General features: G+C 42.1%; 1 protein-coding gene and 1 long non-coding RNA gene across 5 annotated transcripts in view; both read right to left on the minus strand.

The window, feature by feature from the left end:
* Positions 1–1,078, minus strand: part of LOC125882158 (uncharacterized) — a 5,994-nt gene extending 4,916 nt beyond the window's left edge. The window contains exon 1 of the long non-coding RNA XR_007448313.1: positions 995–1,078. This is a non-coding gene — a long non-coding RNA (uncharacterized LOC125882158). The remainder of the gene's footprint in view (positions 1–994) is intronic.
* A 16,610-nt stretch (positions 1,079–17,688) lies between these two features.
* Positions 17,689–60,021, minus strand: phldb2b (pleckstrin homology-like domain, family B, member 2b). 4 transcript variants are annotated; one of them, XM_049564993.1, is made up of 24 exons: positions 59,731–60,021; positions 50,745–50,801; positions 50,477–50,600; positions 48,600–48,698; positions 47,571–47,654; positions 40,805–40,924; positions 38,422–38,606; positions 36,833–38,065; positions 33,040–33,420; positions 32,130–32,291; positions 31,798–31,935; positions 30,372–30,500; positions 28,753–28,908; positions 28,310–28,420; positions 28,089–28,163; positions 27,198–27,350; positions 26,056–26,199; positions 25,727–25,826; positions 24,140–24,290; positions 21,418–21,508; positions 21,083–21,229; positions 20,267–20,486; positions 19,968–20,053; positions 17,689–19,753 (listed from the first exon to the last, which is right to left on the minus strand). In XM_049564993.1, the coding sequence occupies exons 1-24, from the start codon at positions 59,761–59,763 to the stop codon at positions 19,613–19,615; spliced, it is 4,320 nt and encodes a 1,439-aa protein (XP_049420950.1). In that variant the 5' UTR covers positions 59,764–60,021; the 3' UTR covers positions 17,689–19,612. The 4 variants fall into 4 exon arrangements, with proteins under 4 accessions (XP_049420950.1, XP_049420951.1, XP_049420952.1 ...); XM_049564994.1 differs by lacking the exon at positions 30,372–30,500 and having other exon boundaries at positions 59,731–60,020; XM_049564995.1 differs by lacking the exon at positions 27,198–27,350 and having other exon boundaries at positions 59,731–60,020.
* Positions 60,022–60,948: the final 927 nt, after the last annotated feature.

Genomic DNA, 60,948 nt, shown 5'->3' on the forward strand with positions numbered 1-60,948 from the left:
CCCTTCCCTTTCCCCATACACACAGGAGACAGCAGAGTTTTTTTCCCACCTGCATCCTGCTTCTAATTGGCTCTGACCCTGATGGCAACGAGTACTAGCCAATCAGAGGCAGAGCAGGGTAATGTGTTTTTTTTCTAGTTAGGAAACATCAGTCCTGTAACTAAAAGAAAAAAGTTAGATGAGTGCATAAAAAGCAATAATAAATAAAGAATTTGTGAATTCAGGATGATATTTATTTGTGTTTGCAAATTTTAATTATCAGAGGTTTACTGTATAATGTACTTGGTACATCGGTCTATATTTGATATCCCATCTGTTTTCTAATGTTAAATAATGTTCAAAGGTGGTTTAACTCCCTCTTGTAGTCATTGTCCTGAAGCTCAGGGGGGAGAAAAATAAATAAACTGTGTACCGTGGGTACAGTTTTGCAAAACTGCGCACAGTTTACTTATCTGTCCACATGGATGTAAATTGACAATCTGTACCCACAGTTTAAAATCCGTCCCCACGGACTGTAAAACCGTGCACACAGTTTATTTAATTTTCTCTCACCGGAACCTAGGGGAGCTCTGTAGAAAAAGTCGCTTGTTTTGGGCTTGTTTTCACAGGCCTGGTTGCTTATTTGTCTCGTGAGATCTGGCAACACTGCTAGCAGAGTAGGTAGGGCATGTACATCTATGGAGGAAAGAGGTACTCCACAATTTGAAAGTAGAATTTATGATTTATGATCACTTTAATAGTGCAAACACGTCAATCCTCTACAGACGTAATGCGCTGTAGGAGCGAACGGCACTGTACCAAGATGGCCGCCGTGTAGGTACGTCACTCTAATGGGCAGCAGCAGTCAACGCGGCGTCTATGTCTATATGTCCTATGTCTATGGAGCCAACAGCAACATAGCGTCTTTTTTAGCGTACACATGCTCATTTAAACTCACAGGAACTATTAAAAGTATTTATAAAGTCACACAATATGAAATAAAACATAGACAAACCTTGCGCCCTCATCAGCCAGGTGCTGGACTTTAACTGCCGTTGCGAGGACGTAATTACGGTGCACACAACATACTACACTTCTCGCACACCGGAAATGAACCCCCTTCAAAATAAAAGCGCCCGCCTTTACCCTTTTAACTTCCTGGTCTTTCTTTTCAAAATAAGAGCCCGCATTTATCATTTAACTGACAAAAGCAAATTATGATAGAATGTGGCGGAGGTCATTTACACTCAACTCTTTAATCTCTGCGTCCTTACTCTCCGCCAGAGATTCAAACTGGGTCAGCTCCTCTATGGTGATGTCTTTATCTCTGATGGCTTCCTGAGATCTTTGTTCTTGATTTTTCAGTTTTAACATCTCCTCCTCCAGCATCTGCATACACGTGCCACACATGTCCTTGGCTTCATCAAACTCCTTCTTCTTCTTCGTATGATTAATGGCGGTTGGCAAGCAACTTATAGGTGCATTCTGCCACCTTCTGGACAGGAGTGTGGACCTGAATCACATAAGTAAGCCCCTTGTTATGTTAGATTTTCCTTTTTAATCCTGTTTTATCCAAAAACCTAAAAATGGCTCTGTACCCTACATCCCCAGAATTTCTTTGCAGAATTTCTTTGATATTTACTGTAATTCTATTTCTTTCTAGTGCCCTAATGAGTACCTGTCTTTCATGATGGTATTGTGGACACTGTAACATTACATGTTCCACTAGTTCTTGTGAGTTGCAATCATTACACTTAACTGAAGCATGTTTGTTGACTAGGGCGGCATGGTGGTGTGGTGGTTAGCACTCTCACCTCACAGCAAGAGGGTTGCCAGTTCGATCCCGGGCGTGGAAGCCCTTCTGTGTGGAGTTTGCATGTTCTCCCCGTGTCAGCGTGGGTTCTCTCCGGGCACTCCGGCTTCCTCCCACAGTCCAAAGACATGCAGATTGGGGACTAGGTTAATTGATAACTCTAAATTGTCCATAGGTGTGAATGTGAGCGTGAATGGTTGTTTGTCTCTATGTGTCAGCCCTGCGATAGTCTGGCGACCTGTCCAGGGTGTACCCTGCCTCTCGCCTGATGTCAGCTGGGATAGGCTCCAGCCCCCCCGCGACCCTCAAGAGGATGAAGCAGTTAGAAGATGAATGAATGAATGTTTGAAACCTCAACCTAGATATCTTTCTTCTGCACATTCCTTTGTCCACCAGGGAACCAACGTTTTCCTTTTAGTGTCACCACTTCTAGGGATACATTGTTTTGCAGCATCTAATATACCCTTACTGATTCAGCACACCAGTTATCAATTGATTGATTTGAATTTACACTATTTAAGTTGTGTTCACTTAGTACTTTAAATACCTTCCAGTTAGCTTCCTCTAACTTCCACCTCTTTTCTCTCTCATTCAGATCTACTTCATTTTCTGTTCCTATATGAATACTGATTGGGTAATGATCACTCCCCACTGTGCTATCATTCAGTACCCTCCATTCACTTATTGCACCAAAAGATTGAGAGACGAGTGTTACATCAATAGTTGATTCTGTGCCTTTTGCCAAATTCACCCTCGTGCCTGCCCCGGTATTTGAACATACCAGCTCTTTTTCATCCATGAGATCTTCTATAATTTCCCCATTTGCATCTTGTTGATTCCCCCAGAGTTTGCTGTGTGCATTAAAATCCCTGCACCAGATTATTTTTCCCCTTCATTGTTCAAAGATGGACTGTACATTCTTTTGTCTAACTGTTTGTTTGGGTTATAGAGTTTGATTATTTTTATGCTTCCATCACAAGTCCACACTTCAACTACATTCACCTCTAGTTCTTGCACATACTTTATTTCCCTATACCTAATCCCTTGCTTTACAAATATTGCACATCCTCCCCCACTTCCACTTGTTCTATCTCTGCATATGCAAGGGTTCAAATAAACACAAGAAGTTTGTGCTCTAGAGAAAGGATCAACACTCAGTGAAAAACCTAAGCCCTATGATAAGCTAATATGGCAAGGTTTAACTATACAAACCAATGAGCAGTGATAACTAGCATGTCTTTGGGGTCATCGGGTGGGAACCTCCTTTCACCAGTGTTTCGTCTAGTTGGTCCCACGACACCTCCAGGAGGCTAGACAGTGATCTCTAGCGTCCCAGAGACACTCCCCTAATGCCAGGTCTCACTGCTCCCCTCCCTGCACCAACCCAATAACCTCCTTTACCTTACTTACACATGGCTTTCTCAGCCCAAACAGCACTGCCACCTTCAACCAAACCCAGGCTCCATACATGCGAGCTCTAGGTAGAAGCAGGGCTGATACTACCTTTCCTAGCACATTCACCATACTCTATTTCACACGCTACATAGCATAACTACAATATAAGCCAAAGTTAAAGGAGCTAAATGAACTTACAGGATCAGCAAACACACTCACCTTGCCGCATGGCCTCAAACAAAATGTATTCAAATAGGCCACTCCCACACTTAAATAACCTTCCTCTTCCTGGACTTCCTCCTTACTTACACATGGCTTTCTCAGCCCAAACAGCACTGCCATCTTCAACCAAACCCAGGCTCCGTACATGCGAGCTCCAGGTAGAAACAGGGCTGATACTACGTTTCCTAGCACATTCACCATACTCTACAGTCTGCTGATTACAGGATCAGCAAACACACTCACCTTGCCGCATGGCCTCAAACAAAATGTATTCAAATAGGCCACTCCCACACTTAAATACTTCCTCCTCCTGGATTATCTCCTGAGAGGAAGTGGATCTCTCCACCTGATCTCAAGGAGTTATGTGCCCTGTTTAGTAGTTCCCCCTGCTGGTCCCCAACTAACATTATTTCTTCTCTTATAGATAAACTGGCTACATTTAATTGCTTCATCTGACATTTCCCTCACTGTCTTCCTCAAACTCTGTCCCCACACTCCGAGTTCCCCCAGGAGCGAGACAGCTGATCTTGTTATGAATCCCCTACACCCCACTTCCACTGGACAAATCCTAGTCCTCCATCCTCGCTGCTCAGCTTCTGCTCCTAAGTCTGCATATCTAAGCTTTTTTCTTTCATAGGCTTCTTCCACTGAGTCTTCCCAAGGAACTGTCAGCTCAATGAAATAAACTATCCGTTGACTCACTGACCACAACACTAAGTCAGGCCTCTGCCTGGTACAAACTATTTCCTGGGGAACGACAAGCTTTCCCCCTAAATCTACTTGCATTTCCCAATCACAAGCACCTTCTAGGCGGCCACACCCTTGCCTCCTCGCTAACTTATCTCTTCTGTGTTTCTCTCCCTCACGGACAAACTGAATTACTAAACTCCTATCCTTAACACCTTCTGAATTCACCTATCTTCGTTTCCCTTCGATGCCTGCAGCTAAACATTTCAACACCTGGTTATGTCGCCATGTATATCGGCCTTGTGACAAGTTAACTTTAAAGCCTGACAAAATATGCTTTAAGGTTGCGGTACGTGAACACAATGGGCATGATGGGTCCTCATTTACCCACAGTTTTAAGTTCTGGGGGGTTGGTAACACGTCGTATGCAGCCCCTACCAGGAATCTAATACGATTCTCCTCCATACTCCACAGGTCCCTCCAACTAAGCTTCCTCTTCTCTACACTTTCCCAATTCAACCACTGTCCCTGTTTAGCCTGGGCCACTACCTTTGCACCCCTTAGCATCTCTTCCTGTCTACGTATCTGTTCTACAACCAGCTTTCTTTTATCTTTGAGACCTGCTTTATTCCATACCGGTTTGCCTGAGCCAAGCCCCAGGCCTCCCCGGCCAAACTGAACATTACCTACAATCTCTGCATGCCTAAGAGCTGCCTCTGCCTCCTGAACTGCCGATCTTGGGTTCCACTTCCTCCCCTTGGTTGGATTTGGAACCACACTCCTAACTACCACGTCCTTACTCCCAGATAACAACAGCTCTGTCCTGACCTTGGTACATTTAAATTCCTCTGTTAAACTAGGTACTGGCAGCTGAAGTATCCCTTTTCCATACAATGCAACACTACTTAGGCACCTAGGAGCACCCAACCACTTCCTAATATAGGAGCTAACCGACCTTTCAATTCTCTCCGCTACAGATATTGGAATTTCATAAATTGACAATGGCCACATTAACCTAGGATATAGCCCAAATTGCAAACACCACAACTTCAACTTTCCTGGAAGTTCGGATTTATCTATTCTATCCAGTCCTTCTGCCACATCTTTCCTAAATTTCACCACCTGTTCCTCATCATTCAACTCCACATTGTACCACCTACCTAAGCTCTTTACTGACATTTGCCTAATTGTTGGGATTTCCTCATCATCTATGACAAACTTCCTATCACTTAACTTCCCTCTACGTATCGAGATGCTTCTAGATCTACTAGGCTTGATCTTCATGCTGGCCCACTTGAGGTTCTCAAGAATATCCATTCATCACAAACTTTAACTCTGGTTGAAGCCATGTTTCCTGTATACATATTGTAACAGCCCTTGGCTTGGATGAACAAAATTGCAGAGTCCCAAACTGATGCTTCACGGTTTGTTTATTTGTACTTATGGGTCACCGTCTCGTTACACCATGAAAGCACCGTGAAAACTATAGAGAAATATACAAATACAAAGTTAGAATGTACATTGATCCACAGTTTACAGTCATATCAAAATACAATACACAAGTAATAAATTGAATTAAACAACTATTAAAAGGCAGTCACTAAATTAGACTGACAATAGCCTCTCTTTTGGAGCTAATGTCCAGTTAACAAAGGTATACCGAGAGTAAACATTATATAAATCTCATACCACACACAGTGAATAAACAAGCAATCCTAAACATTGAAATACATGAATACATTACCCCTCCTTCAGTCAAACTCTAAATGACATTTCCCTTAACTAAACAAACAAACAAACAAAAACGTTTCAAACAATGTGAGTGGACAACTCAAACCCGTGGTACCTGCAGTAAAGGCAATTAAGACCGCTTAACATACCTCATTCCGCTCACCAAGGGTGTTACCCAAGATTTCAGACCGTTTCTCGTCGTCTCGACTGTGGATTAATCTCCTTGCCGTATGAATAGCGTCAATGTTGCTCTACTCTTCTGTGTGTGTGTCTCCGCCGAACACACCGGGCAAATCAAACTACATCAACAGGTGAGTAGATTTAATATACACAGGCTCACCTAGTTAACTTAGCATGGGCGGATAATCTACACAGCAAAGGGGAAATCTGCCACCTTGAGGGAAATGCGGGTACCTACACAGGATGAGCTGTCCAATTCAAAACGTAAACATTTAACTCTCAACCAAAAAATAAAGAATATATATATGTATATAAACAGCAAATGTAAATCAAATAGAAATAGAAGGCAACTTCGGCCTTATAACTGTAGGAGTTAGCGGTCATTTACACATATTATACCTGGTTTTATTTCAAAGTTGTTCATTTAAACTCTTGTCCATTAGATATAACACTTCTTGCATTTCACAGCAGGATGAACATCACGGAATGATTTGTGAGTTCCCATCTGAAGTGAGTTCTCCTTGATTAAGATCTGCATGTATTTTTTCCCAAGACAGATCCTTCATATTGAGAAATTTTGCAGCTGCCTTCACTATGATTTAAGTCCTTTCAGTTTTAATCCTTGCTTGTTCTGAACAGTTGATAACATATGCCAAGAAAAGAACTAGACTGTCTGCCGTGAGCCCTGTCTGATAACTGTGATGTGTTACCTCATTCACTTCTTTATTCTGAGTCTTAGTTTTACTTTCATTGTCCACTGTTTTAATTGCCTCAGCATGTCACTCTGCGTTCTACTCTAACCTGCTGAACTTCCACTGCTTGCTTCCTTGCACTACATCCACCAAACGCAGCAGTGTGTTCACCTCTGCAATTGCAACATTTCACTAAGCTGCTGCTTCCACATTCACCATAAGCATGTTCCCCTCCACATCGTCCTGTTTCCCTTTACACACTGCTGCCGTATGGCCATACCTCTGACACTTATAGCACCTTAGGGGAGGGGGGACATATGCCCTGACAGGAAAACTCATGTATCCAATCATTACTTTATCTGGAAGGACCTCATTACAGAATTCTAACATTACTGACAAATCTGTCAACCTTTTCCCCACTTCTGAATGCTTGAAGTCGTCTTATTCCAGTGATTTCCCCTCCCTTGATCACCTTTTTCAGTTCCTCCAAGTTTTCTTTCAGAGGGATTCCTGATATCACTCCCCTCACCCCATTTCCTACCCCAACAGTCTTCCGCTCGGCTACCTCTTTTTTGCAAATCGTTTGTAGCTTAAGAGCTTTATTTTTCTGTTCTGCATTTTGCACTTTAGCAACAGACTTAACAACCCTTCGCACTTCTCGCCCTTCCTCTCCATCCTCACGACCTCGTTTGCCTGTCATCTCATTTACTCTAACGTTATTCCTCCTTTCATTTCTACTGTTTCCAACCACAGCCCAGTCTAATTCTATCTCGTCATCCTTTGAACACCCACCACCACTACTACATGCCATTCTGATCCAGTCACTGCCCAGATTATGCCAAACCACCAAACCTGTTTTAATACTATGTTTATCTTCGACTCACATCTACTTCCGCGATCCACCGTCCGTTAACAAAACTCTCGAGGAGACTTCCGGTATGGCATGGTAGCATGAACCAGCGTGGCGTTGTCTCTCCCCCGTTCAGTACTAATTAACTTATCTTTCGCCAACTGAACCAGCATAAATACCTATCAAACGGTCTTCTTAACTCCACTTCGTAATGCCGAAGCCTGCAAAACAGCACAAACTCGATCAGCCCCGGGATACGGCAGAAGATCCCGTTGACTCGAGTGAGGCTAACGCTAACACCGAGCATGCTGCTAACGCTAAAAGCTTGTCACTTGAACTTTCATCTGAAGCGCTACTTAAACACATTTCCACTGTCGTTGCCGAAGAGGGCAAGCGGACGCAAACAATGCTCCAGCAAGTCTTCACCAGCTTCGAATCCAGACTGGAGGAAAAAGTTGACGGCATGGTGAAGCGCATTGATGAAGTTGTGGCGACTACCGACTCCCTCATTACACGTCAGACCGAATATGAGGCCCGTGTCTCTGCTTTGGAAGACGACGTGAGGAAACTAACCGCGATGGAGAAAGTAAATGCCGAGCTGACAGCTAAAGTCACTGATTTAGAGGGTCGCTCCAGGCGAGACAATATTAGAATCTTAAATCTCAAGGAGTCAACTGAAGGAAGTGATCTGGTTCGTTTCTTTGAAGGATTCATTCCCAGGGTGCTGGAGCTACCGGTCCAATCCATCTCAATTGACCGCGTACATCGGAGCCTCGGGCCGCTTCTGGAAGGTCGTCCTCGCCTTGTTATTGTCAGGATCCATCGTTCCAGAGATGTCACCATGATACTATCTGCAGCAAGACGCAAAGGGACCATCCAACATGATGACCAGTCCATCCGCTTCGCTCCTGACATCCCTCCGTTGGTCCGGTCTGCACGAAGAGCTTTCAACCCCGTCTGCGCCAAGCTTATAAAGCGGAACATCCGCTTCCATCCGCTTCCCTGTGGTGCTGTCATTCAAGATGAACGGTGTACAGAAGTCGTTCAAAGACCCTGAGGATGCAAAGACATTTTTGGATGGTAACATGTAATTTGTCCTGTTATCTGCCGATCATTGTACTGCAGGAAGCTGGTGAGTCTGACATTCAACTTCAGTGCCCTGCTCCCCACACATCACATTTGTTTAGTTAATTATTTTTACATTTGCACCTAATTTCTAAGTGCTTGTGTTTACTAACTGTTATCTTTATTATTATTATTTATTTATTTTTTTGATTCTGGTTTATTCTGTTTTTTTCTATGACTTAAGTCTTCACTCCAGTTAAGTACTAATTGATTTATTTTGTGGCATTTTAATTATTTGTTGGCACACTAGTCCTGTGTTTTTTAGCCCCCCCCCCCCCCCCCCCACTTGCTCCTTCTTTATCACTTGTGTTTGATATTTCTGATTACACCCCTTAATTCTCAGTGTGATGGTGTGGAGTGATGGGTCATGCTTTGCTAGTTTGCAAATGCAGCCATCTGAGCGGGGGAGATGGCCACCTTATGGTGATTATTTGTTTAATTAAGGAAGCCTTTTTCTTTTTCAAGCTAGACTAAGAAGTGATTTTGCCACCTCCTTGTGTTCTTGAAGTTTTAGTTAAGGCTAGCTTATCTTTTTCTCCACAGCAGTTACAGACATGGGTGTTCTTGTCTTCTCCTTGTTTTGCGTTTCTATTTGTATTGTTCAGAGGTTGAGTTGTTGCAGGTCCAGAGGTTCTTTTCTCCCCCTCCGCTTCCCCTGTCCGAGATTTATATCCGTAGCCTTTGATTACTTTGCCCTCCTTTTGCCTCAGTTTTTATATTGTAATGGCTGATGGTCTCCAGTTGAAAGTCCTGAGCCTCAGTGCAAGGGGATTAAATAATCCAGTTAAAAGAGTTGCTATTTTGGACTTCCTTCGTAAACAAGGAGCCCATATTGCTATGCTACAAGAAACTCATATTGTTAGACGGAATGTGAATCGCTTGTCTAATAGATTTTTCCGGATACTTGCTCATTCTTCTGCCACTAATAAAACCAAAGGTGTAGCAATTATATGACGTCGTAATTTGCATTTTAAATTGCTGGATACATGGTCTGACAATAAAGGTAGAATAGCTATCGCCAAAATTCATATAGAAAATACAGACATTGCACTTGTATCTCTCTATGCTCCTAATACCTTTGATTCACAATTCTATGAACAGATAACTAAAATTCTGCTAGACCTCTCTGACTTTAAGTTCATCATAGGTGCTGATTTTAATGATGTAATGGACCACTCTCTTGATAGATCTGGTCAGTCCGAAAACAAAGAACAAAAACAGGGTTCTGAAGCCTTGCGCTCTTGGTCAAATAACATTGGTGTGGTGGATTTATGGCGTATGATAAACCCTACCTCCAGAGATTTTACCCACCTTTCAGCAAGGCACAAGTCCTTTTCGCGTATTGATTTTATTTTTGCCTCTAGAGGCTTGTTTCAGAAAATTACGGAGGTCACTCTTTTGCCAGTTACTCTTTCGGATCACAAGGCAGTGGCTGTTCTTGCCTTGATTCGCTCCACCCCACTACGGGCTCCTAAATGGCGTTTTAATACTACCTTACTCCATGACGAGTGTTTAAGAACTCAGTTTATGGCTCAACTTAGTGAATTCATCAATATAAACAAAGGGTCAGTTAGTGATCCAAGAATACTCTGGGACGCTGTAAAAAGATTTATTAGAAATAATGCTACACTGTATGCATCTAACCTAAGGAAAGCCCGCTCTTCCAGACTGTCTCAACTGGAGCGCAAACTCTCAACATTGGATAACTTATTACAACAAAATTTTGATGATCAGGTTGCATTACAGTATGACCTGGTGAAAAAAGACATTAATGCTATTCTCAAACGGCGCACCAAGTTCTTGATCCATAGAACACGCCAAACATGTTATATTAATGGAGCTAGACGCAGTCATTTGCTCTCGTTAAGGCTGAAGGCTAATGATCATTTCTCTGACATCACCTCCATTAGAGCAGATGATGGTCATATGTTAACAGAATCCTCTGAAATTAATGCTTCTTTCCGTAGTTTCTACGCTGACTTGTATAGCTCAGAGGTCTCTCACGATAAAGATGCATGCAGCGAATTCTTGAGTACCATTCAACTACCCAAAATGACAGACGTTGGTTCCCAAAGTTTAAACACCCCTGTCACTTTAAAGGAGCTTAAGGCAGCAGCTGATGATATGCACAAGGGTAAATCACCTGGCCTGGACGGGATCCCCCCAGAATTTTACACAACTTTCTGGTATAGTCTGGGGCCCTTACTTCTTGATATGATCCAGGCCTCCTTGGAGAGAGGCTCTTTCTCCAGAGATTTGAATATAGCTATCATTTCACTGTTGCTAAAAAAAAATAAAGACCTTTCTGTATGTGCCAATTATAGACCTTTATCCCTTTTAAATGCTGATATAAAAATTTACGCTAAGCTTCTTGCACGTAGACTCTAACCTTTTATGATAAAACTCATTAATTGTGACCAAACAGGATTCATTAGTTCCAGGCAGCCTTCAGATAACGTGAGGAGATTAATACATATAATACACGGGGCCCCCTCATTACAACTACCATCAGCTGTCTTCTCATTAGATGCCATGAAAGCATTGGACCGTTTGGAGTGGCAGTATCTCTGGTCAGTACTGGAGGTTTTTGAATTGGGCCCTCATTTCATACATATGATTAGAGTTTTATATACCAATCCAACAGCTATGGTACTTACAGGTAGGACTTGTTCCTCCCTATTTAATATTGCAAGGGGCTCCAGACAGGGATGTCCTTTGAGTCCGCTCCTGTTTGCACTCTCTCTGGAGCCTCTGGCTCAGACAATCCGAACGGCTAAAGGTATCACTCCTATCACTATGTGCGGGACCACACATTACATATCTTTGTACGCGGATGATATCCTCTTATATTTAGGGAACGCTCAGCAGTCTCTACCTGATGTTCTATCTATTTTTCAACGTTTTAGTGATATATCTGGGTACAGAATAAATTGGACGAAGTCAGCTTTCTTACCTCTGAATGACCAAATGAGAAACATAGCTTTACCTGCGAATATACCAGTAGCCAACCCCTTTAAGTATTTGGGCATTAAGATTTGCTCATCATTACAGACCATTGTCAAGTCCAACTACGAAGAAACCTTGTCTAACATAACCCGTGATCTTGATAAATGGTCCGCGTTGCCAAATTCTCTTAGGTCTCGTGTATCTATTATTAAAATGAATGTGCTTCCCCGGATTAACTTTGTGAGCACAATGCTGCCTTTACCACCTCCCCCGCATTTTTGGGACAAGGTCCAGCAGATAATTTCTAACTTTGTCTGGAACAGGAAGCGTCCTCGTCTTAGATTATCCACAGCACAGAGAGATAGGGCTGACGGGGGACTCTCACTGCCTAACCCTAAGCAATATCACTGGGCCTTCATTCTACGCTCTCTGATCAGCTGGCTCGACAAGGGTATCGAGACTTCGTGGCGTGCACTGGAAGAGAATATGGCTCTTCCACTGAAACTGAATGAAATCTTATTTTCCAATATTCTCCTAAGCAAATCTCAAGTCCACTTTGGTCCCATTGTGACTCACTTATTAGCAGTCTGGAGGGCAGCAGAAAAAAATGTGTGGTATTTCATCTAATTGGAACCCCTATTCACCTATCTTTTACAATGATCGTTTGTTGATTGGTAAATCCCCAATTAAGTTTGGTCAATGTCGCCAGTGGTACGACAAGGGGATTCATTCCCTTGGTGACATTTTTGGGGACAGGGGCCTATACTCCTTTGAAGAACTCACATTCCGGTTTAATTTACAACATTCCACTTTTTATTTCTACTTGCAGCTAAGAACAGCCATGAAAACATATGGCGTACCTTGGCAAGGTCCACTGGAGGAGCACTCTTTGATCAAGCTTTTGCGTCAGGCCTGGGAATCAAGAAAAATTGTATCTAAACTGTATCGCTATTTCCTAGAAAAATCATATGTTACTCTGCCAGTTAATGCGTCTTGGCAGGCAGATATCCCTAACCTGGATCCCAACTTCAGCTGGGATGGTGTCTGGGATACAGTTAAACAGTCATCCAGAAATCCTGACCACCAACAGATCCATTTAAATTTCATTCACTGTACATATATGACTCCTCGTAACCTTTACAGTATGAAACTTAAAGATAATCCGAACTGTACACTATGTTTTACAGGCACAGCAGGTACCTTTTTCCACATGATTTGGGAATGCCCAGGTGTTGCTAATTTTTGGAAAATGGTGCAGGGAGTACTGTCCTCATTAATGTCCATTCCTATCCCCTTGTCTCCATCTGTTTTTATTTTAAATGATCTCTCTCAACTGAAACTTCCAAAATCCCCAAAGCGCGTGTTTCTGGCTGGCCTGACTGCAGCTAAAAAGATGGTTGCAACAAGGTGGAAACCTCCCCATATGCTAACTTGACGACAGTGGCTGCTTAATTTCATAGATGTTGTGCTTCTGGAAATGTCCACAGCACGCGTCCATGGGGCAAGGGAGGAGGTGACAATGTGCTGGGCTCGAACAGTGGAGGCTCTCGAAGGCCTTTTGGTGTGAGGCCCCCCCAAATCCTAATAAACATTTGATCACAAAAAAAAAAAAAAAAAAAACTCTCGAGGAGTGTGCTCCCCAGCTTCAAGTCCTTTATCAAACTCCAGCTGGTGTGCCCTGTTTTCAGACTGCAGTGTCTGCTGCACACTGACAGTCTCAGCCCTGGCTTCCTGCACCTGTTTCTGGAGGTCTTGTATCTGCCACCAGGGACTGTAACTCCATTTCGATATTTATTTCACTAATTTTCCCTAATTTCCATTTTGATTTTTTTTTCAGCTTGTGCATTTAAAACACATCCATTCCAAACTTGCAACACCAGCATCTGTTTGATGCATTTTCCTCCTTTAAATATGTGATCGCATAATAAATTATATCATAACCAAAACAAACAAGACCAAAGAGTAACAATCAGGCTATCCCTTCCCCTTATTACTAATAGAAACAACACCTATTAATTAATTCCTGGCTCCTACAGATGGGTCTCTGGGCAAAGTCATTGTGAAATGTGAGGGGTAACAAAAGACAAAAAAAAATGTGACTATGGAATCATGAAAGCAATGTGTAAATGTTCAACACAGAGAAAGCTCCCTTTCAGTTCAGAGTAAAATTAGCTGTTTAAATAGCTAGCTTACAATTTAACATCTGACACATAACTGGTGTGTGGTATATTTTGATGGTAAGCAGAGGCATACAACAGTACGCAGTTAGCTTAGATGCTAAATTTGTCATGATCAAGAATGAAGAGGCTTTGTGCTCTCATCCAAGCAAACACCCAGCAAACAGGTATCCTTCAGGGAGGGGTCCCTAAAGGTTACCTGGAGGTTCATTGTAAAACCGTTTTTGGAAAATACCTCCGGTTCACTAAAACCAGAGCCCTTGAACAGAGAATGGAAAATTAAAAATAAAATAAAATAAATTCCCCATGCTCTCTGGAAGTGAACTAACAGTGAGTGACTTCTGTCAGTGTTGTTTCCAAGTGCTGTTGAATGTTATACCCTTGTTTCAGCCGTCTTGGTGCTGCCTGAAGTTCTGTCATGTCATGTGAGAGAATGTCGCCACCTGCTGATGTGGTGAGTAACTACACCTCACACACATGTTTTTACAGACCTACTGCAGTAGGAATTAGACAAAATAATACAAAACAGATAGGAGGGAAGTCACAAATGTCCCAGGGCCCACAAACTCACAGGAAGTGATCCACAAATGTGCAAAACTTGTTTCATGTGTAAAAATGGACCCACAAATGCATAAATATGACTTCACCTGTAATTGCTGTGGTGAAACTCTTTACATTTGTAAAACCTGTGACAGTTTTATGTGAAATTAAAGTACGTGTTTGCAGAGTAGCCTAAGTTTTGTGCATTTGCAAATGAATATTTGTGGGTGTGAATTCACACAAATGTAAAAGGACATGTCTGTGCATGGTGACATATTTGTGGATCATGGTACATAGCCAAATAATTTCACAAGTACGTGTGTTATAATTAGTCCAGTTTTTTATTTTCTGATATTAATTTTTGCTATAATTGTCCTTGTTAAGAACCACTGCTAAGACTCTGAATCACTCAAAGCAAAGCAGAAGTCAATCAACAAGGATCAATGCCTGTTTAAGAGCTAGTGTAACAGTGCTGTGGTTGATGTGTGGTTGTAGACACAGAAACCACTCAGCTGTAGTTAGTAAAAGCAGCTGAAAAAGCAGCAGAGGGTCGCTATAAAACACCACTGCCTGCATGTCTTTGGATGTGGGAGGAAACCAGAGCACCTGGAGGAAACCCACGCAGACATGGGGAGAACATGCAAACTCCACAGAGAGGCTGGCCCCCTGTGAGGTGACAGTGATCACCACTGCACCACCATGTTGCCCTGCATTCATAAATATACATGATGAATATATACTCATCATGTATATTTATAAACACATAACAGAGATGTTATCCACACCTCAAGTGTAGAATGGTCGTTCGTCCTGTTTAGAATGGAGGAGGTGTTATGTATTCGATGCTATAATAAGGAGCGAGCGGGCTGAATTCACTGGCTAATGAGCAGATGCTGCAGCAAGCCAGGATACTCAAACGAACAAGTACACGCGCAGCTGTAATGCCAACACATAAGCCTACTTTCTGCACATCTCTGGCACAGCGACGCCACCAACTGCTGCTCTGACCCTCCACAGCAGGTGCCTCGACTTCTGGATCCTCGATATCTGAAGCCTCGGCAGCTGGGGCCATCGGCTCCTCAGATACATCTAGCTGGTCAAAATTTTCAGTCAGACTCCTACATTCCTCTCTGAAACTAACACCAGCTAGAATCTCCTCCTCCTGTCTCGTGTGGAGCTGCGTCTTAAGATCGCTGTTGGACTGTTCTAAATCACTTATATGAAGGAAAAGCTCCTCTGTCACTTCCTTCATGTCAGCAATTTCACTCGATTGCTTTGTTAGGAGCTCATCCTTCATGCAGATAAAACTCTCATCCTCCACTATCTGGTGCTGAAGAGATTGCACAGCTTTCTTTAGGTCTTCATTTTGCTCCTTTTGTTGTTCTGTCTGAGCTTCCAGTCGAGCCACTTCCTCGATGAGGCTTATATTTTGTCCAGTCAGAGAGATTTCATTGTCCTTACCACTGCACAGTGCAACCCTCAACTCTTTAATCTCTGCGTCCTTACTCTCCGCCAGAGATTCAAAATGGGTCAGAGTCTGGGTCAGCTCCTGTATGACTAAATCTTTTTCTCCAGTGGCTTCCTGAGATTTCCTGAACTCATTTTTCAAACTCATTATCTCCTCTTCCAGTATAACTGTGTACTTCTGAACACTGTTCAGCATTGCATCACACTCAAGCTCCTTGCTGTCACGCAGTGCTCCCCTCATCGATTCTATGGTTGTCATCTCCTCCTCCATAATGTCTCCAGGGCTGTCACTTGAACTTGCTGGTATTGCCGTGACATTCTCAGTGGCCTCTTGTGGAGACAAGCAGAGGCGATGAAACTCACCTACCTCACCGACGACCTCACTATCAGACATATTGTCTCTGTTAACGGATTTTCAAACGATTGTAGACGTTTAAAAAAAAAATCCTGCACAGCTCTGTTTGTAGTTAGGACGAAATCCGGTCTGGTCTGAGCTGGGATGTCTCAGGGATTCACCCCTATTTACAAACTTTCTCTCTGTGCTCTGAAGCGTCATAAAGGACTTTCTAGATTCTAGAACGCCCGTTATGATACTTCAGAGCACATTCGCACATTTGCGCATGCGCTCGAATCGCAGTGACGTCACTACCTCTGTTGCGTGTGACATGTGTGGAGCATGCTCTCCTTTATGTAAATATGCTTTTATTTGTGCTAAAAAACTTACAGGTGTTGTGCCATTCATGTAAATATCAAAAAGCGCTTACTGCTGGAATATGACTGCAAGCACTTGGCCGGCTTGAACTAGTTCAAATGTAACGTTACAAACATGTTACGGCCCACCGGGGAAGTTTTTAAAAATCATTATTTACTAAATATACAATAATACACAATAAAAGCCCGAAGGTCTGCCGCTACAAGAAGAACTTCCGCTGCTGAGGTCCCGTGTTTCCTGTCAACGGTGGAGGTCACGTGTTTCCTGTCACCCGTGGAGGTTGGAGGTCTGCAGCCAGGTACTCTTGGGACGGACCGGGTAAAAAGAGCCGACGAAAGAAACGCGAGTCTCCATGTTACCTACATACTTTGTGAGTACCCGTGCTAGCTACTGTATTTCAATAAAACAAACCAGAAATTAACACTATGAATTTTATAGTCTTATTTCACAAAATTGTTGCCGTGACCGGAAGCTGGGAATCCTCAGTTCCGGTCACTACTTTCGTATGTGCCGCTACGATGTGTGAACTGTTACTATGGAGCCTGGACAGCGCACTCTCTCCCAGTTACTTATATCTTTGCCCAAATGTACAATTGCAGATGTTGTTCGTCTTGTTGACACATTTTAGGGAGACGTGAAAAGGTCAAAGTTGGACAAGGGATATATAAGCTTTTATTTTACAGGTGCGGAAAAAGTTACAGGTGTTGGGCCGAGCTGCGCGTGCACCTCTCGGGAGCGCCAGAAAATATCTGACTTGTAAATAACGGGAGAAAATGGGTTTGAGGCTCAATAAAAGATGCAAAATGATTATTTAGTCTATTTGTATATTTACTGTTTTTTTTTGTTGTTGTTGCTAAGAATTAAATATAAGAAAAAGCTTCTAACCCTGCTTTAGTTATCCATATCATTGTAGTTTAACACATTTACAGTGGTTGTGTTTAAAGTTATTTTGAATGTTTAAGAAAGTTGACTGACTCATCTGGTATTTCATAGATGTTACACATTTGAAACACTGGTTAAAATGTAACATGCACCTCAAGCGATGGCACCTGAGGTGTGTGGTTCTGGAGTATATAACTGACTGAATGTTACACGTCATTCCTGTAATCAGTAATTACTATGTTGATGTCAAAGCCAGTTTCATACCTGCTCTACAGACTTAATAAACTAGGTAAAATATATATTTTTTTATTATTCATATGGAAATACAAAATTAAGATACATGCATTGGTAAAGGCATAAATACAGTAGGATCAACATAAAAAATATTTATAAAAACACAGGAAAATTTAAGCTCATGACAGCTTCCACTGAAACAGCCTCTTTTAGTTGGAAAACAACCATGTGCTTGTCATGAAAAAACAGACGCCATTTTGATCTCATTGTACTGAACAAAGAAAAGCCAAAGCAAAAAAGCACATATACATTATACCACAGAAACATGTACTTTGGTCAATAAACAAAAGCGATGCTGAGCGACAAGGTGATAAATGCACTGATTAGTGGACTGAATTTCGATGGAGTATGACAGAGAGTATAAAAGCAGCTTTAATGATCAATGTGGAATAGTCCGTTGAACTTAAACATTGAATTAGTGGTAATAAAAGCAATGCGATGAAAGCTAGTGGACCAAAGCAGCACAATAATCAGTCAGTTTTCATGACTCAAGGCATCTTCAGTGAGTGCCTGTACCATAGATTCTTCCTGCCTGACATCTCAAAACACAACTTCATCCTACAGAGGCTATTTCTAACAAAACCACTCTGGACCATGTTTCCACATTGGTGTGTTTTCTCCCCACAGACAGTTTGGCATTGTATATAGATACACGTCGCTCTTACAAATATAGATAATACGCATGTCAAAATACTGTCACACAAAATATGGTTTAAAAAATAGGCACAAATGGGAGTTTTGTGTCGACAATGGGTTTTAACTGTCCTCACTATTTTAAAACTAACTACAACTTAGAAACAAAATGTACAAATACCACAATATAATGCCTTAGCAACAGTCCTTATTCCTCGTGCTCATTTGACTAACTCATAATTCTGGAACATAACAAGTCTGACACTGTTTAAACAGAGCTTCATTTCTGAGCCTGTGGTGACACAACTGTAAACCAATCACAGGAGACTTATTATAACCATGTTGAGTGCATAATCACACCCAAACTGAAATCTTTTGTGTGATGGTGTGGCCTGGATCATTAGTGTCACTCACCATGTAAGAATAGCACCTTGGAGCTACATCAGAAGCTCGTGGTTAAAAAGAGTATGCACACAAAACAGGCACTTCTTAGCATGTGTTTTAAAATCACACATGATCATATGACACACGCATGCACATCCATGCACACAGTTAAGACCTGAGAATGCCACAGTAATGATACATGAAATGAAATCAAGATGATAAAAGTTCAAAATGAAAATACATTTACTCAACTACTTTTACTAAATTAATATGCATTATTTATTCTGTACACGGGGATTTGTCTAAAAATGATTCAATTGACCTTGTTCTTCTGTGTCATATTAAGATTGTGGAGGTTTTGTGCGTCATTTCTTTAATCATAACTACGGTTACATATTCCTAGTTGATGTTAATAACTGGTTCACTCCACATCAATTTTTCCAACATTACATCCACATTAAAAATCTTTTCTACAGAGCTTCTTATGGCAAAAACAGAGCTGCTGAGTAACAGCCTGCTCTTCTCTGAAGACAATAAGCTTATTTAAAATATCATTTTTAACATTTATGTCCCTTACACTAAAACAAAACCTTGAGGTACACCTGAAGTCACTCCAAGGCACGGTGGTGGTGCACCATAGCCTAAAAATGTTCAAACGATCCTCTTGTATCTGCCCATATGATCGTAAACCCTGACCATCTTGTAAATGAGGTGGATAAAATATTGCATATTATCTTGAGTAACTCGAGGCTGCCGTCTCTACACAACAGAAACTGCATTCGTTCTTCAGCATAGATGACAATAATATCCATTCGGACAGTTGAAAAGTCCAAGAATAAAAAAAGGAATAGAAACTTAAAAGCCACAATGAGTCGCAACACACTGGCATATCCTGCTCCTTCACTACACCATGAACTGGGTGTATCCCTCAGCGCCTGTGACGATCACATCCATCCAGATCCTCATGGCCTCAGGAGAGGGAGCAACCATGTAGTAGATTCTGTCATGAGTCTTTACACTGAAGGTGAGGGAAGGGTTTGGGCTCTGAGGGAGAGGAAGGAAGGTGAAAGGAGGGAGGAGCCAGTCAACGATGGGACAAAAAACACAGAAGGGAGATGGTGGATGAAAAATGGTGAGTGGGAGACAGACAGGGAGACGTAAAGAGTAATTTTACGAGTAAATAAGAAGATAATAATTCATACTTTTCAAGATATGAGTTATTTGCACACATCATGTTTGTAGCAACATATACACATACCTTATGTGCATTCTTCAAGTGATCATAATACACTTCTTCAATTGCTTGGAAGTAGATGACTCCTTTCAGCTTGGCTTCATGCTTGTCTGCAGAAGATACAACAGATGGTATGACATAAACAATATGTGTGAACGTACTGTAGGGTGTTCAGTTTTGTTTTAACGTATTGATTCATATTTCAAATGCACATAAAATATAGGAAATACAAGTGATGATGCTCTGGATACTCTGTGCACGTATGTGTGTATTTGCATCTTATGTAGTAGTTTTAATGTCTGCATGTGCATCTTCTGCCGTACCTGAATAGTAGGACAGTGTGCGTCGGTTGCGGTCAAAGACAAACCAGCGTTTCTTCCATGTTTTGATTTTGCCTCCCATTTTGATCAAGTACCCACGACAGGTCTTTTCAGAGATGGACAAGTGGAAGCATGTGTCCGCGCTGTGGCCCGCCGACTCAATGTGAGCCCGCAAGTCAAAATCGTCCTTCCGCACCGGCAGGTACCGTGTTAGCGGCCGGGACTGGAGAGAAAAGAGTGAATAGGTTCATTGGAAAGGAGAGGGACTTGGTTAAGTAATAACAATGATGTATTTATAATGTGTTTATATAATTCATACAAATCATGTTAATCTATATCATATGTTAGATGGATTTAAGTTTTCTTTCTTCTGCTGCCAGCAGTTGATGGTCCGGGCAACAGAACAGAGGATGATAGATGAAGCTTATACTAAGAACTGTCAGCATGGACATGATTGAAACCATACAGAGAGAGCAAAGTATGCATGAAATGTACAAACTGTAGCTATAGAAAAATGATTGAATGCTTTGTCAAAAGAATAAAAGTTGAATTCCCTGAAAATGTGACATCAAGTTCAAAACAATCTTTTGGAACAATTACAGCATGACAAATCTCTCTTCTTGTTTAGAGAAAGCTTAACTAGTCTTCTCATGATGCCTCACTGGTCCCATAAAGGCTCATACAATTTGATATATGAGTCTACAGGTGATTAAAGTACATGCTGGGTCATCACAAATTGAGAAACACTTTCAAATCATAAATTAACGTTTATGATTGAAACACACATCTTTTATGCTCCTGGTTTTTCTTTCCTCTTACCTGTGCCCTCTGTTTTTCTCGCAGTTTCACCTCACGGTCAATGAGTTTCTGGCGTCTGCTCGTCTCTTCCTGTAGCCTTTTCTCCAGATCCTCCCGTCTTTTCCTCTCCTCCTCCAGTGCCTGCTTCCGAGCCTCCATCTCTTGCTCCTGATGGATAATTGAAGTTGTCATAAAAACACACAAACACATACTCACAGACTTACACTTTTGCCATCTCTAAAGAACTTTACATTAATTCATTAATACTTTTGGCCTGCGTGTACCACTAACAAACTGTAAAACAGTTAAAACAAAAGCATGAACTCATAATGAACAGGATTTGATCTCGTGCCGACCTTGTGTTCCAGGAGGCGGTTCTTCTCTGCCTGGGCTTCTCTCAGCATTCGCTCCATCTCCTCTAGCTTGGCCATATTTGAAGTACTGGCACTGTAGCACACAAACACATACAACACACATCAACTACACACGTACAACATCTTCTGTATAATCTATCACTGACACAGTCATGGGAAAACAAACACCGTCCACAAATAAACAGTCATGTGGTTGAACCTGAAATACACTGAAACTGTAATGAAGCTGAGCAGCTGAAAAGATAATTTATTAGACCTTCTACACCAGCAGCAAGCTCAACACCCTGACTCTGTGACCCTGTATTGTCTTATTCTCTTATTATTTTAATGCTTGTGCCCACAGCGCTCAGGTGAGGTCGGGGCTTTATTAAAAGGTAGCGACCAGGTGCCAGACTGTAAGCAGCAGGCATCCAAGAGACACAGTGCTGGAAAAACACAAATATGGCGAGGCAAATAGCCAAACTAAAGTGAATCTGAAGTTGGCTTTTACATTCACTTTCACTGGTGAGCGTGTTAACAAACAGTACCTGACAATCCTGCGTTTTATACCTTTAAATACAGAGCATAATCACATTTGAGAAACAAGGCCCTCGTGTCTGTTAAACCTCAGTGTAATAATGCAAATGTACAGAGAGAACACACACACAATCATAGTCTTTTTTTTAGCATTTCAGCAAAAAGGCTGCAGCCTCCTGAGAACAGTCCCAATTATCCACTGTTTATGTGAGTGTGTGTGTGTGTGTGTGTGTGTGTGTGTGTGTGCATGCTGACTCAAAGAGGAAATCCATTAGGAAAGGAAGCCTGGATGTCAAGGCAATCTAAGGATCAGACCATCTCTCTCTGTCTCTCTGAAAGACTTTCTAACGCTCTGCAGTGTCACCGTCTTTAGGTCAGCACAGCAGGCAGAATCAGGTCTCCCTGACTGCAGATGGACAACATATGACACACTCCTGACTGACATAACAGAGGAGAGATTTGTGTTTATGTTTGTCATATTTAACTGTATTTTTCTCTCAACATTTTCCTCTCTCTCTCTCTCTCTCTCTCTCTCTCCCTCTGACATGCAAACACACACACTCACACGCACTCTCTCTTATCCGCAGCCAGGAGGAAATGGATACCCAGTGTTGATCTGTGATGATGTCGCAACATTGTTAAGATGAATGGTACACATTAGACTCAGTCTAAACAAATCAGGAAGGAAGGGAGGGCAAGAGACAGAAGCAGGGTACCCCAAGTAATCTCAAAAAGGACTTGGAGGGAGGGAGGGAATTAAAAATGTAGGAGAAAAAAAGAGCAAGCAGAAAAAAAGAAAATGCTTTCCCGCTCTGTGGTATTTTTTTCATGAGCAGTTGCCAGTTTCATATGAAGATCACCACAGCTCTCACTTTATATTCTGCCATAACCTTAACATAATACTGCAGATTTACGTTGCATATTTTAGTCTTGTACTTTTATTTAGACTCAAATTAATCTTACATGACACATCCCCTGTTTCTTTGTAACTACTCACATAAACATGAATCTAACCAAACTCCAACCTCACTGTAACATCCATCCTTTCCTCTCTTCCTCCCATCTCTTTGCTATTCTCTTACCTCAATCGATGAGAGGGTATTGCACTCATAGTCATCATAGACCAGCCACGCTCAAATCTAATTATTCAAGTATTTAGATTACTTCCTCTTGCTCCAACACTCCAAAAAACAGGAAACATCACTGACAAAAAACTCCACTTCTATCATAAAACTACTAGTTTATCCAGCACTGATTCAGGTTCCACCGCACACGCCTTCCAATCCGATCTAAGCCGGTACAACACAATCCAACTGGAACCATTCTGAGGATCACAGAGGCAGCCCGTTCCAGGAAAACTTACAATGCAGAGAGGTCAATCTGCAAATGGTTTGGGACTGTGCAAAATTTCTCTGCAGACACAAGACCATACCATTCAGAGAAACAAGAGGAGGGGAGACAAAGGACAGATGCAACCACTGTAAAAAGGAGAATGAGCACACATGGTTTCAGTCCAGAAGGGGGGTGGACCCCTAAATGTGCCCCCTCACTCATACTGGTTTGCTCAGTTCATCTGAACCTGAGGGGGTTGACTGTGAACACACACTCACACAAACACACCCACACACACACCTTCATGTTTTCCGTCTTCCGTAACCTGACCCTTCCAACACTAATCAAGAGTCCCCCTTAACTCATATAACACACACACACTTCTACACATCTAATTCTCCAAGGAGGGACCATGAAAGGCGGGAAACCTCTGCTTTGCAGCTCCACACACTTTTTACATTAACTCACTTTCTACACTCTTTGTTCACCCCCCCCCAAACAGTCCATGTTTCACATTATGAACACAAAGGGACATTTTTGTGTATTCAAGTTTTTAATTTTCTGTCTGTCTCTTGTCATATTTCAACTTTCCAGTCTTTCTGTCATTCAAAGGGACACACAAAAGCACAAACACAAAGAAAGTGTAGAAAGATGCAGTGAGTGATGTTGGTCAGCAAATACTTCACTTAGAAATATTTAAGCTAGACTAGTTTTACACCTACAGCAGAAATGACACACTTCACTTTTTTGTTTCTGTCACTTCTATTAATATCCACAGACATATATGTGTACACACACACACACACACACACACACACACACACACACACACACACGACACGCCAGCGACACTCACCTGGAGACATTATCAGGTGAGCAAGCAGAGATGCTGGTTTCAATGGAGTCAGTACTATCCACACTCATTGTGTCAAAGGCCTGGTTGTCACGGTACCCAAAGGCATCGAGGTAGACATTGGTCTGGGAGGCTGCTCGGGAGCCGGGCTGACCTGGAGACACACAAACACAGAAAGAGAAATAAACAACAGCTTCAGTAGTTACTAACACAAGCTATTATTCTAATGCATGTGTGCACATGCAGTGTGCTGTACCTGTCTCTGTCACTCCATCTGGGACAACAGTTTGCCCCAGTGGCTTCAATTTTGGATCACAATGCCCCGCCACTGTGAACGCTCGTATACGTGCAGCCGAGAATAAATCCACGCCTAACTGGTGTATCTACTCTTGTTGAAATGTGTCCAGATAGTGGGAATCACAAACAAACAAACAAACAAACAAGCGGTTTCCAAAATGAGTAAACGCAGTACAGAGTCCTAAAAGTAACTATGGCAGTCCAAAAATACCTGGAAAGAAAATGAGATGTCCTCAGAATTAGAGGGGAAAATGGGAACTAAATTACGGTGCAGATACTCTTTAAGACAAACTCGGCCCCTGGGTACAAGAAGAAACACATACACACAAAAAACCTGATACCATCTGCCCCATGCAGCAGACCCACCCATCTGATGAGCCAGATCAAGGGACCAAAGGGACTGAGGGACCAAATACACAAACCAGTGTCCGGGAAAAACAGCAGTGCTATTATAGGACAAGGCACACACACACACACAGTACTCTAAAATTATACGTGAATAAAACTGATTTTGAGGATTTCCATCTTAGATAAGTGTAGTTACGAAAGAGTCCTCTATAAATAATCAAAGTTGGTTGTTGCATGTAATTACTTTGCACATAAGGAACTACATTTTCATTCACAATACTAAAACCATACACATGTCAAAGCTGACATGGAAGAAAGGCACAGGGTCCTTGAGGTAACAGACCATCCTTCATCTTTCAGCAGCTATATCTGTGTTCAAAACCACATGTCAGCACACATCTAAACAGAGGGCACAAGGATTAGACTCTCTAATGAGTGATCTTAATGATGGGAAATGGCTGGTTCACAGTTGTAGCAGGAATTTTAATTAGAAGAAACCTACCTCTAAGTGCGTTTTTTGTAACACTTCTAACAAACTAACCATTTTCTAACTGTTCAAACTCAAACCAGCACCTCTGCTGAACGCTCACGTGCACAAACACACTTACTGGAGCAGCCCTCCTCCATTTACATTCCTGCACTATCTCCACTGACAGATAAACAAATGAGAAACTTTGTGATCAGACAAAACACAATCAGGTGCACGCCCACACACAAAACCCGTAACCAGGATAGATGTTACCATATTAGGTGTATTTTCATGTGATAACCCAGAGATGAGTGTGTTTGATCTTACAAGTACAGACATAAATAATAATAAGAGAATAATGAAAACAATGAAGATAGTCTTTACAAGTGGAGTTACATATGTCTGTGCACCTACACGTACTCTCTTTATCTGTATTAGTGGTTTCTGAGCAAGTGTCCTTGTGGATGTGTGTGTACCTTTATGCAGACGTCGAGATTCATTTTCCTTGTTGGATAAGGAGAAAATTCTTGGAAGAATGCTGCCACAACTTGTGCTCTGTACCAGGGGATGATGGGACTGTAAACAACCAAGAAGAGACCAGATGTTTTTACTTACATGTATTAGCAATTCAAAAATAAAAATTACAGTATTTACACAATATTTACAATACATTACACAACTCAATAACAAATTTGAGAAAATAAGCTACAGATAGACCAAGAGAAAGTATGACATCTATAACTTTGTACTGAATTCTTTCATTTATTATGCATACATGACCATGACCATCTATATGTATGCGTACCTTGGTGGGAAAGCTGCGTCCCAGCGTTGCACACGTGAACTGGGGGGTCATGATGGGTGTGGTTTTCTTCCTGGGCAATGTGTCACTTAGATGGGAGCCACCTTCTCTCTCCGACCTCTTCCTCTCTTCCAGCAAACGGAAATGCTGATCAAACATACACACCGCAACAGAGGGAGGAGGTGTACGCTGTTAATTCATTATCAATTATTCATCACTGCCATCCATTCTGAATCAAATGAATGATAAAAATGATGTAATTTCATTTTTGGTTATATAACATTGTCCCAATTCTTTAATGAAAATGTACTGACTTTAAGTTGCAATGTGTTGGACTTAATATTTTACACTTTTACCTTTGTAAATCAAAAAAGACACTGTAACAAAACAAAATGCATACCACAATTCTTCAGTCCATAGTGATTTATTTCAGCCATATGAATAAATACTCATTTATTCATACGTGTATGAGATGGGATGGGACAGAAAGAGGATCAGCATTACTTATCGTGCACTATAAGTTAACTACAACCTGAACAATTATAAATCACCTTTTACAATCAACATTCATCAAAAGAATTGTGTAAAATGTGCATCTGGTTTCTACACATTGTCACACAAAAACAAACAAACACAAAGTTGCTGATGCGCACACACACACACACACACACACACACACACACACACACACACACACACACACACACACACACACACACACACACACACACACACACACACACACACCAACAGACACACACACACATTACCTGCCTGTGTTGGTGTCGGTGTTTTTTGACAGGAAGGGGAGGAGGGGGAGAGTCAGGAAGGGGAGAGGGGTCTCGATATGACACCATGTTCTCTGGCCAGTGCACAGAGGGTGTTTTGGGGAGGGGGCGGGGACACAGATGGGAAGAGGAGGAAGAGGAAGAAGAGGAGTGACAGTCGGCAGGTGAGGAAGAATGACAGAGCTTTGAAAAGAAGAAAGGAATATTGTCAGAAAACTGGAATGGTGCAGAAGAAGGAGGGAAAATAGCAACACTCTCATACACACACACACACACACACACACACACACACACTTTGCATCAACTACATCCGCGTACTTAACTACATACGGAAACCCTTAACACCACTACACACACCTCATCCTCCGGTGGTTTGGGGCTGTCGTCGTCAGGGGACGAGTTTGCCTCGGACTCAGGGGAGGCATTGGCCAGTGTGGGGGCATGGGCGGGATTAGGGTCCCCCCCAAGCTGTGAGTAAAGCTCATTGATTTCACTGACTGTGACATAGCCCTGGAAAGTGTCATGTGGAGAGAGAAGGCGTGAGGCATAGCATGAAGTGAGTCAGCCATATTAATGACAAACTTGAGAATTAGTTGTGAGAGTGATGCAGAATTTGGTGGTGATTTTAGCAGTTTCAAAGCAAAAACATAACAAAAAGTCTCATCGCTCAGAAGTTACACAGACACTGAACTGTTAACATTCATTGCGTGAAGTACACAAGACAATAGACAGTTACAAGGTTACCTGAGTATTAATACATGTGAGTATAAGCTGTGCACAGAATTAATGAAATAGGTCTCTGCTTAAATTTCTGTAACGTCTTTCTTTCCTGCATTGCAGTGACTGGCAGTTACAACAAGAGATTGAAAGGGGAAAAAGAAGGAACCACAAGGACAGACCGAAGGAAGGATGATATGACTTTACTGTCTGGACAAAGAGGAAAACAGAAAGCGATATATTAGTAAAACAAGACAAAAGTACCTCTGCATTCTTGAGAGAAATAGAGGAAAGGAGGGATGACAGGGTGCACAAGTTGCTTGGAAGAGGAGAAATTGTGGCAGAGGTGGTGTCATAGCATCGGTCGCTAAAAGACTGACACACATCAGCCAGAGAGGCTGTATCCTAGCAGAGGAGGAAAACCCCAACCATTAAAAATGATGAGAGTCCTGCCTACTCTAAGAGTCTGAAGGAGTTCAAAGAGGAAGACAGTCTTCAGTTTCTTGTCTGACAGCTGTCAATCAAACCTACCTCCCTTAAAGTGAAACTTCGGCCACCAGTGAAGTCTGCATATTTTCTTTCCAGCATAGCGAGGTTTTCCTTCTCCTAAGAGACAGGAAAAGGAAACAAATGAAACAACAATCAATTTTGAAAACAAAATAAACCTCTTCTTCATTATTCATTCTTTATATTCATACACAGAAGCCAGGACAGCCACATGCAAACACACACAAATACGGACAGGTTCGTACCCTTTGCAGCATTGCTTCGAGGGTGCTCCTCTCCTTCAGGAAACTCTCCTTCTCTCGCTGAGCCTGCTGGGTAATCTGCGTTGCCTGCTTCTTCAGAGTTAACAGTCGCTCCTGAAGGTACAGCAAAACAAGCCTGTTACGTGTTTCTAGCTCACTTATCAAACTAGTGCCAAAGCTACTACATGAAATAATTTTGTATGCTTTCAGACCATTTTAAACAGAGATTCATCTTAAACGTTGAGTGTGTAGGAATTAGGTGTTTCACAACAAACCAGTACATCTTAGAAAATTCGAAAAGGCTGCACATCAGCAAAAATATGTTTAGGTTTTTACTTTAATGGATTTTTAACTCATTCTGGATTGTAAATAAAACATGATATTGTACAGTATACATATTTCCATAGGCTGGATTCAAAACAAACAGACAGACAGACAGTCGATACCTTGCGAGTGACAGTGCTCCGCTGAAAGTCTGCAATTTCCCGGAGAAGCTGTTGCGTGTGGGTCTCCTTCTCCTCATCTTGCCTGCTCTCTTTCTCCAGTTGCTGGAACTCCAGGTCCTCAAAACGCTTCGACTCTGCATCGAGCACCTCACAGTCCTGAAAGACAAACACACACAAGAAATAATGCACAGGTAAACAGGTAAGACGAAGGATTGCATGTATACATCGTAAACTTAACTGGACATACATTTGATAAAACATGCAAGATGCAGGTAAACAAAAAAACCTAAAGGACTTGTGGTCACACACAGATACACAGGGGATGTATGGCTGTTAAATGCATGCAAATACATCAATATAATAAGATGTTAAGATTTACAGTGGACTCTGGAGTAGCACTGAAGCAGTAAATATTATGTTATATGGTTCAGACACACTGAGAACACTTAAATGATGTATACTTTATTGATGAATTAATCTAACAACATGAATTATCTAATTGATCAAGTGTACATTCAAGTGTTCATGGACAACCTGACAATGTGAAACTCTTCATTTAATTTGATAATTAACCTTTGAAACTTTGAGTGATGAGAATTCTTCCTAGTATGGGTAAACATGTGAATCATGTTGATATTATGACAAATCATGAAATATAATAAAAACTCTGAGAGGAAACAGCTTTGACACACACAATAAGAAAGCACCTTCTCATTCCACAATACACACAGACACAGACAAAGCAAACCAGACACACACATATCCCTGATGTTTCATCAACACTTAACAGTCATGCAGAGCACTACACCAAAGCATAACCAGTGCCTGAGTAAGCATGCAACATGTTACAGGCTGTAAGCATTCCCCCAAAGTACAGATGATTTAGAAGTGTTGTCTCTTCAATGCATCTTTTTAAACATGTTGTTATGTGGGATAAAACCAAAGCACCCAGAGAAAACCCATGCAGGTTTGGTTAGTGGTGACTCTAAATAATCCATAGGTGTGAATGTGAGTGTGAATGATTATCTGTCTCTAAGCGTCAGCCCTGTGATTGACTGACAACCTGCACAAGGTGTACCCCACCTCTCAAGCAGTGACAATGGACATAGGTTCTAGAGCCCTGCCACCCTCTAAAGCAGAAGCAGGTACAGCGAATGGATGGATGGACTGATATTATGTGTCAGACACAAAGTGTAATGCCTTCAACCTTTTGCCTAAATATCAGTGTACTTATATAACAGCCAAATAAAGAAACGTGTGAACACAGAAACCAAAAAAGCTAGACATTGAGAAGAGAGAACATGAACCAGGTAAAGATCAAAGATAGATGTGGGGTGAGGTGCACGTTAGCCCAGGAAAGAAAAAGTGTGCATATTCACGTGCAAGTTCAAGTATGCATCACGTGTCTCTTTCTCGAGTCTTTTCATGTGAACACCTGTCCACATATGGTTTATGTTTTAAGTGTCAATATCCTCATGTGCACTTACATCTGCCTTTGTTCTGAGTCAGTCAGTGTATGCATGCTCAGCTTTCTCTGCATGGATCCACTGGCCTACACACTAAAGTACATACCTTCTTATGCATATGTTTGTGAGGTGTGAGTGTGTGTGTGTACTGACCCTGGCCAACTGCTCCTGCAGGGGCTCCTTGGTGGCCTCAGGGCAGCTGTCCAGCTGAGAGCGCTGCTCACACACAATCTGAGCCAACCTCTCTACTCTGCCCCTTTCTGCCTGTAGCAACGCGCTCGCCTGGCATACACACACGTACATAACACATAGACGCACATACGTGCCCACACAAACACGCATGTACACAATGATCATGTGTACATACGAACAAAGAAACAGAGACACACATGGACACACACATACAGGACAGAGAGAGGATGGCAGCGTTAGTGGGACTGGGGAGCCACAGTTAGTCACTACGGCGACCAGGTCAGCAAGATTAGCCTAGAGGGACGGCAGGGGAGGGAAAGCACGAGAAAAAAGTCTACCAAAGGGATGGAGAACTGGAGAGGTATTGAGTAGAAATGAATGTAGTATGAATAGTGTCATGAGTTCTGTCTCCTGCCTTTCTTCCTCTGTTTGTTTGAATGGAAATGACTGAGGGAATGGATGAGAAGGAATGGCTCAGAAGATTAATGATCCTCTCTATAAATAACACAACATATACACACACCCAAAGTCTGTTCAATCACTCAACATTACCTGCTCTACAACGGAAGCTTTGAACACTCGGGGCAATACTTATCTCTCTGATCAGTCTGTCTGTCTTTCCCTCTGGCTCACTCAGTATCACAATACGGTTTTATCATATACAGTATCTACTTCCTGTGGGGTCCATGGAAATTTCACAATCATTCTTGGGCTCAATCCAACAGATGAGAACACCCCAATGCCAAACTGAGACATGTGTACGCAAACACACACATATACACACACAGCAAATTCAATCTGTTTATCCACTTACACTCCCAACCCTGTCAATGATACCACATATTGGTATAAATGTAGACAGACACACATAAACACACACACATACACACTCATTCACCCACACCCACGGCCCTCCTGCAGAAGTGTGTGTAAGACAGGATCACTTGGTGACCGCTATACCCTGGGCAGTATTAGCAGATATATATTTGGAGCAGAGAGCATGAGAGGGATTAACACCTACCAGTTAGTCACATGACCCCTAAATGTATGAGAGTCTGAGAGCAGAGTATGTATTTTCAATACCACACACACACACACACACCTTAGGAAGGGAAATGTTTAGTGTACATGTTTGAAGAAGGGTTTTAAAACACTGATACATTTTTTTCCCCCCATTAGTCAGGGTATGTTTCTCTGCTCTGCCCAATACTAATATGACCTACAAGTCTTTCAGTAAAGAAAGACAAACAATTTACAGACGATGCATCATCAAACGTCATTGTCTGGATTATTGCTCTCTGCTCTTGGTCTCTGTGTCAGCCATTCTGAATCTCTGAGATATATCCATCTCACTCACTGTTTTATAATGAGACGCCCTGTTAAATACCTTTTCCTTTTCCTGCTGGGACTTGGTCTCTAGGTCAGCCATCTTGTTGTGAAGTGCTTCCAGAGCCTCTTTCTCCTGCTGGAGAGCAGCGACCTCTGACTCCTGCTCAGCCTCCACCAGAGCTCGCTCAAGCTCCACCTTGGGTAAATACACAGTAGTATGTAAACCATTTGCAGTGATCCTTGGTCTATCCTTACTGTTATTACAAACCTGTACGTAACACTACAGAATAAAGTGTGAACAAAATGCATTACTGATTTGATTTGATTTGATTTGATGCTGTGTTCTGTCTGCCCAAAGTGGCATCATCCTTCACTCTGTCTTTTCTTTACCTCTTGGGCAGATTCCTCCATTTGGTTGTCCAGCTCTTTAATCTTTTGCTCCAGCTCCTCCATGTTGTTCAGCACCTGGATCCTTTCCTCTTCCACACGCCTCACCTCCTCCTCTGAGGGCCTCACTTCATGTCCGCGGCGATGAGCTGCATCATCTAGAGCCTGGTAACGACATCGTCACAGAGGTTAAACCATTGTTAGGGTGTTGTTAAAACTTTTTTAGGGCCAATATGTTCACAGAAAAAAAATCTAAATCTTATATTAAAGCTTATAATATTTGTATCCACTGTCAGACTGCTTTAAGTTTTTCTTATGGTGGCACAGTACTTCCTTAAGGCGATAAACATTTCTGTTCAGCAAGAAATGTGGGCAGACACCAGCACACACAGACCCACATACACAAACCCCAGCTGTCAACTCTAAATTGTAACACTTAGCCTGCTCTAATCTAATAAATGGGCTGTAAATATCTCCCATCTGTGTACGTGAAGGATGTGTGTGTCAATACTTTAATAAGAGGAGTGATCCTTGTCACTCTCATCTTTTCCAGAAAGAACAGGGAGCATAAACACACATCAATCCTGATTAATCTTTTAAGAAGCTGACTAAAGTCAAAGGTGCTGCTTCAGCAGTCTTACACTCTCTTCAGACAGGAGACGTGAATGATGCTGAATGATAATGTAACATTTGTAGCATTTGAACCGTTCAAAAGAGACTGTTGCTGTGCATTATTCAACCCATATTCTCAGTGAAATAAAAAGGACTCTGTATACTTTTATGTTTCATACATTTCTGCAATTTTAAAATCTGAAAATTGGGATGGAAATTCTGTAATAAGTCTCCTGTTCAACACTCAACAACAGCTAAAGATGCAGTAAATTTGTAAAAATAAATATCATATCTCTTGTACCTCATTGGTCCTCTGAGCGCGTGGAGAAGGTGAGGGGGCAAAGCTTCGCAGACTGACGGCAGGTGACTCTGCCCTGTTGTCTCGGTGACCGCTGCTGCACCTCCGTCGTACCTGTAGATCATCATCATAGTAGCCATTCTCTGATCCATGATCTCTGGCCATGTGTCCATTCCCCGTCGTTCCATTAACAGCTGAAGAGTCAGAAAAGACGGATGGTGTGTCGTCATCGTCGTCGTTCACTTGAAGCTTCTCGAGCTCCTGGTTGATCTTCTGGAGGTCCGCCACAGCTGACGTGGGACTTGTAGCCGTGTTATCGCCATCTCTTTCAGCCCGCCCCAGCTCCGAACACAGAGACAAGATGGTCTCCAGCCGTTGTCGCTCCTGGGATAAGCACACACACATACACACAAGTTACAGTATGTGCAAATGTGTTAGTGTCAGCTCATTATTATTATGTATGATGTTGTTTAGGAGAGGTTAGCAGGTCTTGATAATTTTACTTCAAAACCTTCATAGTAGCTACCTTGAGTGACAAAGGCAAAGTTCCCTACTGAACCCAGTCAGTCTCCTAGACACACTATAGAGTGTTGGGGTGCTACACAAATACAATATAAGCCTGTGCTCTAAAACAACACAGACTTGTAGTGGTGCTGAATGAGCGCACTGAAGGTGAGATATGTCAGACAACAAATAGAGTATAAATGATTTCAGGTAGTACCTAAATTTCCATGTCATTTCTATTAGTCAGATGTTAACTATTCAAAACCAGTATGCAACAAATTTTGTGCTATTTCACACTGATTCTGACATCTTATTTTTCTTCATATACATGCATTTGTGTTTGCAAACTGGTTAAAATAAATGCACAACTTGTTATGTACCATACTAGAGAGAGAGAGAGAGTCACAGCAGCTCATCTAGTATTATTTCTTTCTGTCATAAAATCAAGTTTCCAATGCTCAAGTTACCTGGGGAAGCATCGTGGAAGTGAATCCCTCTAGTTTAAATGTCCTTGTTTAGTCCAAAATACACTCAGTGCCATCCTATTTGATGTTGTTTGTAATCCACATACTCAAGATTAGTATATAATTTGTGTAGTCTAGAAAGTATATTTCTTCTAACTATGAATCCCTGGAGCAAGACTTCCCCTTCCCACAGTTCTGCCTGCCTGAACACAGCGATATGGGGGAGCTACGGAGGCTGCACAGAGTCAAAATACCCCCTCATAGGTTCAGCAGTTGCTTCTCTGGAGGGAGAGGTGTGTAAGCTACACGGCAAGCCTGTGTGTGTAATATTAGAGGTGGAAAGAGGGAGGTTAGAAAAAGAAGAACGTGGAGCAGAGGTGTGTGAATGTGTGTGTATGAGGGAGAGAGAAAGAGTAAGCTAATGAGAAGGCAGACAGCTGTCAACTATGATCGGATGTGTGCACAAGAACGACTCAGGACACAGGAATGTGTCTGTGTGTACTGCCGCTAAGTAAACAGGACACTTTCCAGGGAAATGTGCTCTAGGAAGGAATCTGAACCAGGTGAAGTTTGGACTTTGAAAGTCTTAAGACAGTTATCCGCCAGATTAGAAAGCCTGAAGAGAGATATCCTATTTAAGAAAAGCACTCAAGCACTACACATACATTATATTGCTCATCATTTAACCAGTTATTTTAGAAATTAAACATAAGACCGTTATTAATTTAAATCAATATGAAATAATTAATCAGAATACAATTTGTTTACCAGGGGAATAATCTTTTGTGTAGATGTGTGAATGCACACAAACAAACAAACATATAAAGCCCATTTATAGTGTGTAATGTGAACCAGGGGCTGAGGCAAAACAAGCCTGTGTCAGTTTGTCACCTTGTTCTATTCTAATAGACACAAGCCTCTGTGGAGCCCTTAAAGTAATCAGCTGTCAACTAGAGAAAGACAGAAGAGAGGGAGACACACTGAAAGAATAAAGATGGAGATAGAAAGATGGAGAGAAAATCAAAGACAGGAAAAATGGCAGGAGAAAGTGTGAGGAAATAGAAAGAGAGGACACAAGTTAGGAAATATGAGCCGGGGCTTTGGGCTGACAGTGGACAAAAAGTGGAGCACTGGAATTAAAGTATTCTGATCTCTCTAACCTGCTGTGCTTTTCAGGGGAAATAAAAAGCAGAGAGAAATGGGTAAAAATGGAAATCAATCACACTCTTACTTTAATCTCTCTGTCTCTTTAATCTGTCTTATTCTATTCGTCATGATCACCTTTCAGTGCTCCGTTTTTAGTAGCCATTACAGTTATGCTTTGCCTTCAGTCCTGTAAACTCCAAACTAGTTACACTAACAAGACATAATACAGTACTATGGTAAATGACACTTTGTAAATATGGACTGATGGAATAATAACTTAAACTTAACCAAACCATATCAAATGTATTAAAACTGCAGATCCTAAATATTAATCTTGTTAACTGTTGTTTCCCTTCCTTTTGTAGGATGTAGGTTTCCTATAGTGCCACTAGAGGGCAGACAAGGTTAAGGCAATGCTTTCCCAAGCTTGAGTCTTGAACACCGATTCTGCAGGTGGCTTTCTCACAATGCCGTTAGAATCAGTTGTGATCAATCACTCAAAGCTGTTATTTGAAACATATTTTAAAGGTATTGATAATTTTGACACTTAAATACAGATACTCAAATAACTGTTTGATTAAGCCAATTAGAATACATCATTTACTGTACCTAACGAGTGGCTGTTATTTTATAGATTGGGGCACAAACTAAAAACAAATGGTTGTAAATCAATCAACTTCAAATGCAACGTGGCTGGGTTTAAATAAATGTTTGTTCTTGACATTAAAGTGCACTCTGATCAGAGAGGGAGTGGCAGGTCCACACTACTCCATCTTGCAAATATTACTACAATCAAAAATATCTGGAGGCCAGCTGAAAGCCACTGAGATACTTGTGAAACATAATTTGGTTTGTACAGCATCCAGAAAACGATTTCTCACAGTCACCACTTTACTTAGCAGAATATGACTGTGTGAAAGCGAGAGCGATTTACAGAGGGAAGGTTAGTGGCAGTACGAGTCCAGCTGTCATTATTATATGCTGAGCATCTGTGTGTTTATCCACCTGCTACACTACAACTCTGCTCTCTAATCTTCTTGGTTTCACTAACCCACATGTGACTGATGTGTTCTGTGGCTCTTCGGTGGTCTGAACCACGCTGGGCGGACCTCCAGATGACTGACATAAACACGCACCACACATACACATATACGCATACACAATCCAAGCACAAGGTTAAGAATAGTCCTGTTAGTATGGGCTAACTGCCAGAGGCATCTGTGGAGTGGTGAACCTCAGTGTGTGTGTGTGTGCGTGTGTGTGTGTGTGTGTGTGTTAAGATCCCTGGGAGAGTATGTTTGAGGGGACAAGGAGGAGGTTAACGTTAAGGGATGCATTCCTGAACTCATTCCACTTTATTGTGTGCCTTTGTGTGATTGCATGTGTATGCAAAACAATAGCAATCTTCCATTGCAAATTTGAACATGTTCCCCTATTTTCCTTCAGTCATCTTACGAGAACAGAGTGTTCACCTGCAAACAGTCTGTCCATCTGTAGGCTTAACTAATTTACGCATTACACTACAGGATGGGGTCTGTATCATAGGTCACATCTATACAATGTCATGTGATCCAAATGACAACATATTTCCATAATTTGAATATGCAGACACTGGGGACATGAGGTAAATTTGGTGTCCTCTGTTCAAACAGAGAAAACCACATGAGCAAACACAAACTCACCAGTCTCTCCACCTCCTGCTCACGGAGTCTCTCCTCTTTTTGGTGTTGGTGGTAGTCGGTCAGTTCCTCCTTCCCACTCAGTGAGCTGATGCTCCCCCTTCTTTCCCTGAAACCTCCAGGTGGGGTCACTCCTGCCTTTCCAAAAGACTGCTTCCTCTCGCCCAGCCCCATCCCAGGTTCCAGCCCCGCCTTCCCAAATGAAGACCTCCTCTCTCCAAGTCCAAGCCCCAGGCCACCAGAGAGCTCTAAGCCCACCCCTCGCCTCTCCCTGTCCCCCAAAGTCAGGCCCACTCCTGGAGAGACTCCACGGTTGGCCACTCGCTCCAGCTCTGGGGGGCTGGAACTGGTGGAGCTGATGGAGCCAACAGAGCTAGTGGAGGTCAGGCTGAGTTTTTTGGCCACTCGAGGAGAAGAGGAGCCCCCCGCTCTGGATGGGATGGTCACATCAGGTGGGGCGTTTGTGGAAGAGATAGAGGGGGTAGTGGAGGCTGAGTTCTTAGGAGAAGAGAGTGAGATAGACACAACACTTTCTCCTTTTGTGGTCTGGATTTGATTCTTGTTGGATGGGAGCTGGCTAGAGTTACTAGAGTTGTGGTTGAGGTCAGGGCTGGCATTCTGGCTGTTGTTGTAATGATCTTTGCTAAATTTGTAACTGCCAGCAACATCGGAACGCCGTGGGGGGAGCGTTGACAAGGTCAGAACTCCGTTGTTGTTGTCACTGGGGGACTGGGAGGGGCAGAGGCGTGGCAGTGAGCGGCTGTGCCCTCCTCCCATCATACCACTTAGCGAGCCCGCTGAGTATTTCCTGGTTCTGCTGCTGGGCGATGGCTCTTGGTTGCCGTAGCTACGGCGGCCAAGACGGGGGCTTGAGGGCATGCTGGCTGCACCTCCCGTTGATGGAGTGCGGGATGAGGAGGAGGAGGGAGGAAGAGAGAGGAGGAAACTGTTGCTACCATCAACAGAAGTAGAGGAGCCGCCGCCATTCCATGTGGACAGTAAAGAAGAAGAGCCCGGGTTGTGCAAACGCCGGCCATCGCTAATGCCGTAGTTGTCCTGGTTGCGACTGCTTGAAGTGCGGGAGGTCAGAGAAGAGTCAGATCGTCGTCCAGGGGAAAGAGGGGGAGCAGATTTTAAAGACATGGGTGCACGATCTGAGCCATAGAGACGTCTTGCCTGTTCCTGGTAGGATGATGAGGATGTGGCAGGACTCGTGATAGGTGTGGTGGGGGGAGACTGAGAGATAAAATAAAAAATATATATATGTTACAATAAAAAATACTTAAAATGCAATCTTAACATAATATCTGATGCATATAAAATATAAGCAGACCTCCACTCAAGCTTTGTGACAGAAACAAGAGTTACGAGTAAATCTTGTGTTGCCTGTTAAACACTGTAGTGGACTACAAGATAATGGGTAAACCCTGGCTAGCCATATTAAGTCCTGTAGATAATAAGTAAACCCTAGTTAGCTCTGTTTCCCCTAAGACAAACATCCAGGCTAACCATATAGACTCTACAAGCTCTGTTGGGGCATTACGTAGAAAGCAGCATAATAAATCCTGGAGTGAAGCTAAATGATGGCTGACCTGTGTCACGCTGAAGTAGGAGGGGTTCGCATTCCCATTGGCTCTCAGGCTGTTCTCCAGGGCAATCTTCTTACGCTGCAGGGTGTCCATCAAGTCCCTGAGCTCAGAGGCTGAGCGCATGCCCCTGGCACTGCTGGTGCCGCCCACCACCGCATGGCTATAGTCACTGCTAAACTTCAGGTAGTCTGGAGGTGCGGAGAAAGTCAAAATGGAAAATAAATTAAATGCAAAATATGGGTAATATGCAAATAAAGGTTAGCATTCATGGGTAAGAGGAACAGAGAGGAATATGGAGTGAGACAGTGAGCAATGAGAAAGGAAAACCAAGGGCAAATACAAGTAACTTGCAATGTGCAGTGGAGATTCATATATATATCTAGACATGCACGTTACATTCTTCTCTGTTCAGTTTGTGGAAAATTGTGAAAAAAGATCAGCAACAGGAAAAGAAGAAGGGAGAAGAAGGAAACAAGGGAGGAGCACAGAGTCATAAATAGTGGCAGAGGAGAGAAAGTGAGTTAGAGAGCAGTTGTGTATGTACCTGAAGCTACAGCTATTCGTAGATGGGGCTATTGGCAGAGCAAACCCAACCCAAACAATCTGCAACTGGCAGCAAATCACCCAGAATACGAGTCAACCCCCACACACACGCACACTGCACAAAACCATCCATTAGATCCAAGACAAATATTTTAACTCTAACTTGGGTTCAATTCCTTGAGAGTAGGATTTTGGGAAATGAAAAAGACCACAAAATATTCTGGAATACCCTCAAGGGGCCCCCCGCCTTTCCTAAAGCCTTTTATTTAAAGCAGTTTCAGCAGTAAGGGGGTCTTTTTCCAAACCTCAACTAAGTCCGTTTTAACTTCCTTCCTGCTAAATCTTACCAAGACAAATCAGACAAAGACTATTTTTGGTAAAGGACTGCTGGGGTTGGAAGGAGTATTTTTGATTGAGCACTCGTTCTGCTTTTTTGTGCAGAATTTAAAAAAAAAAACAACAACTCTGAATAATATCCTGTCATCAAAAATGCAGGTAACACAAAGGAGAGGGTAGGAAGAAGCAATATGTGAGAACCTGCCCAGTGTTGTTAATTCATCTGCGGCTTTATGTGGAAAAGGAGCTATTACAATTTTCAAGCTTAGACCACCCAGTGCTTAAGTGTCACACACGCCCACACACACCAAAAAAAAAAAAAAAGCTTTCCTACAACTGAAAACTGTGGCTCCGCCTGAGAGAAACACACACTTGTGTACATGCCAAGAGTGTGCAAAAGTGTTGAAGAATTTAAGCATATGTTAGAATGTTAAATTACTACTGCTTTGTTGAATTATATTGTCAGAGAAACTGGAGTAACTAAAAGCCCTTGTTGTAGCTGAATATAAGCCTGTGTGAGAAAATGTCAAACAGTACATGGTGGAGAGAAATGGGGCAGAAAATGAAAGACATCATAAGACCTAGAAACACACAGACACACACGCGCAGGGTGTTTGTGTCCATACATGGGCAGAATTATGCTGGAGGCCTGGCGTGCATCAACTCTCTTCTATCGTGACTATTCTCCTCCATGCCCAGCTTCTTTTGCTTTGTGTGGCAATCTTCGTTGTAGGTGCACGTGTTAAGAGTGTGAGTCTTGGCGATCTGGAGGATAATAACTTTCTGTTTGCAAAGTGTGTGTGAAAGAGATGTGAGCCATTTCTACAAATACATCAGAGAAGCAGAGGAGAGAGGAGTGCATTCCTTATGTCTAGAAATTTAAAGAGCAAGGACTCCACTGATTATGGCGCACACACACACACACACACAGACACACACCTTGCTCAAAGTCCGATCAATCACAAAGAAGACAGCGGAGTCCAGCTGTATCACCATGGAAATGCACAGGCACCAGATGACAATAACATTCCAATATGCTTTGAATTTAAGGTTTAGCATGTGTGACAGAAAGAGCGTATGTTTAGGAAAGACAGATGTGAGGACTGAAAGACATACCTACCCTTCAAGCTTTCTAACACATGCACTCAAGACTAACATCACAATGTCACACACCTGTCTGGGTCACGACTACCTGTGACTTTACCTTGAGGTCCCTGCCAGGGCACAGGAGCAAACATGTTCATGTCAGATGTATATAAGGAGAATAAAATGATGATGAACTACAAGCAGAGAGGGGGGTGAAAAGCAGACAGACGAGATGATGAAAAGGGAGAGGGTGGAGGAAGATGAGTTGGTGATGTCGGAGAACAAAGACAGAGAGGAGGATCAAAGAAAAAGAACAGGGATCAAGTGCAGGTTATGGGTCAGGAAAGGGTTTTACCAGCCCCCCTTTCTGTGTGTATGTGTGTGTGTGTGTGTGTGTGTGTGTGTGTGTGTGTGTGTGTACCTGTGTTGTAGGCTAAAGCTGACACGGGGCTCTTCTGTGGAAGCATGCTCTTCATTCTGTTTGCCTCCTCAGGGTGATTGAAGCGGAAGAAATAGGACTTACCCAGACACAGGGAATAACCTGGAGAGAAAACACACAGACACACGGGGTGAAACTAGAGATACAACTCATACTTACTTTGACTGAGGTTGAATACAAAACAAGTTTGGACAACAGTGCCATATATATTAGGGATACATTATACACTACATATGAAGAGGCACTCATAAAGTACAGCTTCATATTGGTATGAGCCTGGAGTATTTATTCACAGCCAGAAACACAGTCTCACACACACTTGTGCACAGCCAGCCATTCCAGACCACAGTGTTTGCTCTGGCCATCAATTAGGCTGAGAGGGCCAGGTATTAAACAAGATGTCAGGGTCACAACCTCTGTAATACACACAGACAGCCACAGCTGTCCAAATACCTCAGAAGGGAAGGGAGAAAGACACCAGTGCTGACACACACAGAAGATCTAACGCAGGGAAAGTGAGAAAGTGGACAGCAAAAATAAGAAACAAAGAGACCACAGTGATGCAAAAAGGAGAAGACAGCAAAGAGGAGAGTAAATCACAAGACTGGCTAATAAACAGAGAGTTTCCCTCTTATTTGCCTGTCTTATCACACACACATGCAATCTCCTTTCTCGCTTCATTCTTCAAACCTCCAGCCCTGGAGGTAGAAGGTTCAGATAAGCATTACAGTAAACCCCCACAGTGTTAGCATGTGTGTAATAGGCTAAAAAAAAGCACCTCCTTAATAGCTCCATTACAGTTACATCAGATTCCTTGGACCTGAAGTCAGACACAGCTACTGAGGCAAGAGGGGGGATAGCGAGAGGGCGAATGGAAAAAGACTAAATGGAAAAATGTCAGTTGTTTTTCTTTCTTTTCCCCCCTCTCATTCTCATCTCACTTTTGCCTTTTCCTTCCTCACTCGTTTCCCCAACACCTCCACTGAAACATCATGCTAAAAGCCTAATTTCAGATTATAGTTTAGTTTTAAGAGGTCGTATCTGTCTAGACGTGGCCTTAGTGTGCCGAGAGAGCGGATTCTTTACTGCCATCAAAGCTGTAATTTCTCAACACAGTGGGGGGGGGACCTGAGTGCTGTGGTGAGGTGGAGCTAACACCACACACATGAAAACAGTGTAAGAAATGTTTAGTCTGCACAGCTGGACTGTGAACTTCTCAAATACATACTGGTGTAAACACAGTCTTGCAGGTTTGGGTGCAAACTGTGAAGCGGCGGCACTGTGACAGAGAGATCTAAAGATGTGCATATTGCAAGTAAAAGAAGAGAGAAACACACACATGTTAGCATGAAGGTTAGTGTGAGCAAGATCTAATAATATGTGTTTCTCACTGTCAGACATGAGTAATGTGTGTCTTCAAAATGTTGTGCATGCTGTGTGTGTCAGTGTGGGAACATGTCGCGTAGCAGTGTCTAGCTAATGACTCACAGTAACTCTCAGTATTTAGCAGGACAGCAAACACAGAGGCACAAGCACACTCACACACACACTCTTTGCCAGCAGTCAGCTCTTGTAAAAATCTAATTTCCTACCCTCAATAGCCTCACCATGTGCCACCTTTAAAGTGGAGGGTAAAGTGTGTCGCCCTGATTTGTTCACAGCCCCCACCCCTCGTGTCCATCTAATTTCCTCACAGGACCTCTTAGCTAACAAATAACCACTAGCTAATCCTCTCCTCTTGCACATCTTGGGCATAAACAAATAAAAGCAGTGTGTGTGTGTGTGTGTGTGTGTGTGTGTGTGTGTGTGTTTGTGACAGAGGAAAAAAAGGGGAGACGGGGGAATTTAACAACAGTATTTTAAAATGTAAAACCAGCTGATTCAACTTTTAGATCTCCTCTTGCTCTTTCAGACACACAAAGCTGGATTATTACAGTTAAACAGAAAAAAACCCTGACCTTTCCCTAACCCTTACTCCGAAAATACATCTCTGATTTAAGTACAAGGGAGCTCACAGCATGCGCTACATCCAACCAAAAAATGCTCATCTTAACTGCTTGCATACAAACTAAATTTAAGTCTGCTGTCCTAAATAACTTGCACATAAACACATGCCCACTGCCCTCTGCACACACACTCACAAAGACATACCAGGCACAACACATTTTGATCTCATTCACGTGTTTACTTGTTTGCCAGCTAATTGAGTTTGCCTCCCACGTCAAAGCATGCACCCCCCCCCAATACACACATGCGCAGACCCTCTCCAGCGAAACTGGAAATTAGTCTGTATATACATTTATGGGGATAATTTAAAGTTTGTGATCTACAAAGTCAGACCTCAGAGTCTTTGAGGGCACAGATGTAGGAACCGTATCACGTCTGGAGCCAATTTTTGTTTCCATGTAGATCAGAGCGAACCAAACTACGCTCTCACCACAATGTTATGGAAGGGGAAACTCAAAACTGTTTCTCTATTTGGTTAACATAAGTGGGGGAATCAGCAAATTGTGACCATTGGGTCAGAATGAAAAATAAACCAATGAAGATCCCATGTCGAACAGGATAAAACTCTGAACTGAAACTAATTGGTCAGGTTTGACATGCAAAGTAATCACAAGAATCACAAGTAATCACCAAAAAAGATGTCCTATGTGTTTTACCAAGATACATAAACTATTTAAAAAAATGGCTGCCTTCAAAATGTTGCTATGATCCCTTCAGTCTACATGGTACCAAAAGCTGAATTTACTTATTCATGAAAAGATGCATACACACAAGGTCCCAGTGGGAGTGTAAATTAGCCTCAAAACCACAAATGAACCCTCTCTGGGGGACAAGGTTCCTGCAGTAACATCATAAAAAAACAGACTGGTCTTTCTCAGGGGAGTCCGTGTGGATTAGTTCAGTCAGTCACTCGCACTTTCTCTCTCTCATATACACACACACACACACACACACACACACACATATTCTGGTTTCTTACCAGAGGCTCAGTAGATATCTGGTCTGTGCTTTATCTCAAATCTAGTCCACAGAGCATCACTTCATTGACCCACCCCACTTCTCTCAAGAGAGGGTTGCAAGCCTAAGGACAACCACGGGTAAACCATAAACTACCCCTAATCTATCACAGAGAAAATACAGAAAGATAACACAAAAACCACACTCATAATATGACTTATTTCTTATTTATCTGTTTTTTTTTTTGTTTGTTTGTTTTAAAAAAAAAAAAGCCCAAATGTGCTCGAGGCAGCCAGAAGAAAGACTTGAGGACACAATAGCATCCAGGACAATGAAGCAGGTTTTGTTTTCAGGTGTCAGGTAACATTAACACTGAACCCGTCCTCACAGCCATGGGCTAGTTCTCTTTGTCACATGCAGCCACACCAGTATGTGAACTTGGCTGCTAGTTTACGACCCTGAGGCATGCACCCTATCAAAAAGCAGCAGCAGCCAACAGGTTGAGATGGAACACCTCAAAAAGTTGGCTGCGAAGAGGAAATCTGACTTTCACCACTGAGCGGCTTGAACCGCATTGAATAGCAGCACTGATTCACACCTCCACCCATTAAACAAAAAGGCATGTGCTTTACAGTCTTATATCATTCCTGACATGTAAAAAGGCTAATTAAAAAAGCATATGGCTGATAAATAAAAACAGGCAGACATCAGCTCATTTTCAGATTAGTGCAGTAGTATTTCCATTGATACATGGTGACAGATGGGACAGATGGGACAATCAGATGGGCTTTCTTTTAAAGGAAAATCAATAATATCTGCTGATGAGCAAATGCTGTTTATCCTGGGTGACAATAGAAGCCAACACTGCAGATTTAAGTGTCATGAGACAAAGTCTTAAATACACATATGTATGGATTGATGGGGATAACATTGCTTAACCTGTTCAAAGAGCAAGTGAGGCTGGCTTCAAAACAGTGTGCTCACAGAAAACATGGTAGGTAACATTGGTTTGAAAGTGAATCAGCCATCCTTAGCATCAAACACACTCACAACAACACATTCACATAGATAAATAGCATCTCAAAGGAAACTACAATAGTTTACTACAACTGTAAATAGGTACAAAACACTGACGTATTTAATTCAGGAAAAGGTAAAAAGTTCGTAAAAACAGTGCCTGAGAAAATGTTACGGCACTTTGTTAAGTTGTTTACAAGAGCTAACGTTAGCTTAATTTTAAAAAACCGTTACAAACCGTTTGAGTCCCATTCAGTGAGCACAGCGACTTGTTTCTTCCCTTTAACGTCTAACAAATGTTCATGACAGGACCTCAAAATGCCTCCTTCTAGAAATGTAAAACAGAAAATAAAAATATATTTATATATCTACACTCCTGCCGGTCCCTGTGTCGTTATTTGCCTCCCTCCTCAGCTGTGATATCTCCTCACCCCGCTTCACTCCGTGTGGAAGAAAGTTCACTGATTTGCCATCCACGAGTCTGAGTACTGGACTGTACCAACTCTCGGTAGAGAGGGGGTAGGATGCTCAATGTTTATCCAAACGAATGGTGTTTAAATACTGTTGAGAAATCTAATACCACTGTTGTAGATTAATAACACTAAAACGACTATTTTAAAAGGAAAAACATGTGTAAATAAGTAAAACCACATGTAAACTATCGCTGTGATACGCCAACTCCCCTATCTGCAGATGGTAGGGTCACAAGCTATTAGACAGTGAGGTATTTGGTGGACGCCCCCTCAGCCTTCCTTTGTCTACCTACCTATTTTCTCCCTGTTTTCTTTGAAATACCTTGGACGAGTGTAACCCAAAACAACTGGGCTACAGAGACTCACATACAAAACATATTAAACTGATGGCTTTCTTTTATTACAATGACAACCTAATTCATTTAAGAGGCAAATAAACTGACTTCTGAAACAAAGCAACAGTTGACAAAGAGCAGATTTGGGGGGTATGCTTAGCAGACTGACTGGCTAACTTTGCTCCCCTGCATGTGTCAAGGGTGCTTTCACCAACTGTTTCTTGTTTCTTTTAGATGCTTTGTTATCTGCATGTATTTCAACACATGAACCCACTGACAGCTAGAGCACTCCTTTTTATCATGCGTGCAGATGCGTGTGTGTGTATATAGCCTCATTTCCATTGCATGGTACAGCAACGAGAGGCAGAGTGGTTGTTGGAGCAGCTGTGTTTTGTTCAGCAGCTTGATTTGCATTTGCTGCAGACCGGTGTGAATGCTGGGAGATTGAGTTTTAAACCCAAACTCCATTTACATGCTATCGGAAATGCAGAAATAGATGTTATCCCTAATGGTTTTCGCAGTATTTAGAAAGATCAAAGCATGCAGTTATAGGGCTTGTCACTGTTGTTTTTCCTACATGATGATTTCCGTTGTCATCACTGGAAAGCTTATTATGCTGTATGAACACATTACTACTCAACAAGTGACTTACAGCTGTTCCAGTGAGTTGAAAGTGAAGCTGATGTGATTCCAGGTCAAGCTCCGAAGTCCCAAATACAGAGCAGATCACTTCCTAAACATAGCTAATCATCTCCAGACTGCCCCACAGTGTGCATGTGTCAGTGTGTGTGTGTGTGTGTGTCAGTGTGTTTGTGTGTGTGGTTAGACTAACTCAACCCAGAGCATCTGAGGCCAGTGGATATTCCTGAAAGATGTTCACTCTTTCTCTCGCTCCATAATTTTCCTAACCATGCCCTTTTGACTTTTTTTTAAAAACACCCCTTTTGTCTTTTAGTCCTTTTCTCCACCCCTGCGACTTCACAAAGCCCCGGCATCGTGCGTGTACACAGACCAAGATGATGTCAATATTTGAATCAGCCAGGCACAGCGAGAAGATAAATAGGCCTGTCAATATTTAACTTGAAATGGCTAGGCCACACAGGACACAACGAAAAAGGAGGAAAGGGTACACAGAAAGGATGGAGAAGCAAAGTTCAGAGCAAAAACAGTGAAACAAGGAGAGAGCTGCAACTGTGTAGGCAATCTGGCAGAACAGAGAGGGCAGTTCGACAAGAGGTAAACAGATCAAGATACTGGCAGACAAAAAACAGGCACGTGGGCAGGGGTGGACAGAAAGATAAGAAAATACATGCATTCAAATGTGAGAGGATACCATGTGTGTGTGTTTTGCAAGTTTTCTGCAGTCTGCTGTAACAGAATTGGATGTGCAGTGCTCCGCAGTTGCTGGAAGCTGTGACTCACTGTAGCAGCGAGCTGATCCAAACCACAATGAATTAAACCAAACCAGAGGTGCACACACATGCACTACATCATTCAAAACACACACACAAACATGTGGAAATGCTCACACACACACACACACACACACACACACACACACACACATACACAGGCCTATATATTTATGTGAAAACACACACACACACACACACACACACACACACACACACACACGTTGTTTCTATGCAGAACGTCAGCACAACATTAACTGTGCCCATATGATTCATACACACACCGAACGGAATGCAAGTTAACCAAACCACAAACTAACCACTCTGTCACACACACACATGCACACACACAGGAGTTATGAAATACAGAAAGTATGCACACTCCATGCAATTAAGTCAACTTTCACTCCACCTATTTTAACGACCAGTAGGTGGCAATATATCAAAGCATGTACAAGTGTGGCCCCAACACCTGATATACTGTATGGGCGCTTTCTGTAAGTAAACTGAGCTACAACAAGTGTGTGTGAGTGTGCTTAGATCTTACCCTGTGTGAGTGGTGTGGGCACAGTAACCTGTACTCCATCCAGACTGCAAAGGTGACCACAGGGGTCAAGGGTCACTACCCCTCCTGTGTTACAGGTAATGATGAGAAAGCAAGGTATCAGTATACCTTCAGTGCAACGTAAAGCATCTGTACATTTCTACATCATCACTTATTCAACAGCGCCTCGCTGCTGAAAGATCACTCCTAACTAGTTTAATTATAACATACACACATAGCCATGCTATTTCTATCTTCACTACAAGGCTTTGTGCTGAATGCTTAGCGAAGTAATTATACAGGATGTATCACACAGGAACAAAAAAACAGCGTGTAATCAATCACTCTGCCTCTCTCTTTAAAAAACACTTTCTTTCATCCACACAATACACTGACAATGTACTGAGAGATATCCAGCTTTAAAGTTCACCCACTCCTATATTTATCTTGAAACACATTTCACGAAACAAGTTTTATATCTAAGTTCGGGAACAAAGACCATGCCTCAATGTCATCTAAAGGTAATTAAACACACCTTATCTGTCTCCCCTTAATCCCCTTTTCTTAATGACTCCCCCGCCCTATCTCAACTTCCCTGGTTCCGTTGCACCCTCCTCACTTCAGCTGACACCTGTCTGCAACCCTCATTACCCCCACCTTCCTTCCTTCTCTGTCCCTACATCCCCTACATCATACCTTCGACCCTCATCCCTTCATTCCACATCCCTCGAACCTCTTCCCTATTTCCCTCGACCCTCATCCCCATACCCCAGTGTGGTATAGTAATTCTAACTGACTCTGATGCAGCTTTGTTATATTAACCCTCTTAAAACAAAAGACTCTGAGAACGACTGAACTAAAATGAAAAGCCTTGTTATTTAAACAAATCCTTGGCCCACACCTAGCAATGTGCAGATGCTAACTGGGTAGCAATTTAAGTACATATTTGCCTGTCCTGAAAAGATAACAGTGTTAATTAATCGGTCTGCCAATATTATGAATTCATTCCATAGAAAATGAACTGACATCAACCTTCATTGATGATGAGACAGTGCTCTGCCTCGATGCCAGGCCCCTGGATGGTGATGTCCTGGGGAACTGGAGCATCTTCTCTGCCGATGCGGGTCACCCCTGGAACATCGAGCAATACACAATAAAAATTATAGAAAATTGAGATTAACTTTGATTGATGTCTCCAAGAAAACGTGATTACTCGTAGACAACATCTTTACAAGTAAAACTAAACTAGCGCAAAGACGCACATGTCTTTTTGAACCATGTGTGGCCTGTGAGCCACATTTATAAGTAGTACTTCAGTATAATTAACTTGAACTGTTTATTCTTTTTGGAGAAAATAGACCCTCAGTTCTCCTTAAATGGCTTTTCACATTGTTGGCATTCCTCACTGAAATGGAAGGGCACACCAAGCCAGGCAACTGTGAACGTGTGTGCAGTGTAGTAGAGGTTATCCAAGAAGCATAATAATGTCAAATATTCCTATCATTTTAATACCATCCACTGTGTAATACTGTAAATCATAAGTGGCTGATACCACACTTAACCAACCACTTCATATGCATTACTGTGGACGTATGACTGACTGTGGTTAATAATTTATCAAACTGACCGCAGCTTTATTTAAAAAGGTCAAAAATCCATCCATTTAAAAGCCATTACAGTTTTCCTCTGCACTGTTCTCACGGCCGAGGGGAGGCAAAACAAAAAGTGTCTGTCTCTCTGCATTGGGGACATAATGAGAGCTCTGTGATTTCCACAAGATATGTTAACTGTACGAGTGTATGTGAGAGTCAGCGGTGTTAGCCGAGGACAGACACTCACTTACTTTTAATGCCTTTAATCTACTGTCAGTCACTTTGTATTAGTATCCCGTCTACTGTCTGCAGGCTATTGAATTATAATAAGTCCTACAAGCGTGCCTCTCGTTATATCATGTCGTAAATCTCTATATCTTCGCTGCCATCTCTTTGCTATCATGTGTTTGGTTAACTAACTGGAATAGTAATTAAGCTGTGGCACCAGGGCTTGCTGATGTAATGAATGAATGTGTGAGCATAAGAGAAGGTGAGAGTGAGAGTGCAGCCACCTGTGGATGGCTGATGATAGAGAAACTATAAATATGTTTAAATACACTGCAGTGATGTCACCATAATCATCTTGTGTGTATGTGTGTTTGTGTGTAAGCATCATGTGTGCCATGTTTGAACTTATTTTAGTGCGACTTCTCTGAGGAATAGTGCAGATTTCAGTCTTTATTTTAGTTTAATGGAATGGTGCTCTCTCTCTGTCAAGCAGCCATAGCGTGAGTCATCTCTCTTTTATAGTTGTTTGGGTTGCAGTCTGTAAGCGCAGTGTTGTCCTCATTTTTATACGGTTAACTTTGGGTTCAGTCAGCGCACTAACCAGTAAGTGGGGTAATTTTCGTCCCCATTGACAATAAAAATAAATAACCAGGGATGTAGTAATTTGTTTAAATACGTGTTTTCGGTCCGAGGGAGCCTTGTGGGAAGAAGCTATGTTGGCTCCCTGTCTTGACTTTATTGCGACCCAGCATTGAGTATCACTTTCCCCAGTCAGAGCCCCCCTCCCACTTCTCCAGTAACCATGGAAATGAAGCGATGGGTGGGTGGGGAGAGGGGAAGGGGAGCGGGGGAAAGGCAGGGAAACAAAGCAATGAGGGAGAGACAGAGAGGGAAGGGAGGGGACTGTGAAGGTCTGGGTTCACCACAGGTGACAGCTTTACATGACTTGTGAGAAATTACATTCATTTAAAAACTCAATGATCCTGGGCATTTGGAAGACAGGGGAAGATGAATGGTTACTGTATGGCATGGTAATCCTAACCCAATATGTGAGTGTTTCTCTGCTGCAAGTGTGTGTGTGTGTTTTACCTTCTTTCAGTGGCAGCAGGGTGATTGCTATACTCAGCCTCCCGCTCCCCAGGCTCACCAGGTGAGGCGTGGCTGTCTGGACCTTCAGCCCCTTTCCAGTGTCAATCAGGTCCAGAGGTGGAGACTAGAAGCATCAGTCAGAATGGAAAGGTAATTCTAACCTTTATTTATTTGAAGTACAGTATATAAGGGAAATACAGTATCCTAAATGATACAAAATGTGTGTATGTGTGTGTCTGTGCATGTGTATGTGTGTGTACTGTGTCACCTTGGGTTCAACTGGGGACATCTGATCCGACTCTGGTTGGAACATCATCTCGGAGTCCTGCAGCATGGATGAGAGAGAAGGGAAAATAAGCTCAGACCGCACATGTAATTATTCACACACTAAACGCCTATGCTGAAAATGGTACTGCATACCAGCATGTAAGCAAACATGACATACATGTGAGAGCAGGGTCAAGAAAGTACACACGAGTTGTTGTACACATCTGCACAAATCATTATGCCCATGCACAGCTACACACACACACAAAGAAAAAAAAACAACTGTGCCCAGCTGCCACATGAGAGGAACACTCCGTGTGAAAGTGTTCCAGAGGGAAAATACCATTAGAGAGGAAAACTACACACACAGGCACACAAAAGCTGGTTTGCAGGGGGAAGGAGTGGTAGAAATGTTCCATGAAAACAGAGTTCCCACAGGGTTATAGTCTGCCATTATACTGCCTAGTGCTTTAAATGTGTGTGTGTGTGTGTGTGTGTGTGTGTGTGTGTGGGTGTGTGTGTGTGTTGCACCAAAAAGCAACAGAGCTAAATGACAGTAAGTAAGTGTCAATCAGTTGCATTACCTACACGCCCAGTGCTTAAGTCCGGAGCAAGATACTATGGTATAGTCCAGATTGTCCTGATATTGGCATAGACATTCATAGTATCCAGAGGGTGATCCCTAATATTTTGGCAGTCCCCTGACCTCTCCTCTACACACACACACACACAAACACGATCAAAATCTTTCAGATTTTTATGAATTTCACCGAGTTCATTCACACTCCCCAGAAGATGAGCACTTTCCATTCTTCATAAGCTTTCTTCTTGTGCCACTGGTCAAGACATCTACAAGGCAGATGCTGATCATATCCATGCTCTCAAGTAAATCATTTTATTTTTGATTAAGTGTCCAGCTCATGACAAACCTCAGAAAAATCATCAGTAAACACTTTACCAATGCTTTGTGGGGTGTAGCAGACATTTCAGCCTCGAGGGGCCACTAGTAGGACTTTAGTGTGATGAGTACCCTTATTTCGTATTAATTGACCGCGGAGTCCAAGATCAAGAAGAAAAATCAAAATGTCTTAATGGTGGGAATAAATAGCAGGACATGGGAAAACTCTGAGACAGCAGGGCAGGATCAGACTGGCAGAAAAAGACAGAATGATAAACTATAAAGAGGAATGAAAACACAGCGAGATAAGAGGAAACAAAATCAAAACTGCCTCAAAAATGTGTGTGTGTGTTTGAGTAAAAACACTCAGATCCAGTGCCAGGGACAACCCCTGCAGTACCCTACAATTCAATAAAAGGAAAAACAGTCACAGACACAAACACCCAGACGGATGAGTGAATTGCTTCACACCAAAGCAGAGATGATTACAGCACATGGGAAACCACCCTAACCACATCTCCATTTCCACCTTCCGTCATCTCCTTCCTCTCTTCCTCTGCTCTCTCCGTGTTATCCTGTAATAATCCCGTAATAATATACATTATCCACCTCAGTTTTCACGATTAGTATCTGATTTGTTTACAATACTTTTCCTTCCTTTTACTAAAGTGCTCTTTGCTATTTCTTCAACTGTTTTTCCAACTCTTCCTCCTTCCTCTTTCTTTCATTTCTCTTCTCTATGTGCCACCCTCCTGCCTCCTTAAATTCTCCTCTCTTTTCCTTTTTTCCCCAATCACCAGAAGAGGAAGCGCAAATCAAAGCCAGCTCCATACCACTTCCTCTAATTCAGCGCCAGCTTCCCCTCTGAGGTCACTTCCTTCGCTGCACTGACACCCTTATTGCCTTTAAACACACTCGCTCACACACTTGCTATTCTTCGCAATTCAGCCACCCTTGCAACCCCTATGCACACGCAAACATCCACAAATAAAGTCATGCATCAGCTCTTTTTGTGCATGCAGATATGAGGCCCCACATTCCACTGATTTTTTTTCATCACTAGTGTAGACAAAGCAAACACGCGGTGTATGATGGCAACATCAGCCGGACAAATTGCAAAGGTGCTGCAGAGACCAGATGAAAATGGAGATCAAAGTCACATTTCAAAGTTCAGCGGGACTGTTTTGAGTATAGTGACAAGACTGTTCTCTTTTTTTCCAACCGTCTCCTCCCGCTTCCTTCCTGTATGTCCTTTCCCATTGACTCTCCCCTTTTGTCATACGCCATCGTGCCTCCTCATTGTCTCTTTTTTTTCCACAGCTCCCACTTCTCCTTCTTTCACCAGGTGAGCTTCACTGTGGGCAGGTCAAGACAAGTCTTTGGCCTTGTTGTGCTCCAGTTTAAGCAGAGCGGTGAGGTGAGTCAACCCTCCTTTTAGATTTAGCAGATTTCAGCTCTGGTATCCTGAGGGATCTCCACAATCTCCAATCACCAAACCTGATGCTATCAGGGTGTCTGAACTAGACAGCTGGAGAAGTATGAGATTACTGGAAGGTCTAGGTATTTGCAGGCTTGTAGAAAAACTTGAATATATATATATAAAGATGTGCTTGTAAAGAAACTTGCTGTTATTTCCCGAACCTTTAAAGCTGTGCTAAACAAACTCTTGGAATTGCTAATACATGAAACAATTATATATAATTTGAAAGGAATCGCTTCTTGTGGCAAACCCACAGAGAATTCCACTCGACTCTCTCCTATTTAGCGTCTTTCAGCTCATAGTTGGTGATCATAGTGGAGCATTTAGCAGCTAAAGAGCCAGATCAAGGAAATGGTAGAGACCAAAACAAAGCTAAAAGAGAGTGAATACTGGATTTACACTCATCAGCTGGTCAGAGACAAGACTCCAAATGAATGCGAATGTTGCTCTGTTTGCCTTATGTGTAAGAGATGATACGATATGTTGAAGCTGTATTTCGCCTATTGCCCCAAAGTGACCACAAAAATAGATTATAGCTGGTCTGAGGAACCCACTGAGAGTATACTAAGAGCATAGACTGTATAAAGCAATGACGCTACAACCCATAGGTTTGTGGACTCCCTCTAGTCCTTGAGTCTGGCATTTTGGCTGTCACCATCTTGGTTTTTTGAAGCCAGAAGTGACCGTATTGGGACAAGAGAATGTAGCTGTGGAGGAGTGAGTGGTGGATCGGACTCAAAGATTGTACCAATGTCTTACAGACAGCCTGTCGCTCAAGTATTCCTGCTCATATGCGTAACTTTAAGCCTAAATAAAATGTAAACGGCGAGTTATATGATAATGTCATCACCATAATAAGACTGTAAAGCTGAATTTGGTGCGGCTTGGTACAATGACGTTCTGTAGTCTCATCTAGCCACTTGTTAGCAACCATCTTTTAGAAGACACATAGAAGTTTCAAAGTTTACGAGTGGGGTATTTACTGATGTATTTTATGCCGTAGAACAAAATGTGAAAGTCTCCTAAGCTTGTGTTATCAACAGACCTTATTTCAGGCATTGAACCAAAACCCATTTTCAAAAAACCTATTGACTTTGAGACAAAGGAACAGGGAGAGGTAAAATGCGAATTCATTTCTGGGGTTTAGGTCTCATTCTGAGAGCGCTAGCCTCATGTGGCCATTGAGGGAACTGCAGTTTTTGGCACTCCAGCATTGGCTTTGTTTTTTTAGCCCCAGAGGTTGCCACTTGGTTAACAGTAGGACAGCTAGTTTTTCTATCTCTGGCCTAACATTAACTTGTCAGGATGTCACAGTATCATTACAGCTACAACAGAGTTTGACGACAGAATATGTTATCATATATGTAAATAATTACTATCAGGTTCTGGTATTAAGTAACGTGAGGCAGACTGAGGGAAAGAAGGTCCAGCAGAGTAAACTTCCACATTTGATCACAAACTAACTCCTGTAATGGAGTGGAAGACTGGGGATGTTTCAAATGTATTTTTTCCTTTTATGGGAAAATATCCTAAACTCACAGCCCTGACCTACTTTTAATACTTTAATCCTAAATCTGGTTTACACCTGAACTCCCCCTTTATAGAACTGAAGACCAGCTAAGACAAATTTAAACATACATGATGTTTTTAAAAACACAAGAAGACAAGTACAAGAAACTGCATACACACACAGTCCCTCTTTGATCCCATCTGTAGAACAGCTGAGTCTCCCCAAAATGCTCTGTTTGCCCTGCATCTGGCGACAGAGATGGGGTTAGAAATGCGGGGTGATGGAAAAAGAGAAAGCGATGGAGGATAGAGAGAGGACTCATAAAACCAAAAGAGCAGATCCAGCATTCTCAGACTGTTTCATTTCATACTTTTTCTTCATTCCCTTCTTCATCTCTCTGTCCAGTCCCTCCTCTGTTTGTCTTTCCTCTACATCTGTTTAGTCTTCCTCTCTGTTTGAATTACCTTCTGCATTGTTGTTTCTGTCTGTTTCTGTTGCAGGCTGCATTCTCGGGACACTTCAGCTTGTTGTTAATGCCACTGATGTGAAACAGATTCTTTTTAGTGCACTTAGAAGTTGGGACATTTAACTCGGTCACATGTGTGTGTCTGTCAAAAACAATAAGCTCATGATGTTGGGTTAAATCTTCTATATGGCAGTTTTTAGAATAAAATATATGAAGTTTAACACACATGGACAAGAAGCACGCCTCAGAGAAATGCATGAGCGGAGTTCAAACGCACATGCTTACCCAGGTGTGCTCCTTGTGTAAGGAAGTATTTTAGATAGTAAGGTTTTAGTGAAAATGCATGTTTGGGAAGTACTGAGCTGGATAAATGAGAATTTGTTCACCAATAGAACGTGAGAAAAATGTTTTCTTCATGAATTCAAGGTAACACAGGTTGACTATATACAAATGGTCATTTTGTAGGTTAATTAATAACATTGTCAGAAAACAGAGAGCACACTAGAGTGAAACATGCAACAGACAAATCATCAGGATTCTTCTTTTTTACTTTTAATGCAGATAGTCCAAGTTGGCCATATGCGTCTTCGGTGCATGTGGCTGCTTTATTTAGATAGCTTACATTGGCCTTAGGCTTGAGGGTGTTTCAAGGCAGACAGCTTCTTAAGATGATATATGGGCTCCTGGGGTATAAACTTGACCAACTAATGGAGATGGGGGTGGGAATAATGATACACTAGCTGCAGTCAAGGTGACTGTTAAGATGGTTTTAGGCGTTTTTGCTACAGAAATAAAATTTGGCCACCTTCACATGCAAAAGACAGTTTTGCAAAGAGCACCATGAGTTCCAGGTGCTGAGGAGTGCACAGATTTACTCACTGGTCTGGTCAACTTCTTTGCACAACCTTTGAAAGACTATATGACAGGCTGGAACTGTTACATCTGTTGCTTCGGTTCCCATTGCATCTTTTTTCCCCATATATATATGCAACCTGGCCAGCTCTAAAGAAATGACTTCACTGGTGTAAAGACAACAGATGATTTCCAAAATGCTGGTTTTGGAACTGTTCTCCAAGTCTTTGGGTTTTGGAAACCAATGTTTGCCATGCAGTATGATTGTAGAGTATTCTGTTACTGTGCCCAATATCTATATATTGTGTTGTGTTCATGTGCTTGTTTGACTGTTGATTGTGCCTGCAGCACCTTGATGAATCTGTAATCCTATTTCCCAAAATGTTAAGAACAAATATCTTTCACATTTTTCTTGTCAATTGCTCTCAGTCTCATCTTTGTCCATTGTTTTTGATGACCTGTATCTGCTGTCTTTCCACCTGGTTTCCTCTCTCATGCTCCTGATGTGTTTCATCTGCCATTAAAGCTTTAAATGCTGTGTCTTCACCCTCGTCGCACTCCTCTCTGTGCCTTTATCTCTCTCTTTCTCCATCTCTCTGTCTCTTGCTAACATCCCCTCCCCTACATTCCTGCATTACCCTCTCCTCCTCCCACCTGACAAAGCCGGCATTGTATCACAGATGCTGTTTAATATGGAGTCCCTCTCTCTGTGTCCCTCTTATAGAGCAACTCATAGGGCTAAACAGGGTTATCTTCCTCACTTCTCTTCACTGCACTCTGTGTTCGGTGCGCAATTATGTCTTTAACAAAACTTGAATGTATGCCTTATGCGTGCATCAATGCTAGAGATGTCAACATTCTCACACATATGCATGTAGGCTACCCTTTTAGACATACAATACTGCTACTCTCTGTCACTGTTCCATAAGAAAGTTTTAGATTGACTTCATCGTGTGTGGGTAAATGTGTTTATGTCTTTGATTGTGTGCGTGTGTGTTTTGGTGAAAAACCTGCAAGCCGATTAACTTGACCTTAAACCCCCGCTAAAACACAACAAACATCCAGCAGCATTGTTCAACTTAAACTCTCTCACACTCCACTGAGCGTTTTTTTCCCCATCATTTACCAAAATGCAAGATCCTCACAGGAGAGAAAGTCCATTGTTGTTGCAGCTGACTCAGAGTTGGAGGAAATCTAACTTGAATTTCTATCGAGGGTGTGTGTGTCTTTGGAAAAGCCCAGATTACCTTTACGGCCATATGGAGGGGATCAACTGATGTTTTGGTTTCTGAGGGGCCGGATATGACAGAGAGACGAGGAGGGACAGTGAACTGGTAGAGGGACATATAAGCCACATTAGTAACATAATGCAGCTCACATGTTGAAATGATCTGTGACTACTGGATAGAAAAGAAAAGAGGAAGGCAGAAAGATGGACTTTGAGATAATAAGAAAAACAAACTGAGTGTGTCGGGGAGAGAGAAGAAAAGGAAGTGGATAAAAACACAGACCAAAGAATTCAGAGATGAAGGAAAAGAGATTACTAGTGAGCCAAGACGTTTCCCCAAGTTGCATTTCTGGCCTCTAAACAGAATGTGATCCTATACTGCACTGATGACAATCCAAGCATGTACCTGGCAAACATATAAACAATAAATACTGTGGAAAGAATTTTGACAACATAGAGTAGAAATCTAATTTGCTTCAGCACACAAATGATGCTTTCAAGTGCTGTACTGTATCTGGTTTTTATGTGCACCTCTATCGTAAGTCTTTAAACTTTGGTGTGGTAGTCTCGCAGTGGGTCTATTAGCTGATAACAGCATTGGTATGTGCAGTCCTTGTGACAGAACGGTTGCATCCTCCTGGTTTCCACATCACGGCCAGAACAAACTTGACAGGTATAATGGTTTTAACATTAGCTTAGCATTCTGATTAGGCTTGGGGGGTTATTTATTTTTTCATACCTTCATACCCTCCTGACATTTCACTGGGCCATAGAGCATATGATGGTATTGGTATAAAAACTAAAGTAAACTGAAGTAGCTGAGCTACTGGTGATAGAAGTGATTTTAGTATGTATGTCTAGCCTACAATGCTGTGTTTCTAACATGCAGTTAGCAGATATCAACACATCAGTAGGCTGAATGGAGGTGATGTGTTCAATAAAATCATGTGGCTACTGAAATGCTTTGTGGTTGGAAGAAGTCAACATAAGTTATATGTGGCAATACTCACAAGCAGGGGCAAAGGTATTTTTCTTATTTACTAGTCCTGTAACGTTATCCCCACCACTCTTAGTTGCCATCTTTCTCAGCTCAGCTGCCTGTTCTACCAGTGCAGACTGACCTCTGGTGGTGCATGCTGGGCACTACAATTGTCTCAATACAGCATCTCCATATCAGTTTAATTCTGTGTGCGAAAATCTGTATTTTTGATGGTATTGAAAAGCATACCGTTGGGACTCCTAAATACCCCAGTAATACTTTGATACCACCTACGCCTAATTCTTTTTTTTTTCAATGAGTTATCAGTAATTTTTATTGATTTCTTATGAGCAGAAAGAAAACATCAGATTACCTTCATCATATGACTATATAAAAACATAAAAATTAAAAAGTAAATAGGATGCAATGACTGAAGAGGTTACACAGTTGTGTCATTAGACAGGAGACGGTGCTAAGACAAACTGACTACAAGAAAAAAACAAAACTAAAAATAAAATAGATAAATAAATAAAAAAAATATATAAGAATGAATAAATCAAACAACCAGTAGTGGGTTTGAGCCAGTATGCTGTGAGACAGTTGCATCAGGGGCCTTTAATGAAGGAGATACCCACTTAGCTTAGTATTTGTCCACCTGACTGATGAGCCTGAAGGAACCCATGCCTAATTCTGATAACATTGTTGCTGTAATGGCACCACACATGGAGAATTGTAATACCCTCTGTGATAAAAACAGTTACACAGAAGATGTAAAATGCTGTGGTTGGACCCGTCGAGGGCAAATCTATAACCTCATAATTACACTACAATCCAGAGCCATAATACGCAGTATACAACTTGTTTCCATGCACATTACTGACAGCTCCACATGACCCCAGTGCAACACCTTATATCATTTCCTCACTGGGAAATCAAAAGTAATAAGGTCTTCATTAGACATCTGACATGTTAATAGAGGTGGGAGGTGGTAAGACTTCTGACTTCTTCCTTAAATGTGTTGGTTGATTCCCATGTTAGGCCACTAGACTAGAGTGCCATGGACTGCTTAACTGTGTCAGATGTGGGATGAGGCTCTTATTCATACACTAACATACAATATCATAATCAGTCAAACCACTGCTCTGATTTGTCCTCTTAACATCCCTATGGTACTCACATGGTGTTGTTTTATAGTGGGCAATGTCAGAATTACAGAATAACGCACAGGCCCTTTTTAATGTGTTTATCTTCAGTAGGACCACTTAATACACATAAAGGCTACTGTGTTAATGGGACTTTTAATCAGTAGCCCAGAAACCAACAAAACTTTCATTGTATTTTATTTGCTGAGAACAAAAATCCGGAATTAAAGTCGGATAAGATTTGGCTTATCGTTACACAGCTCACTTAAGAAACAAACACTGTAAAGAACTCCCGGAGCTGTGGATTAAACATCAGTAGCTGTTGAAACACCATGAAAGACTTCCATTAAACGTCCTAATTTAGAAACACGCATTTGAGTCATATAAGAAATTGGCTTTCTGATATTTTCCCCTCATAAAAACAGCGCTTACCATGATTGAAGCGGGACTGGCCACTTCTGTCATCGTGCAGCGAAGGGCGCAATTACGCAACTGCTCCAAGATCCCGAAAATATCCTGTCACTTGTTGATCACAGTCTCTTTCTTGACAGTGAATACATTCCCTGCGCGGCATCAGCAGCCTGTGTGTCTGGGAGATACTTTCAATCCTCCGTTACCTTCTCACACACACACGAACACACTCTCCAAATGTACACAAACGTTAAAAAAAAAAAGCCGGCGGCTTCAGCCAATTGCGACGTGTGGAGGAATGCAGCAACAGCTGGAAGTGGAAGCAGGAGAGGGAACAAGGGGAGGGAGTTTCTCTCCTCTCTCCCTCCCTCTCTGTCTCTCTCTACCACACTGACACACATACACACACACACACACACACACACACACACACAGATCATAATGTGCAGGTGTTAACAGACCACCTCCACCTGACCTCTAATTCTCACTGACTCAAAGGGAGAAGCCTCTAGGCTGACACAGAGGAGGAGAAAAGGGGAGAGAAGGAAAAAAGACAGGGACAAAGAGAGGCAGAGAGCATTCTTTCAGACCCACTTGGCTGTAATGATAAGAAACCACGATAAAGCATGTTTAGCTAATGATATTAGAGCAGGAATGCAGTCTAGTCTCCTTTCACATAACACACTGCAGCCCCAGTACCGCAGGTTTTGATTCATTCAGTCAGTGGAGACAGGTCCAGACTGGTGCACAAACAAACTGACACAATGCATGTCATGCAGCACTTGCAGTGAGTGATAAAGATTAAGAAAATGTAAGTATTTACATTCCTTTGAGAGAAAAAACCCATAACACCATTCAAAGGATCTGTACTGTGTGTGATAGGCCTGTTACAAAATATATAGCCCGTCTGTATGAATACAGGATGGGTTAAGGCAGTGAAGTAATCTACACATTCAACCCAAAGAAAAAATTCAAATATTCCCAAGGATAGAAAATTATAATCTCTCCTGTTACACTTAAAGGTTCAGTGTAGGCTACCGTAAAACTTCAGCTAATAGCCTGGGCTATTGTTTGCTTAAATCACTGAAATCAACAGGCCTATATTTGGGACAGGCCTTTAATTCCTCTCACACAAAACTGTTGCTCAACAAAGATGGGAAATACAATCAAATTGTTTATTGAAACCAGTATGAATAATTAGGCTTCAGATAATATATCAATTGTGAGTCATTCATTTGA

Source organism: Epinephelus fuscoguttatus, linkage group LG21 (genome assembly GCF_011397635.1).
Source record: "Epinephelus fuscoguttatus linkage group LG21, E.fuscoguttatus.final_Chr_v1".
Lineage (NCBI taxonomy): Eukaryota > Metazoa > Chordata > Actinopteri > Perciformes > Serranidae > Epinephelus > Epinephelus fuscoguttatus.

What these genes read in the sequence shown, in the direction of transcription:
- phldb2b (XM_049564993.1), bottom strand. Translation starts at nt 59,763, where the DNA reads ATGACAGAAGTGGCCAGTCCCGCTTCAATCATG. An exon ending in CCCAGCAGGAAAAGGAAAAG is followed by an intron (nt 30,501 to 31,797) that starts GTATTTAACAGG and finishes TGTGTATGCCAG; the next exon opens with GCGAGCGCGTTGCTACAGGC. An exon ending in GGAGCACTGTCACTCGCAAG is followed by an intron (nt 28,421 to 28,752) that starts GTATCGACTGTC and finishes CTGTACCTTCAG; the next exon opens with GAGCGACTGTTAACTCTGAA.